Source organism: Salvia splendens, chromosome 11, assembly GCF_004379255.2.
Source record: "Salvia splendens isolate huo1 chromosome 11, SspV2, whole genome shotgun sequence".
Taxonomy (NCBI): Eukaryota; Viridiplantae; Streptophyta; class Magnoliopsida; order Lamiales; family Lamiaceae; genus Salvia; species Salvia splendens.
In genome coordinates, this window is record NC_056042.1 from 29,501,130 (window position 1) to 29,570,629 (window position 69,500).

The 69,500-nt window shown below is 37.0% G+C and overlaps 9 protein-coding genes across 13 annotated transcripts; 6 read left to right on the forward strand and 3 right to left on the reverse strand.

The window, feature by feature from the left end:
* Positions 1-3,414: 3,414 nt before the first annotated feature.
* Positions 3,415-9,961, forward strand: LOC121755299 (protein DA1-like). Of its 2 annotated transcripts, none has more exons than XM_042150609.1 (12): positions 3,415-3,782; positions 4,500-4,649; positions 5,272-5,356; positions 5,655-5,862; positions 6,368-6,488; positions 6,761-6,844; positions 7,770-7,889; positions 8,334-8,546; positions 8,642-8,704; positions 8,776-8,876; positions 8,968-9,026; positions 9,451-9,961. In XM_042150609.1, the coding sequence occupies exons 2-12, from the start codon at positions 4,539-4,541 to the stop codon at positions 9,747-9,749; spliced, it is 1,464 nt and encodes a 487-aa protein (XP_042006543.1). In that variant the 5' UTR covers positions 3,415-3,782; positions 4,500-4,538; the 3' UTR covers positions 9,750-9,961. The 2 variants fall into 2 exon arrangements, with proteins under 2 accessions (XP_042006543.1, XP_042006544.1); XM_042150610.1 differs by lacking the exon at positions 3,415-3,782 and adding an exon at positions 3,808-3,887.
* A 739-nt stretch (positions 9,962-10,700) lies between these two features.
* On the reverse strand, positions 10,701-11,652 carry LOC121755346 (probable calcium-binding protein CML41). Its single transcript, XM_042150667.1, has one exon. It carries the CDS (start codon positions 11,474-11,476, stop codon positions 10,937-10,939), a length of 540 nt encoding a protein of 179 aa, XP_042006601.1. The 5' UTR covers positions 11,477-11,652; the 3' UTR covers positions 10,701-10,936.
* A 1,186-nt stretch (positions 11,653-12,838) lies between these two features.
* Positions 12,839-15,403, forward strand: LOC121755324 (protein TIC 20-I, chloroplastic-like). The gene is made up of 3 exons (XM_042150639.1): positions 12,839-12,977; positions 13,165-13,344; positions 14,568-15,403. The coding sequence occupies exons 2-3, from the start codon at positions 13,188-13,190 to the stop codon at positions 15,203-15,205; spliced, it is 795 nt and encodes a 264-aa protein (XP_042006573.1). The 5' UTR covers positions 12,839-12,977; positions 13,165-13,187; the 3' UTR covers positions 15,206-15,403.
* Positions 15,404-20,226: 4,823 nt separating this feature from the next.
* On the forward strand, positions 20,227-22,601 carry LOC121755329 (E3 ubiquitin-protein ligase RNF185-like). 3 transcript variants are annotated; one of them, XM_042150649.1, is made up of 3 exons: positions 20,227-20,371; positions 20,676-21,395; positions 22,466-22,601. In XM_042150649.1, exon 2 carries the CDS (start codon positions 20,693-20,695, stop codon positions 21,392-21,394), a length of 702 nt encoding a protein of 233 aa, XP_042006583.1. In that variant the 5' UTR covers positions 20,227-20,371; positions 20,676-20,692; the 3' UTR covers position 21,395; positions 22,466-22,601. The 3 variants fall into 3 exon arrangements, with proteins under 3 accessions (XP_042006583.1, XP_042006582.1, XP_042006584.1); XM_042150648.1 differs by lacking the exon at positions 22,466-22,601 and having other exon boundaries at positions 20,676-21,757; XM_042150650.1 differs by lacking the exon at positions 22,466-22,601 and having other exon boundaries at positions 20,680-21,757.
* A 7-nt stretch (positions 22,602-22,608) lies between these two features.
* On the forward strand, positions 22,609-27,426 carry LOC121755293 (putative nitric oxide synthase). 2 transcript variants are annotated; one of them, XM_042150595.1, is made up of 13 exons: positions 22,609-23,048; positions 23,131-23,316; positions 23,412-23,498; positions 23,600-23,679; positions 24,030-24,111; positions 24,638-24,658; positions 24,768-24,813; positions 25,363-25,481; positions 25,967-26,080; positions 26,163-26,270; positions 26,356-26,445; positions 26,603-26,712; positions 26,818-27,426. In XM_042150595.1, exons 1-13 carry the CDS (start codon positions 22,623-22,625, stop codon positions 27,056-27,058), a joined length of 1,710 nt encoding a protein of 569 aa, XP_042006529.1. In that variant the 5' UTR covers positions 22,609-22,622; the 3' UTR covers positions 27,059-27,426. The 2 variants fall into 2 exon arrangements, with proteins under 2 accessions (XP_042006529.1, XP_042006530.1); XM_042150596.1 differs by lacking the exon at positions 26,818-27,426 and having other exon boundaries at positions 26,518-26,636.
* A 511-nt stretch (positions 27,427-27,937) lies between these two features.
* Positions 27,938-36,425, forward strand: LOC121755275 (structural maintenance of chromosomes protein 2-1-like). The gene is made up of 21 exons (XM_042150562.1): positions 27,938-28,392; positions 28,733-29,413; positions 29,535-29,678; positions 29,762-30,052; positions 30,136-30,321; positions 30,426-30,590; positions 30,668-30,727; positions 31,214-31,276; positions 31,587-31,678; positions 31,825-31,921; positions 32,786-32,902; positions 33,046-33,264; positions 33,795-33,935; positions 34,017-34,184; positions 34,260-34,444; positions 34,538-34,631; positions 34,701-34,789; positions 35,073-35,298; positions 35,548-35,622; positions 35,870-36,002; positions 36,246-36,425. Exons 1-20 carry the CDS (start codon positions 28,075-28,077, stop codon positions 35,987-35,989), a joined length of 3,531 nt encoding a protein of 1,176 aa, XP_042006496.1. The 5' UTR covers positions 27,938-28,074; the 3' UTR covers positions 35,990-36,002; positions 36,246-36,425.
* Positions 36,426-38,213: 1,788 nt separating this feature from the next.
* On the forward strand, positions 38,214-39,191 carry LOC121755328 (pathogenesis-related thaumatin-like protein 3.5). The gene is made up of 2 exons (XM_042150646.1): positions 38,214-38,361; positions 38,448-39,191. The coding sequence occupies exons 1-2, from the start codon at positions 38,319-38,321 to the stop codon at positions 39,137-39,139; spliced, it is 735 nt and encodes a 244-aa protein (XP_042006580.1). The 5' UTR covers positions 38,214-38,318; the 3' UTR covers positions 39,140-39,191.
* Positions 39,192-40,370: 1,179 nt separating this feature from the next.
* LOC121755279 (leishmanolysin-like peptidase) lies at positions 40,371-46,450 on the reverse strand. The gene is made up of 17 exons (XM_042150569.1): positions 45,944-46,450; positions 45,113-45,469; positions 44,891-45,031; positions 44,558-44,690; positions 44,337-44,450; positions 44,168-44,241; positions 44,011-44,085; positions 43,491-43,583; positions 43,300-43,360; positions 42,698-43,030; positions 42,475-42,601; positions 42,289-42,388; positions 41,895-41,964; positions 41,611-41,763; positions 41,441-41,536; positions 40,958-41,277; positions 40,371-40,879 (listed from the first exon to the last, which is right to left on the reverse strand). Exons 1-17 carry the CDS (start codon positions 46,031-46,033, stop codon positions 40,697-40,699), a joined length of 2,520 nt encoding a protein of 839 aa, XP_042006503.1. The 5' UTR covers positions 46,034-46,450; the 3' UTR covers positions 40,371-40,696.
* An 11,681-nt stretch (positions 46,451-58,131) lies between these two features.
* LOC121755335 lies at positions 58,132-61,030 on the reverse strand. The gene is made up of 6 exons (XM_042150655.1): positions 60,577-61,030; positions 59,612-59,738; positions 59,062-59,192; positions 58,886-58,945; positions 58,736-58,804; positions 58,132-58,651 (listed from the first exon to the last, which is right to left on the reverse strand). The coding sequence occupies exons 1-6, from the start codon at positions 60,787-60,789 to the stop codon at positions 58,580-58,582; spliced, it is 672 nt and encodes a 223-aa protein (XP_042006589.1). The 5' UTR covers positions 60,790-61,030; the 3' UTR covers positions 58,132-58,579.
* Positions 61,031-69,500: the final 8,470 nt, after the last annotated feature.

The following is a 69,500-nucleotide window of genomic DNA, read 5'->3' on the forward strand; positions in this document are numbered from 1 at the left end:
GCCAAATTTCGGCACTCCTCGGTATCGTGACCGTGGGTTTGATGGAAGGAGCAATATTGATCCTGAGGTCGCCGCGCGGCTGATTTCGTCATCCGCTTTGGTCTTTCGAACATATCGGAATGTAGTTCGAAAATTTCCGCTCTTGACTTGTTCAGCGGTACGAACTGAGCGGGCGGCTTCTCGGGATTGAGACGGGGTCCCAATCTGTCTTGCACCGGAGCCCTTTGAATTCTTTCAAATGGAGTCCGGCGAGGATGCCCCTGATCGCTATGATCGGGCTTCCTTCTGTCTCCTCGGGACGATGAGCTGTCTAACGACCGTTTGCGACGGTCTGCCTCATCGGCCCGGGAGTACTGGTCCACAATGTCCCACATTTCCTGAGCTGTCTGCGGACCGCACTCAACGAGCTTCCTGTAGAGAGCTCCGGGCAGGATTCCATTTTGGAATGCCGAGATGACAAGCAGATCGTTGAGATCGTCTACTTGCAGGCATTCCTTGTGGAATCTTGTCATAAAGTCGCTGATTCTTTCGTCGCGACCTTGACGAATGGAAAGCAGCTGAGCCGAAGTGATTCGGACTTCCGCTTTCTGAAAGAACCTCCTGTGGAAAGCATCCATTAGATCTCGGTAGGATCTAATGCTGCCTTGAGGAAGGCTGTCGAACCACCTTCTGGCGTTCCCGATGAGCAGCTCGGGGAACAGCTTGCACATGTGGACCTCGTTGAGACCCTGGTTCGCCATGTTATATTGATAGCGTCCCAAGAAATCATGAGGATCCACGAGTCCGTCATAGGTTATCGACGGAGTTCGGTAGTTCCGCGGCAAAGGAGTTCGGGTGATATCGTCCGAGAACGGAGTCTTTAATGCTCCGTACATGGCGAACCCGACATCTCTTCGGTACGGAGGAGATGGAGTTCTTCTGTGGTTCCGGTACCGAGGAGGAACAGGAACATGTCGGGGTTGAGGATTCTTTCTCCTGGAAGACACGTCACTACTGCGGTAGTGACTTTCATGCCTAGATGAGGAGGGAGAATCCGTCGTTGTCTTCTCCGGCTGTTGGCTCTTCTGCAGGAAGGTTAAGAACTCCTCCTGCTTCTCGGCCAAGAACAGCTTGACAGCTTCATTTAAATCGGGCTGCTGGGAAGACTCGGTGCGATGACTCCTGGAGTGGCTTGTTCCTCCTTCGTGAGAACCGGAGGTAGATGTCTCCCGAGGCCGTTTTTCAGACCTGCGAGCTGGACTAGCTTCCTCACGGTTATCACGAACGGTATTATGGGTGTTATGTGATCTGGTATGCATTTTTTTGGGGTGGAAAAAGGGTCAAAAATTCGCTTTATCACAAATTTGGTTCTCTGATTCCCACAGACGGCGCCAGTGATGAGTCTGCGAATTTTCGATGGTGATGAATGCTGGAAAAACGCAGATCACGACACAAAGAATTTACGTGGTTCGATTTACTGAAGTAAATCTACGTCCACGGGAAGAAAAGAGGGCAGAGTTGTATTGCTTGATCTGTTTTCTACAGCTTACAAATACAAACTTGCTATTTGATATTTTATCTCTAGAGAGCGAGAGAGAGAGTCCCCTTAATCTATCTGATCTAAGTTCTATTTATACATTGAACTAAGATCGTGGCTTGCATCACCACTAATGATGGTTGTGGATGTCGTGGAGGTCATGCGATCCTGCATGGGCCCACTATCCTGCATGAGTTAATGACTGCTTGACACCACTAAATAGATCGTGGGTGTAGTGGAGATCGTGGAGGTTCTGACATGAGTTGACTATCTCCCAGTTCGGTCAAATACTGAGACCGAACTGCTGAACTATTGCCGAGCAGCTTTTGCCGGTCTGAGAGTAGAGCTTGATTGGTCGGCTTTTACCGAGCTGTAGGCTGGGGCCGAACTCTTTGGTAATGCCGAACTGATTGGTTGGCTTTTACCGAGCTGTAGGCTGGGGCCGAACTCTTTGGTAATGCCGATCTGATACTCTTCCTTGGGCTTTGGGCTGATGGGCCGTCACTGCTGTTGGGCTTGTTTAGTCCGTACTCCATCAATCACCATGACAATTAAGTTCGTGCTATAGTTTAAGAAAAATCTTTGACACACCTATACTTAATACTCTTTCTATTCCTTTATCATTGTTTTTTTTATTATTTTATTTTAGTATGTCCATCAAAATATTGGGCATCCACTTTTTATGATGTACTATATACTTTTTCTTATTATATTGATTTATTTAAATTAAATATATCAGTCTAACTTTACAATCAAACACTACATTATCATCCGATCAATCCACAATTCGAGTAGGTAACTCAATGAACTTGTCAATAGATTGGACCTAGGTGCAACTATTAGGGATATTAGTGTAGCCCGCATCTCATGAGCTCACCCGAATAGGCCCACTATATTTACTGCACAATAAACCCGAAACCCCTTTATCCCGCACCCGATTAGTCCGTAACCCGATGGATTGAACCTAGATCATGTAACAATTATATACTGTTTTCGTCTTTTTGACACTTAATTCAGCACTTTATTGATAATTTATATAATACAAATAACATTAAAAAATAACCATCAATTAATAATAATAATAATAATATTCAAACTTACTATAATAAATATTAGTATAATTTTTGTAACTTGCTTTAAAATTTCTTGAAATACATGTATAATTTTTTCCATGTATAGATTTTGAGTTCAAGCACATATCTATAATAATATTATTATGATTAAATGTTTTACATTCTATAAATTTGATCAATTTTTGTTATTATGTATTTGATTGAATATACTACTAATTTTATCGAAAGTAGCCCAATTAGCTGGTTAGGCTAGCTCAAAATCTGATTTTTAGACTTTGGGTTGAATATTTACATCCCATTAAAAATTGCAATTCGATTAGCCTGCAACTAATTAATTAACCCACAATCTAAGTACAATTAGTCTGAAACCCGCTGGATTGGTCCATCGACCTCTTTAATTACACCTAAAATAAATATGGATAATATTTGAAGGGACGAAATTCCAAGGCTCAAAAAATAGACCCATATATAAAATTGATAACTTTTTATTTAAAATGATAGTACTCCATACTCGTGACAAATTGGCAATTAATTAGATCAAATCTTCAGCATTCAGCAAATTTGTTTCATATTTATGAAGGGTCATGTCATCAATGTATAATGAAGATTAAATTTGACGATAGATTTAATCATAATTTGAAGAATCAAATATAAAATTGCTATCTCACCAAGATTATGATAAATTAAACACATTTAGGATAAAAACTGAATCACCCTATTTATTACTCTGAACTTAATTTTTTTGGTGATCAATATGTAAAAGATACTCAATCTATTAATTAATAAAGATAATACTTTGTCATAGTTTGACTTTGAAATTTGCAGCCATATTCACACAGCGCAAACAAATTTTTGCCACGCGATTTGTTTGATTTTTTGATTGACCAACTATAAGAGGAAGACGAAGAGAAGAAACGGAACGCCTGGAGCATTCATTCACCTTATTATTGAGCTATTCTCTTTATTAATCATTAAGAGTATATATTTATTTTTATTTTTTTTGTCCCTGAGAACCTAAAGATTCTTGATTGATTTACATGTTGCAAAAAAAGTAATCTTTCTTCCGCAAAGATTCTTTGAGGACTAAATGCACCAAAAGGGCACGCTCAGATTTTTTAAGAGAATTTGTGATATTTGTGTGGAGTGCCTTGTGCATCAACCATTGCTGTGGACTTAATGGGGTCTATTTTCAGGTCAGCTACTAGTCAAATACTTTGATATTTGCCTTTTTTTTGTTGATGATCTGATCAAACGAATCCTCTGAAATCTCTTTCAATTTTTTATGTGTGGAAATTGAGGTGGATAGTCATGCAATCCGTGCCATTTGATTGTTGATGAAATTGGTGTTTAGTGAGTTATCATAATCATGTGTATTGGTTTGCAATTGGTGTCTGCATTTTGTCATTTAATGTTTCAAACTGTAATTCAATTTGAATTTGTTGAGTTATAGATTTTGCCTCTATTCTGGTTTGCCACGTTTTGTGTGATTCATTTTGGCTTAAATATCTAGCTGTTGCTCTATGGAATGTGTTGTGTATAATTTTTTTTGTATGTGTAAACTGTTTCTGGAATGGATTGAGAGATCTTTTTGGGTTTCATTATGTAAGCATTCATTGCTTTGGAAAATTTTCTTGTCAATTTCAGTTGATGTCATCTAATTTTGATTCCATAGAAATACATAATGTGGTGCACAACTCAAAATGGTTTTTAGTTTCTTGTTTATCCAGTTAAGGTATTTGCTTCACCCATGAACCGAGACTTCCGATTCTTATAGATAGATGAAAATGGGTAAAAATAGTTTCAGTCTCCAGCTTTGTGATAGGATATTAGACACGAAATCTGTGTGGTGTATATCTTTCTTCCTCTGTTTACTCAATCCTTCTGCTCCTTAACTAAATAGTGTGCCTCAGGTAGAGACTTCATTGGCTGTGCACTGATTAATTTATCTAATGGGCTGGCTTCGCAAAATCCTCAAGTGTTCGGACCATAAAGTTTTGGAAGGGCATTCTGATTGGAGATATGGAGCGGATACTGCAGAGACTCCTCAATCGGCTTCGTTGGTAAGCATTTGTTACTTACATTCTATTTTATTTTCTCTTTTTCCTCATAGGACTGTCTCATAGAATTAAATTACTCCAATCAATAAATGTTTGGAATGTTAGATCAAGTTCAACTGTTCAAGAATAAAGAAACAAGAGTGAGTAGAGATATTAAAATTGTGTCGCGGCAGTAATCAATCTGAACTAAATATGGGCACATTGGTTTTGCAAGAAACTCTATCAATATTTGCATGCTTTTTTTTTTCTATTTATCAATGTCAGATCCTTATCTCCTATTCTTATGAAACTGCCTGTTCTCGTATTGTAACCGGCCTCACTTCAACTGGTGGTGCCTTAATCACCCATAAACAAGGGCAGGAAAGAATGTGGGGTCGTAAACATAGTGACAATCTCCCAATGGATAGAACACCATTAAAGCTTTGCAACTAATATTCAGTCTCCTTCTCTTCAAGTCTAAGACTAGCTTTTCATACCTTAGATTCAGGTGATTTGAAATTTATGGTCTGCCAGATTAGATCAGCTCTTATTTAAGTCCAATTTTGATTGAACATAGATTGAGATGATAAAGTTCATTTTCTTAACTTCTTAGTTCTGTTTTCTCTGGCTGTATACATTGGTTCAGAATTCATGGAGAGAGACCGAAGATATAGACCATGCTGTTGCATTATCGCTTTCAGAAGATGACCTAAAAGGAAAATCTACAGCTGGTGAGATCAATGGCTATCTGTGTTCAGCTTTGTATGTAAATATAAATGAACATGGAAGTATGATTATATCTCAGGGAAATTGAAGGTTACGTGCTAGTTTTGTTCCCTTAGTACCTATCTTCCTTGAAGACTTTTCTACAATTTATCTATTATCATCCTCCTATGTAAGGTTTCAGTGGCAATCGATTGTATTGTAAAGGGACTTGCTTTGCTGGATCTAGCTTACGGTCTATTTTCATGTTTCCAGTAACAGTTTATTAATGCGTGCATAATTTTGGGTGTATCTGATGTGGTACAGAGAAGGAGCCACAACTGGATGACGGCGAACAATTGGCGAGGGCCCTTCAGGAGAGTTTGGTTATAGATTCTCAACCGGAGTCATGGAGTAGAAATGATACTGGAAATGGATATGGATATGGATATGGATATGGAACTGGAGTCGGATATGGATATGGAGACGATAACTTTTACCAACCTGTAACAATCCCCTATTTCACAAGCTTAAGGTACATGTGGAGTCTTGACATAATGTGACAATTATGATTATCAGATTTATATAAACACGTGAGAATTTAACTAAAACTTTCTTCTAGGAACTAGGAACCAATTTGGATCTTTATGTTAATATGCAGTTTCCAGAAACAAATGCATTATCATAATATGTTTGATTTGCTTTTAGCTCAAGGAGATTTCTTCGAGTGGAAAATTGCTTTTGAGCTTCTTGTTGTTTTCCAGTCTATGGTTTGTGGGTACTTTAAGACTAACATAAAATTGAAGGAAGCTGATATGCTTTCCCACTCAGAGAGAAAATTTGTCACTCAAGTGCCCCATAATTTCTAGACATCATCTTCTAAACATTCCTTTTACGTGTTAGCTTGGCTTCAAACTTTACCTGTACTTCCAATGTAATCATTAGATGCAGATTTTATGTGTATAGCACTGACTTCATTTTCATAGTTTTTTTTATCTAGCTTCTAATGTAGCCTTCCTATCTTGTCTTTTCTGTGATAGGATCTGTGCTGGCTGTAATATGGAGATTGGCCATGGAGGATATGTGAGTTGCAGGGATGCCCTATGGCACCCACAATGTTTTAGATGCCGTGTATGTAACCAACCGTTATCTGATTACGAGGTATAAAGATTATGATATGTCCATCTTATAAAAAGCTTCTTTTCATCTATTATCATTTGATAGAGAGCTTCATATCTGTAATAGGCTTACTAGTTATTATAAACTAAACATTCACATTCATGCATATTGGTCAATTTTGTAGAACTTGTTAATTTAGAGCAATCTTGATGATTGTATCATCAAAATATTGCATTTGCAATTGCGCCACATTTAATATGACCAGACTTTCACATGATGAATTCTATAATCCAGGTTCGTGTCTTTGTTGACAGTTTTTCGTGTCTGGTAGCTACCATTATCATAAAACTTGCTACAGGGAGTCACATCATCCAAAATGTGATGTCTGCAGACACTTCGTAAGTATCTCAATACACGCATTATCATATTCATTCGGTCTGAAAATGCTTGGGCAAAAGTTCTTTTCCTTACTACTTATCACACAATCTACATATGCTTTGATGACGTGTTTGGTGCTGCTAAACAAAGTTGCTTTCCAACGATCTTTGCAGTTTTCTTAGAAAGTGATAGGTGAGATGGTTGCAACTGTAGGAACGAGAAAGATGTCCGAATGCATAAATTATGGTTATACTGTCTTTGGTTTTTAAGTTGTAATTTTAGAATACCTTTTTGATGTCACCATTGAAACGATTTTCTAGCTTTTAAAATTATGAAGATATTATCCATCTTGATATTTTTTGATGGACGAGGATGTTCTTAACTGGCCAATGAAGATATGGTAAATATTACCGGCTGCCACAGAGTTCTCTAAGATGCTCTAATTCTATAGAATGTATTTAGGCATAAATAGAACATTCTAGGTGGGAAAGAAATTAAATTCACCTGAAAGATTGACAATTTTAATGCAGTCATGATCTCTAAGATCACAGTTTCTTTTTTTAGGCAGTACATCATAGAATTATTGGTGCTAGTGAGCAACTTGCTGGAATTAGGCTGGAATTAACGTCTGGTTAAGTTGTTTATATCTTCACGAAAAAAGGAGTGATAGAGCACTATTATGCGACAGGCAACATTTTGCACTTGGCTAGGTCGTAGATGATAGAGGTCAGCATGGTTCGGTTAACTATTCCTGATATTATAGATCCGTTTCCAGGCATATGAGAACAGATGGGACTGTGAGAGGGATTTTTGAACGGTTCTTTTTTATTCTGATTGTTTAAATATTCAATATAAGTTTAGAGTATTTAAAAAAAATCAAATTTGTAAGGTTATATGATTTCGTCATTTTTTTTACGATATCGTTAATCACTTTCATGTACACAGATTCCGACAAACGCAACTGGTCTTATTGAATATAAGGTGCATCCTTTCTGGTCCCAGAAGTACTGTCCTAGGCATGAGGACGATGGCACTCCTAGATGCTGTAGTTGTGAACGAAAGGAGGTAAGTCTTGGCACTAAGAAGGTCTTGTCCGATTATAAGCTTCTTAAAACAGCTAATGAGAAGATCCCTGCTCTGCTCCTCACCCCAACTTATTTTCGTAATATTAACAACAATCAATATACAAAAATTACCATACTGTGGTTTGTTATTTCTAACTTGTACCCTTTCAGTTTCATCTTTCTTAAATTTTTTTTCTCTCTAATGAAGATTTTATCTCGCTTAATTATCCAAATACTCTGACAACATATAATCTCTTATGACATTAGATTTTGTAAACTCTTGAAACATCTTATAGGCTGTTGGAGCTTATAAACTCTCTAAAATGAGCTTAGCTAAACACCCTCTAAATCTCTGTATACCAACCACTCGTTGTCACTATAAGATCTAATGTGATTCATTTAAACTTGTGGCTAATCATTACTTTGGATCTTTTGCTTGTTGCAGTCAGCGGAGGAAATATATGCTGCTCTTAACGACGGTCGAAAACTCTGCTTAGAGTGCCTGGACTCAGCAATTATGGACATTCGCCAATGCCAGCCCCTTTTTTACGATATACATGAGTTCTTCAAAGGATTAAAGATGAAATTGACGCAGAAAGTTCCCATTTACTTGGTTGAGAAGCAGGCACTGAATCAAGCCATGGGAGGAGAGCAGCATGTAAGATACTAAACATAATATATTCAGGGTCACCTACTCTCTGTTATAGGTTTCATCTACTAAGTTTATATGAATTTCCTGTCTTTTTTTTCCAGGGTCATTACCACATGCCTGAAACTCGGGGCGCTTGTGTCTCCAAGGAACCGACAATCCCCAGTGTAAGGGATTCTTTGGTCATTTTTCAGATTTTGCCTTTTCCCAGAACCCTTATTCCCCATTTGGATGATAGCGGCCAAGAATGAGAGCTGGAAATCGAGTCGTGGACATGATAACAGAGCCGCACAACCATTGTGAAGTGACAGCAATCCTCATTCTATATGGTCTTCCAAGGTACTTTTAACTTTTTTTTTTCCTATTAGGGACTGATCAGACGTTCCATTTAGGTTTCGATTTCATATTCCCAGATTCCTCATGCCTGCAGGTTGCTGACTGGGTTGATCTTGGCTCATGAGATGATGCATTTATGGTTGCGACTTAATGGTGCTCTCTCTCGCCAAACTTAATTCTTACAATCGCCATTTCATTTCACAATCCACAATATTTTTATCTACTATAACATTCTGCCATATAAAGTCTAACCTATGTGTGTCCAAATCCCGGTTTTGCATGCCACGAAAAGATTCAGCCTAACATTTAGCATTTTGATAATTTTTGTTTTCCCTTTGCTTTATTTAAATAGTAAATTGGTTCCGTGATCCAAACACTAGAGTAACTATTAGCCGAGATGAGTTTTTTTGTCACTTGTGAAAAACGAAGGCTTGCTTAGATTACTATTAGCAATGAATCACTGATGTTAACAAACAGTTGAAGTCTTCTCCCGGTGCTCTTTGCACAATGTGTGCCTCTTTGTCCATGTTGTTTCCTCGCTCGATCTTCTTGTGCTGATAATGGTAATCTTGTCCAGGTTTTCGAGGTGTGAGACAAGACGTGGAAGAGGGTATATGTCAGGTCATTGCGAGCATGTGGCTGGAGTCTCAGATCCTATCGATGTCTGATAACAACCATGGATCAACCTCACATTCCTCTGGATCAAAGACTTCTCGGTTCGACAAGAAGCTTAGCAAGTGCTTCAAATATCAGATCGAATCAGATCCTTCTGAGGTGTATGGAAATGGTTTTCGAGCCGGCCATCAAGCGGTCACCAAGTTTGGGCTGCAGCGTACTCTCGATTGCATTCGAAAGACTGGAAAATTTCCTCACTAAATAATGGATTTTATTATCATTTTTATGATTGATTTTATAAGATTTTAGCTTAGTTTTTTTGTTCATTTATTTGCACAGGAGTTTTTAGAATAGGTCTTGGTAATCATTCATGATCATTCTATTGTATAGTTTTTTTTGTATAGGTTTCATTTCACACGTACATGATTTATCACAGAAAATAATAAATTTTATTTCGGGATTTTAGAATTTTATGCTTTGTATGTCCATTAAATAAGTTGAAGATTCAATATATGCTAGTAAAATAAATTATTCACCATCATTTTTATGTGTAATTTTCTTGTCATTCAACTGAATAAAATCTGGATTTAAGTTTCAGGAGTTGGGCGCTTTCGAGCATTTAATATTTTTATGTTATTTTTAACGTTCAATAATGTTCCTTCCGGCTTCGGTCCATAAAAAAAATTCTCACTCTTTTTTAATTCCGTCCGTCCAACTAATTTAGTCTCATATTAGAAATTGAAAGATACTCCAGATTTCTTATTCATCTTTTATCTTTCTATCTCGTATTTTATCTACATTTTATCAGTCTTTCTCTCACTTTATTTATTTCTTCAGAATATTTTATCAATTTTGTGTTAAAACTCATGCTATGACAACAACACGAATTTTAAAGCAAAATTGGTATTAGTCCAAGAGAATAAAATAATGTGGATAAGAGAAAAAATGGATTAAGTATGAAAGAATATAAAATTAGAGTAACTTTACCTTTTCATGAGTAATATGAGATTATTTTTGTGAATGAGCAAAAATAGAAATACGAGACTATTTTTTGGGACAAGGAAGTGAGAAAGAGAGAGCGAATTCGTATAAAAATTATACTGTTACTCCAAAATTTTGAAATGTGGATCGCGATTCAAAAATTATTTTATATATGTACGGCGGCTAAGAAATTGTGATGCGAAACGAGATACGATTATGTACTCACAATAATTATAAGTTGATCCACACGTGTTTCACATCAAGAAAAAACACTCGACGTCCTCTGTTTCATAGCGTAATACGTATTAGATTTTTAATCATGACGTAGATCGATACACTAATTAGACCACTATCCTTTCTAATTTCTATCGTGACATAAATCAAATCAGTTTGAATGGTCGATATCTTTTCATATATTCAAAAAGCTTTCTCCGATTTCAAATCGAAGCAATTGGTTGTCCAACCGATCAATAACTCATCATCTTAGAAAATTCCTCGAAATCAAGCACACCATTGCCATCAAGATCATACACTCCAATCATGGCCTTGCATTCCCCAACCGATTTCACATCTCCGAGGCGACGGAGCACCTGCCTCAGCCCCTCCGCCGTGATGCAACCGCAGCCCTTCTCCTCCTCGTAAACCTCGAAAGCCCGCCGGAGAACGTCCGCGCCGTCCTCGCCCTCCCGCAGCTCCACCACCCTCACGAATTCCTCAAACTGCAGCACCAACGAACCCCGATCACCGCCTCCCGAGAACTCTCCGATGATCCTCTCCGCCTCCTCGCGCGACACCGAGTCGCCGATGCCGGCGAAGTAGGCCGTCAGCTCGGCCGCCGAGATGGCTCCGTCGTTGTCGGCGTCTAAGAATCGGAAAACCTGCCGGAACTCTTCTGCTTTGGTGGTCGGCGGCGGCGGCGGAGGGGTGGCGGCAGTGTTTGGCTTGGTGCGGAGGCGGAGCTTGAAAACTCGGCTGCGGAATGGCTTGGTGATGGTTGCAATTGCCATTGATCAATATTTTGAGATATGAATTGAATTAATTTAATTAATTAAAACTTAGAATGTTTGTGACAAAACTATAGGGTTTTTATAGATTATTTGAATGAGATGGAATGGCCAAATTTTCACAAGAAATTGCATGGTGGTTTCCTATGTACATTGAAGAAGGCTTGGATTAACATTTAACTATTCTACTTATATAAATATTGAAGTATTATGTCCATCTCACAAACAAGTACTAGTACTATATATAGGAATAAATGAGCCACATTTGATTTTCCTTAAAAATTAATGGCAAAACTAACTTACTTCAGATTTTATCTTTATCATTATTCAATGAAATCTTGTAATCCACAATGCATGTTCTTTTCTATTGAATAATGTGGATAAAGTACAATAGTGTGAATAAAAAGAACAAATTGTAGAAATTATGATATATTGGGAGTGGTCAAAAAGGTTTTCTATTTTATTTGAAATTATGAAATGTCTTACACCAAATCAAAAGTGTCTGGCCTTTTTACCTACAAGGAATCATTTTATGTCAAGGAAATATACTGGAAATTTTGTAGGAATATCCAGTGGGCCCTATTGAGAAATTTCTTGGAAACTTCTAATTAACCAGATTTGATAGTAGAGTAAATTAGTCATGTGAGTTTACGATGAAATTAAGTAAAGAAAATGAGGAAAATAGACATAATTAGAGAGAAGAATGTATGATAGAACTTAGAAGCCAACTATATACCTACATTAGGCATTATATAAATTATAATAAACCCTTTCTTTCCAGAAAAAAAATATAAAAAATATAAAAAAACAAATCGTTCTGATTAGGTCATTAGGTAAAGAATAGATGTGGTTCATCTGGCATAGCTGAGCAACTCTCGTCACCCATACACTAATTAGGTTGGAATTTAGGCCAAACCTTCCCGGGAAACTTTTTTTTCTTTTTCGGTTCCATCAATGTTAGCATATTTTTTTTCACATTCAGCTTTGAAAAATTATACTAATAAATAGTTAAAATAGAGAAAGAGTGAAGTAAAAAGAAAATAACGTAAAGAAAATATTTTACTATATTATTCTCTCTTACTTTATTTTCATTTTGTTTTATGTATCAACGCTAATGAAACAAAGGAGTACAACATTTATATTGGAAGTAAGTACTGTATGCATATACTCATACTTTACGTTTTCAATTGAAATTTTATCGTCACAGAAACAATTTATTAGCTCATGATAAAATTTAAAAATCACATACAAAATCAAATCGGGTGTATATGTAGTAGTAGTATTTAAAATGAATGAGGGAAAGTGAGAGTAATTAAGTATTAAATGTTTTAATATTACGTAATAAAAATACTTACGTTAAATTGTGATTACGTAGTTTGGATTTATCCTACGCCAATACGCAAAGGAAATTGAAATTCTTAAATAAGAATATAGCTAAATTAGAATCCCTTATCACTTCAATCCGCCGCCACCATCGTCGCCGCCTTCTTCTCACCTTGAAAAGGTTGTAATTTCCTTCTAATTGTGATTTTTATTATCTCATCCACTATTTATTTTACCTTTTTCGTTTTATCCGGTTTGATTTTTCCGAAATTCAGCTTCTGATATTTGAGTTATGTTTGTGAAGACATGATACACACAAATGTGATATGCACATCATTGTATGATTTAACTGTTATCTGTTCAATTAGGGTGGATGTTTTGAAGCTGGAATATGAGTCTCAGTGGGAGTTGTCTGGTTTCCAGTCTACTCCCTTACAACAGAGATCTATGCCATTTCAGAACATGCAATTCGAGAATTTCACACAGAAACATTGTGTCTTTCAATTGTAGAAGCTCCAGGGGACCTCTTCCAGAAATTAAATCTTTAGGTATGTTCAATTTGAATAAATTGAGTTATCACCCTAGTGTTTTTGAAGATTGCATAGTATTTTATTTTTAATATGGTTCGTTACTATGCTGTCACTCTGTTTAAGATGCTTCACATTTTACCTTATCAATGTATAGCTGATACTTCTCTTTTTGCATGTGTAAACAGAAAGGGGGTGTTTACTTTTATAGATAACACAAGGCAATCCATTGTTTACTTAGATGGATTAAAACTATTCCTATAATTTTGAGCTAATCTGCTTGCTTTATATCCTCTTGAAATGGGGAGGATTGAAGAAATCCTTGTAAGGATAAACATACTCAATTATGTATTACAATAATCTTGAATAGTAAACCTCCCCATTGCAACAAAATTCTGCAATGGTAGCATAAACTTGACGTGTCATGTGGTTGGGAAAATGCGAGTTTCTCATGTTGGCAACTTAAAACTGTACTCTCACTAACTTAATGCATCAACAAGTTACTGTTGACCTATCTTCTGGAAGTTTTCTATTCTTTTGTCAACGTGTCGTGTTTTTGAATAGTGTATTGTGGTATAGTAGTATAAGAATTTGGCTGCGAATGGTTGATTGGCTGCCACCATGATTGTTATCTGTTAGGAACTTGGAAATTAACTGTGTGGGTGTCATCTGATGCTAATACTTTATTTTTGAGTGGCACTATGGTAGTGTAAGTACAGAATGTAAAGGCACTTCCTTACTACATTATGATTGAATTTATTAGTGTTGCTGCTATCATATGATTTTGTGTCTGAGATCTTTTAATACTATACTACAATGGTAGCGGGATGGCAATATAGCGACATGTGGAAACTCTAATATTGTTATCAGTTAGAATATACCTGTCCAGGTGCTATCTGATTCACATATATATCTACTGCCTACAAAGCTTATTGGGTTAGAACAAGTAGTTGCAATTAATCTTGTTTTCTGATTTAATATGCATATGTACATTCAGTGTTGATATTGTTTATTTGTTTTAATTATCTAATGTATCTGGAAAGTACTTTGCATGTTGGACTATTGTAATTGCTTAGCATGTTGATCAATGTCTTGTGGAAATTCTAGCTCTCTTAGTCCTCCAATTTGTGTTTCTAGAAAAACTGGTTAGGGAGACTTCAAAATGGTAAGTAAAGTGTGTCGGTCATCTTAAGGTGAGTGCCTTTGTTTTCTTTGTGAAATTAATTTCTATAGTATCTTGGCAGGCGTCCAGCACTTGCATCTTTCTGCTACATCATCAACACTCTTACATGGAGAAAAAGGGTGTTTGTTTCGTACCATTCCTAGTTTTCCTAAGAGGCATCGGCAATCGTTGGCTCCAAAAGCATCCAAAGATGTACCTTCCAGTTACCGATATCCTGCTATGACAGAGAAGCCGAAATGGTGGTGGAGAACTTTGGCCTGCCTCCCTTATCTGATGCCCCTTCACGAGACATGGATGTATGCTGAAACAGCGTATCATTTACATCCTTTCCTAGAGGACTTTGAGTTTCTGACATATCCTTTCTTGGGAGCATTAGGGAGATTACCGAGTTGGTTTCTGATGGCGTACTTCTTTGTTGCTTACCTTGGAGTAGTGAGACGAAAGGAGTGGCCCCATTTCTTTAGATTCCATGTGGTTATGGGCATGTTGCTGGAGATTGCCTTGCAGGTCATTGGAACTGTCAGTCGATGGATGCCGCTTGCTGTCTACTGGGGCAAAGTTGGAATGCATTTCTGGACTGCTATGGCATTTGCGTATTTGTTCACAGTGTTGGAGTGCATAAGGTGTGCCCTTGCTGGGATGTACTCCGACGTTCCATTCGTGTGTGATGCTGCTTACATTCAGATTCCTTACGACTAATGACAGTATGTTACTTAACGTTTCATATCATCATTATAAAATAAGATCAGATACTAGAATGAGACCGGATTTGTAATTTTCTGTGTTTACTTTGTTGTGCTACTTCTGTTTTAAAATTTTGTACTATATGCAGACAGAATTTAGCCTATGCGGATTCCTAATTATAAATATAGGAGTATGTCAAAATTTCTAGATTCAGAATTTGTGTTTACAATTTCAGATTTGTCTTGTCTTTTCTTGTCCTACCATTCTTGGTTTGTCACTTTATTAGAAGGAATTCAACATGGTGAAGTAGTCGATTGAAGTGAAAGCGTTGTACATATAGATGCAATGACGGGAGGGAAGAAGATCGTTGTACATATAGATGCAATGACGGGAGGGAAGAAGATCGACATTGTGAGTGTCTGAGATCATAGAGTTGGGAAGGAGTGGAAGATGAGATAGTTCTGTTTGTGAGGTATAGAGCTCTGTGTGAAGTTGATACGAGCATATCTTCAATAATATCTCCATATTTTTATTAATTAGTTAGTTATTGATTTACCATATCTTTTCATATTTATTAGGAGCCGGAATCTTGTTAAGGGAACTTATCACTTAACAGAAGTGCTGTGGATCTGTAAGCTAGTTTGAGATTTGATATGTTTTTTTATACATTTAGCTTTTGGATGATGTTTCCATTCGGGCGGAATTTGTTTTCAGATGGTGGTTTAATTCGTTCTCCTGTTCTGGATCAACAAATGTTTAGATTTAAATTAAGTTTTTTGGCAATTCTACTGGCATTTAGTTTGGTATAAAAATAACTACATAACTACAATTTTGATAAAACATTCTCATTAAGTATGCCTCAAGTTACTGAGTCGAACCCATAACTACAATTTTGATAAAACATTCTCATTAATTAAGAATAAATTGAATTGTATAGTTGGTTAACATTGAAAATAATAACTCTGTACCATGCATCCCATTTACATGTGGTTAATGTTTCAACTTTGTTTGTTTTTCATAACCAATTTATAAACTACATGACGTACGGTATCTATTTGAGTTTTAATAGGATCGGGAGATTTGCGCTACGGATCCCATTGAACATTCTCTTGACTTTAGTTATACATATTCAGTTATCATATACAGCAATTAAAAAATGTGCATATTTTTTTTATTTTGAGAAATGAGATTAGTTTCAATTCTATCATTATTTCAATATTCAATATACACCATCATACTATTCTTTTATAGATGAAAAAAAATGTTTCTTTACGTATACAAGGACACTTAATACGTACGTATACGATAATAGTACTTGTGTAATGATACTTTTGTGGTACATATTAATGCCTCTTTTTGTCTATGTGCATACATGATAATATTATCTGAGTTAACTTATTTCAAGATGAAAAATGCAACTCGGACTCGGCGTAGAGTATAAACACAACATTTCATATGTTGAGCAACAAATTGAGATGGAAAAGAATTGCAAAATCAACAATCCTCAAACATCACATTCAACCTTTGCAACCTCACCCCCACACTCCCTTTGAATTCTCGTTCATTCACATAAATCACTGGCACCGTCATCGCCCTCATATCCAGGGGCGGAGCCACGATTGGGCAGGGGGCCCTTGGGCCCCTCAGCCATTTGAATAATACATGTATATAATATATGTATGCAATGTCTATTTAACATATTACGTTCTAGTGTAGTTCGTTAGGGTGCCGCGGAGCCGCCCTTTTATTTGATGGATGCTGGATTCGAATATCCCTTGCAGCATTTTACTTTTTAGTGAACTGTTCCTCTTCTTTGGATTCATATTTTATTAGAATTTGTGTTGATTTTCTCATATTCACTTATATTTACTGGATTTTTTTCCATTGAAATTTTTTATTGATTTTTTTAACTAGTAATTTTGTATAAATCATTTTTAAATTGCATCATAAAAATAATTTTTATAATTTAAGAATAGATAATAATTATTTGATTCTATAAATATTTTAAAATACTATTATATGTTATGAATAATATTAATTTTAATGTGATGCCATTTATATAAAAAAATTCTGAAATACTAGAAAAAATAGCTTTGTTCTAATAAATCGTGCTACGCTCTAAAAAATCTGTTTACTAATTATTTTTTTCATCATCCATTTCTCACATGTGGTTTTTTATATTGTTGCGTCCGAGCCGTTTCCGTGTTGTTAGCAATTGAACACAATCAACAAATTTAATGGTAATTTGGGCCCCCACCGTAAAATTTCTGGCTCTGCCACTGCTCATACCTACAACATATACAATACTTATTTAGTACGAGTGTCCACAATAGAGCTGGCGCGGCGCAGCCGCATCGGCTATTGCGGGACAGGGGACCGCCGTGGCGGTGGGGAGGAAGCTGGGTGTGCGGCGTGGACGGGGTGGAGGGAGCTGACAAAGCGGCGCTGGCGAGATTTTTTTTTCCTTAATTTTTTCTATAAATTTGGTTTTATTTTTTTAATAAATAAATGATGTTTTTTTTCCTAATGGTTTTCGTCCGATAATTTTTATTATGGTCCAATTAAAATACACCAACAATTGATAAAATAATGAGATTTGTGGTTGTGGCGTGACTGTTATTGGGATGGACAACTTTTTGTGACTGTTGACAATTTTTTTTAGCTATGACATGATTGTTCTGCCTTATTGTGAACATTTTAACTCAACCATTGATCATCACCACTTGTTAAATGTAACTGGATTTTTATTAATTGATGAGTAAAACATTATCCCTTCCATCTAAGACTCTTATTTTGCTATTTTCGTTCGTTCTATAATAAAAGTCTTATTTAACTTTATAGATACTTAGTAAATAAATCCCGTATTCTACTATTTTATCTATTCACATTCTATTTTAAAATTAATATATAAAAATAATATTCATATTTCACTAACTTGGCAAATATCATTGTTTTTTCTTAAAACTTATTCCAAAACCAAATATGAATCGGAGGGATGGAGTTAGGTGTGCACACGGTTCCAAAACCACCGGTTCCGGTTCGGAACCGACGGTTCACGGTTCAAAAAAATGTTGAACCTGAACCGCCCGCCAAGGGTTTAGGCGGTTCCAGTTCCAACGACGGTTCAAAATCGCCGGTTCGGCGGTTCACTTTAAATTTTTATTTTTATTTGTTGGCTTTTGAATTCTATGGAATCATTATTGATTTTCTCATTTATAGAGACATCCTTGAATGTTTTATGTTTCACTTTCAATGTGGGACAACATATATTGAAGTATTTCCTTTTATAACTACATGTTTAGATCATTCATTCATCTTTTTCCAATGTGGGATACAAAACTTTCTTTTGTCTTCTACTTTTCTTCTTTTTTTTTGTATAAAATATATAAACAAAATTATTATTTGAATATATTCTTGATAGATAAAAATAAACAATTATTGAGAAATATGATTTGTATATAAAAAAATATTTATTTGCATAATAGTTATCGTTAGGTTTATACAATTTGTATAATAATTATTCTTTTAATGTGTATAATAGTATTTATTAGTTAACGTATACATAAATTTATAAACATAAGAAAATCGATAATGATAAATAACTAATGAATAATAGTTCATGCAATAATATTTGTTGTTAAATTATAATAATAGAAGATAGAGTACTAATATAGACAAAGAATGATGGGAGATCTATCATATAGTTATAAATAATGACTTTTATCCCACATTGAAAGAAAGAGTAGCACATCCAATAATGTGTAACTATAAAAGAGAATAATCAAATACCCTCTTTTCCAATTTAAATGCTCAAGTCAAACATTAAGTATTGATATTTTAAAAATCAAAAGGTTTAACTTTAAGTATGAGCACTTGATTTTTTTTTTGTCTTTTTAGCCTTTATTATGTATAAAATGTGCTTAAATAAAATTCAAACAATGAGGTGAAAATTACAATTTTATTGATAATAAATTTGAACAAGACTAAAAGTTATAGCTTATAACGATTACAATTTACTTATAAAAATTAATAAACAATACTTTAAGTTAGACCTTTTGATTTTTAAAATGCCCAATACTTAAAGTTGGATTTGACGCTTTAATTTGGAAGATAGTGTATTGGATTATTCTCTTTTATAGTTACATATTCTTGGATGTGTTACTATTTCTTTCAATGTGAGATAAAAGTCATTATTTATAACTATATGATAGATCTCCCATCATTCTTTGTCTATATTAGTACTCTATCTTCTATTATTATAATTTAACAATAAATATTATTACATTAACTATTATTCATTAGTTCTTTATCATTATCGATTTGCTTATGTTTAAATTTATATATATGTTAACTAATATACACATTAAAAGAATAATTATAATACAAATTGTATAAATCTAACGATAACTATTATACAAATAATTATTTTTCTATATACAAATCATATTTCTCAATAATTGTTTATTTTTATCAAGAATATATTCAAATAATAATTTTGTTTATATATATTATAAAAAAAATGAAGAAAAGTAGAAGACAAAAGAAAGTTTTGCATCCCATATTGGAAAAAGATGAATGAATGCTCTAAACATGTAGTTATAAAAGAAAATATTTCAACATATTTTGTCTCACATCTAAAGTGAAACATAAAACATTCAAGGATGTCTCTATAAAAGAGAAATAACCAAGAAAGACTTCATAGAATTCACAAGCCAATCAAATATATATGGGCTATTATGAATTTCTCGTATTCATTTATTTGTAAAAATTGTTTTTTAATATAAAAACAAATTTTTATATATTTTTTTAAATTTTAATTGAACCACCGGTTTAACCGTTGAACCGGCGGTTCAGGTTTCACATTTCATTGAATCTGAACCAGCCCGCATGAACCGCCGAACTGTCTGCCGATTCCGGTTTATGAACCGGTGATTCCGAACCGCCGGTTAACCGCCGGTCCGGTTCGGTGTGTGCATGCGTAGACGGAGTACCTAAGCACAAATCAAAACTCCAACTCAAAGAGTCAATTCCGCGGCTCCATCCAATAGGATCTCGCCACTTGGTTCCTGCAGTTTCACCAATACTCCGTTTTCCCCCAAAACAAGATTTTCGATTCTATTCGGACATCTTCTATTGAATCCGTCGGCGTGGCCGCGTGGGACTCTCTCCTCCTCGATTAAGGTTTCTATCTCTCTCTCTCCCTCTCTCTGATTTGCTTGTGCTTGATCTGCAAAGTTTTACCATTACAAATTTCATCCATATTGGGGGTTTTAGATTTCAAGGCCCAGTAATCGTGTAAAATTATTGAAACTTAGATCACGAATCTGTGAAATCTGGATTACAATTTGCGCTTTGGTATGTTTTAGCTTTGATTTGTTCACTGAATTTACCTTTTTTATCTTCTCTATTCATCCATGGGATTTAGTATATGTAATTTTCAATCTATGTGATTGTGGGGTTATAATTATATGTTGGCAATTTCAAGGCAGTTTGGGTCAAAAAATGGAGGGTGGGTTTGGGGAATCGATGAATAGGCAACCCCCAAGCCCTTCGTTTGCAAGCAGTAGCAATAACAACACTGATGCTGGAGATTTTGAGTGTAATATTTGCTTTGATTTGGCTCAAGACCCTATAGTTACTCTTTGTGGTCATCTCTTCTGCTGGCCTTGCCTCTACAAATGGATTCACATCCACTCGCATTCGCACGAGTGCCCTGTTTGTAAGGCTCTCATTGAAGAGGAGAAGCTGGTTCCTCTATACGGCCGTGGAAAGAATTCTACCGACCCTCGCTCTAAGTCAATTCCCGGAATGGAGATTCCACATCGCCCCACTGGTCAAAGGCCCGAAACAGCTCCTCCACCTCATCCAAATGCTTTTGCACACCAAGGGTATGGATTCATGGGCGGCTTTGGCCCCTTTGGTGGCTTTGCGCCTGTGAGTGCTAGGTTTGGAGGCTTCACATTATCTGCAGCACTTGGAGGACTATTGCCGTCAATCTTTAACATTCAAGTTAATGGATTCCCAAATCCCAACATGTATGGAGCAGGCCATGGCTTCCCATACGGGTACCCTAATACGTTCCATGGCGCACATGCTCAGGGATTCCCTCATCATCAAAACCAGGAAGAGCAAGTGGATTCCAACTTGAAGCTCCTATTTATGGTGGTCGGATTCTGTGTGCTTCTAAGTGTAATTTGGAGTTGAGGTAAATCATCAGTTGGTGCTTGAATATTGACTAATATCGCTTCGTTCTTGTATATATGTTAGTCTATATCTTCACTTCTTTTCTGCGAGGCAAATTTAGTTCTTATAACACCCTAAGTGTTATGAATAATTACTAGTTGTTTAGTAAGTTTGTTTAAATGTACTGCCATTTAGTGATGAGGTGAAGCACCATAGGAGAGTTACAGGTTTGAGGCTTCTTTAGTTAGCTTAGCAGTTTGACGTCGTGTCACGATAGGGCATTGCTGTTGTTGATAGGTTCTCCAATTTCACTTCTGTTGCATTTGAGATCAGTCAACATTTGTATAACTGTATTGCTCAATAAGTCAGTATTCTTAATCACAACAATCTGTACTCAATTCATAGATTTTTTTATGGGTTGCCCCTGTGATACAAAGTTACATGTTTCACCACTGGGACTCTTTTAATTCCTAGATTTTGTTGAAACAACGGACTCTTTTTTTAATTTAACTTGCTCACAAATTGATGTTAACTCTTTGATGTGGTGGGAAAGTACAAATCAAAGGAAACAATCCTTATTCTGGAGATCATGTTTGATGTACTAACTGGAAAACAATTCTGATTCTAGCCATTTAAACAGCATACGTAGTTTGTATTTCTGCAAAACAATTTTATTTTATTAAAATAAGTGCATCATGAAACAGCCTGCCCAAATGCCAAATTAATCTCTTCATGTATCTCTCTAATCCTATGATCACAACCTCTCTTAACTGAGCAGCTGCTGCCAACAAGCCTAAATTGTGTGCTTCTTTCCAATCATTTCAGACACTCGTCCACATATCGTCACGTCATGTCATGGCTTTCCCTATCGGCCGTATAGCAGTTGTCTTGCTGTCGTCATCTTCGAAAATTTTATCTTTTGATTAGTTTTGCTGGTTCTTTTCATTTGTTTGCGTTGAAATTAAAGATGGCTCATACGTTTTACTTTTAATCGTATTTTCATAAACTGTCAATGGTATCTTCGATTTAGTAATTGCAATGTGGTTTCCAATTATATTTTTAAGAAATTGTTGTAAATCATTTATGTTACAGGATATAAATTGAATAATCAAATTAGACAACTTCGTTCAATAAAAGAAGGCTTGTACAACGTTTCTTCAAAAGCGTGATGGCATTTCAGCAACTCTCAATATATCGAGTCGCCTATCGTCTTTAATGCATTTCACTACTCTTATCACACCAGACATCAATGGCGTTGGCCACAAAACCCCTTTTCTCTCTATCTTCCCTCTCCTCATTCTATACTCCCTATCCCATCCAAAACCGTAACTCATTCCTCCTTCCCAAATTTCACTCCCGCGCACTACCTCCTCCAATCATTTGCATATCTACCCAAACCGACGTCGCCGATTACCTGCTTTCACCGCCCGAACTCGACGGCTCCGGAGCCGCCGCCCCAACCAGAGGCGACCTCTTCCTCCAAACACACCAATCTTCAGCCGCTTCCTCCGCTGTTCTCGCTGAAATTAAGAAGAAGAGGAAGGAGAAGAAGAATTTAGATAAGGCAGCGAAATTACCTTCCTCCAGTGGCCCTAGCTGTTATGGCTGCGGCGCACCTCTGCAGAAATCGGAACCCGATGCTCCGGGTTACATCGAGCCTGAGACGTATAATTTGGTGAGTTATATCGTTATGGGAAAATCCTGGCCTGAATTTATGGTTTGATTGAGCATGTGCGTGTTATATTGTGCGTTTACAGAAAAAGAAACATAGGCAGCTGCGAACAGTGATATGCGGGAGGTGCCGGCTTTTGTCGCACGGGCATATGATCACCGCAGTTGGCGGCAATGGAGGGTATCCCGGTGGGAAACAGTTTGTCACCGCGGAGGAGCTTCGGGAGAAGCTGTCGCATCTGCGACACGAGAAAACGCTCATTGTGAAATTGGTAATTATTTTGTATTTGTGGTGCCTTTTATTGATTGAGGTTGTGTGTTTCTATTGATCTATCCAATTGGGGAATTTGCGAGTAATTGTACGTAGGTTGATATAGTGGACTTCAACGGCAGCTTCTTGGCTCGTGTGCGTGATCACGTTGGTGCGAATCCTATAATACTTGTCGTGACAAAGGTAGCTTCTGTAGCTAGTTTTTGCTTCCTTGAGTGTGTTTGTATTGCACTGTTTTGAATGTTTTAAGAGTAGTTATGAGCTTTTGTCCTTGATGGTTTTAGGTTGATCTTCTTCCAAAGGGAACTGATTTGAATTGTGTTGGTGATTGGGTTGTGGAGGCAACAATGAAGAAGAAATTAAAGTAAGTTGTAGTATTACATTAGCTAGATTGTTATTAAAGATAAACGAGCTATGGTTTGCCATTTTGCTTATTTTCCTTTCTGCAGTGACACCTTATGCTTCTCCTTTGATCTATTTTAACTGGAAAATATTGTGATGGCCATTAACAGGGGCTTTGTAAATGATGTTGATAAGCCTGAATGAGCTGCTTCTCTTGGGCACATCCTGATTTATAAATTTGATTTAGGGGCTATGTTTAATTTATTCCGGAGGAGTAATTATTTTTTAATGCCCAACATGTCATGATTCCTTTCCTGCAGTTTCCTCATAGATCGGCTGCTAATCTTTATGAATAAAAATGCTATCCTGCAGCGTACTGAGTGTACACTTGACAAGTTCAAAGTCATTGGTGGGCGTTGCTGGAGTGATCTCAGAAATTCAGAAAGAGAAGAAGGTCAGTGGCCAACCAAGGCTTCCGTCATTAATATTTTTGTTTTACTTGATTGGCTGCCCTGAAAATCATGCTTTGAAATGCTTAGATTACATAGAACCAATTAACTAGCATGCATTTTTGTTAAGCCTTTGCATGTTATGAAAAGAACGCCCAATTTCCATCTGATAAATGTTAATCTGGATTTGAACAGTTACACTGTTTTTTAATTATTTCTATAAATATTTGAACTGCTCTCAATAAGATCTCATACATCATCAACATGGGTATATCGGTTGGATGAATATGTTGAGCATATCCCCTATAAATATTATATCGAAGAATGCATGTGCATTTGTAGGCATAATTCTTCCAGTTGGGATTGACCAGTCACTTTAATGTGCTTTTAGGATAAGGTAAACCCACCTTGCATTTCGTGAACTGATTAGTTCATAGATGTATGTCTCCTTTTGAATAATCATTTAGAATCTTGTACACCTTAATGCTTCTAAATACGATAAACACTTTGACACAAAATTTATCATTGCAGGGAAGGGATGTCTACATATTGGTAAGTCTATTCAGTTGTCCAGGTTAAGTGCAGCATGTATCCCTTATGTTCATTTTCTGCTCAGAGATCCACGTGAATCTGCTTATGTAATACTTCATTGATCTAACAGGGTTCAGCTAATGTTGGAAAGTCGGCTTTCATTAATGCATTATTAAGTAAGCTTATGTTGTTTTGATCTCCTTACATATTCTTTTATTACAGAATTCATGTATGGGTCCTGAGAACCTTTGATTATGCAGTTGTGCATGCTTTGTTTCATTATTGAGCTTGTTCAGTCTCTCCTCTGATTGATATGTTTACTAAACTTTGCACAAAAATATATTGTCCCAGAAGATCAATCATACCTTCAGTCTCATTGCAAAAACATTATCATTAGGCGGGTATATTTTCAATGTTAACGAACCTCAACTTTTCTTGGTTAGTCTTAGTGATGCAGTTTCACCTTGCGTGTGGCTAAATTCATCAGCGTTTTTCCTTTCCCTACATCCTTCAGTATTTCAAAATTGTTTAGTTGTGTAGAGAAAATAGAAGAATGCTTAGACACATCCTTTCATTCTGGGTTGCCATGCAAGTTGTTAACTAATTCTCACTTTCTCAGTCTTTCCTCTTTCACATCATTTTTTTTGACCCTTTATAGAAATTATGTTTAGATACCCTCTCTTTGTCATTATAATATTATTAATTTGGAGTTTCTCGTGTCATAGAACTGTTATCATATAATGATCCAGTAGCTGCTTCTGCGAGAAGATATAAACCAGTTCAATCTGCTGTTCCTGGAACTACTTTGGGTCCAATCCGAATTGAAGCCTTCCTAAATGGAGGGGTAAGTACTATCCAACCTAAGTCTCCATATGGGCATTTTCTATATCCTTGTATCAAAACAAAATCAAGAGAATTAAGAAAGTATTATCATACACTAAAAATTCCAAATGAATTGGGTGCACCAGCTTTAACAGTTTGTTATGATAATGATTAATGACTATGGCAGATAATTAGTGCGTCCCAAGTTACTCACAATCATATCAATCAAGCCAATTTTCTTCCAGACCTCACACAACCTTTGTCTTTATCAGTATAATTGAATCCCCATGCTTTGATCGCTAGTAGACTTCCTCAATTCTTATAGTCATTTTGTTTTTGAACGTTATTCACATTATATAAAATGTGGTGCCTATCTTACAGCAGAATTTCGAGAACATGAAATAGGGTTTTTAAAAATAAATAAATAATGGTAGCTACTCTAAAAATCAGTAGTGGTGATGTTGCATCACTGTTTTACTATCTAAGTGCTGCCCCTTTTTGCTGTAGAACTTATATGATACACCTGGGGTTCATCTTCACCATAGGCTAGCTGCTGTGATTCATTCGGAGGATCTTCCTGTTCTTGCACCCCAAAGTCGACTCCGGGGTCAAACGTTTCCCGTATGTTTCTTTCTCAATCTTGTTGACTAGACTACTACTTCTGTTGAACTTACTTCCCCCCTTTGCTTGTGGTGTAAAACAGAACAATTCTCTGATGTTAGATGGCCCGTTAATGGAGCAAATCAGATCACGTGGATTGGTTGGCTTCTCAATCTTTTGGGGAGGTCTTGTCCGAATTGACATCATTAAGGTGTTTGAGCATTTAACTCATTCTTATGCAAGTAAGATCATTTCCTAAATGTGTATCTTTTTTTTACTGACTATTACTATGGCAGGCCCTCCCAGAAACCCTTTTGACGTTTTATGGACCTAAGGCGCTTCAACTTCATGTTGTACCTACTGAAAAAGCTGATGAATTTTACCAGGTCAGATTGCAATAACAATGCATAAGATCACCTTCCCCCTTTTCTTCATTCTATTGAAATTCTATGTCACAGGCATTGATGTGCATCTCGATCTCTACTTCATTCAGTAGTGATTAGCTTCAGTGGAGGTATAGTAAACCTTGTGTATGAATTGCAGAAAAAAGTTGGGGTCCTCTTGACTCCTCCAACTGTAAAACAGAAGGCAGACAGCTGGATGGGTCTTGAAGTGAAACGTGAGTTGAAGTTAAAATACCATGACGCCGAGAGGTAGGCGAATCCTGCTAAAGCCAAAGATTACCCTTCTTGATATAACACCTTATTCCTAAGTTTCTTTGTGATTGCTGACATTTTCTTCTCTGTTGCCCTTCCTAGGCCTGCCTGTGATGTAGCTATATCGGGGCTTGGGTGGATAACTGTAGAACCATTTGGCCCATCACCTGTGTCAGATGGAGGCGAAACTGGTGGTGAGATAGTGTTAGCAGTCCATGTTGCTAAGCCCGTGGAAGTTTTTGTGCGGCCTCCTTTACCAGTTGGTGCCGCTGGAGGGAAATGGTACGAGTATAGGGAATTGACGGAATTGGAACAGGAAGTAAGACCAAAATGGTACTTCTGAATCGCTGAAAATTGCATACAAGGTGTCAACTCTACGTATCAAGGCCTCACTTGATTGACAAGATTGGAAGAGGCTTTGGAAACGATACATTTGAGGTGCTCGATGAGTGCAGAGGAAGGAAGGAAGAAAGTGCATATCTGCAGATTTCTGGCAAAGCCTCTGTCTTTCATTTGCTGGGCCTGTAGGCCTGTAAATTCGTTTGAATTGTCAATAGAAAAGGCCTAGTGTAAAATTTGTCACATCTAAGGATATTTTTGTCTCTTTACTTAATCACAGGTAGTATTTCCTAAATGTTTTTATTTGTGATAAGTGGTCACTTTGAATCGTATACATTACAACTTATAAACAATCTATTAAAAATTCGTATATTTCTAGATGTAGTTTTATAGTTTTACTCATGACTGCATGGTCATCTTTTTCAATAGAATGACACATCCTAATAAAGCCAAGAAGAAATAAGCGTTGTATCTATATTAATGGGAGATATTAATGGGAGGTAGAGCTTTTTCAAAAAAAAGGGAATGTGACATTTTTTATAGAACAAATTAAAAAGGAAAGTGTGACATCTATTATGGAAGGGCGGAGGGAGTTACTATTAACCATCAACAAACTACATAAGGAAGCAAATTTCGTGTATGCACTCGTTTACGAGCATTGAGATTTTAGAGACCAATATAATATATACTAGAATTCAATATATTTTGGGAGTGAGTATTTTATTTGCAACATCATTCGTTAAATTGGGGACCCATTTATCTATAGGCCCAACCTAGAAGCAAAAGCCCATTAAGGAGCGGCTTTTACAAGGAGCTATTTTGCATGAAACATTTCCCGCCTCGCGGTAAACGATTTAAATTTATGTTCCCCAACACTCCCCATTTTCGGATTTCAAATTTTGAGAAGAAATCTAAAACTAAAACCCCTTAGCTCGTTTCTTCTTCTACTACTCCGAATTCCCCTAGTCTTCAGAAAATAATCTCAATTTCAATCCGTAATTCCTGCAACTCAGACAGAAAATGCACATTAAGGAAATCTGTCTTGAGGGTTTTAAATCCTACGCAACGAGAACCGTGGTTCCGGGCTTCGACCCGTATTTCAACGCTATAACAGGCCTCAACGGATCCGGCAAATCGAACATCCTCGATTCAATATGCTTTGTGCTGGGTATCACCAATTTGCAACAGGTTAGGGCTTCTAATTTGCAGGAGCTGGTGTACAAGCAGGGCCAAGCTGGAATCACCAAGGCCACTGTATCGATTGTTTTTGACAACTCTGACCATAGGCGAAGTCCTCTTGGATACGAAGATTCTCCCGAAATTACTGTAACTCGTCAGGTATATTCGGGAAATGTGTTGAATCAGGAGTTCTAGCGTTTTGATTGTAATTGCGCTTGCCTTTTGTTTCTCTAGAGTTGTCTGTGCTCTTGAGAAACAGAACGGTTGACATCAATGATGTGAATTTTGTTTTCTTTGCAATTTTGTGAATTTATACAGATAGTTACCAGTTAAACTAGCACTGTTTAGTAGTAGTTATAAATTTTGAAGCTAGCAAGCCGGGGTTCTATTTAATTTATTTTGTTGACTTGTTAAAATTGGTTATGATTTGTTTATATTATTATGACTTTATATGGCTCCGGATATTCAATTAAAGAAAGCCTGTCAATGCATAATGCAGATTGTTGTTGGTGGAAGGAACAAGTACTTGATCAATGGGCATCTGGCTCAGCCTAGTCGAGTTCAGAATCTTTTCCACTCAGTTCAGCTGAATGTAAATAATCCACACTTTCTTATAATGCAAGGCCGTATTACTAAAGTCTTGAATATGAAACCTCCTGAAACATTGTCAATGCTCGAAGAAGCTGCTGGGACCAGAATGTATGAAACAAAGAAAGAGGCTGCCCTTAAAACACTTGAGAAAAAGCAGAGCAAGGTTGATGAGATAGACAAGCTTTTGGACCATGAAATACTCCCAGCTCTGCAGAAGTTGAGAAAAGAGAGGATGCAGTACATGCAATGGGCCAATGGAAATGCTGAGTTGGATAGACTTAAGAGATATTGTATTGCTTATGAATACGTTCAAGCGGAAAAAGATAGGGATAACACTTTTCAAGGCGTTCAAGCCATAAGAAATAAGATGCTGGAGATTGATTCAACTGTTGGAAAAATGCACGAGGAAACACAGGAAATGGAGATGCAGATAACAAAGCTGAGTTCTGAAAAAGAAGCGAGCATGGGCGGGGAGCTGAAGTTATTGTCAGAAAAAGTTGATGTACTTTCAAGTGATCTGGTGAAAGAAACTTCGGCATTCCAAAGCCAAGAAGACAATCTTAATACTGAGAAAGATAACGTAGCCAAGGTGCGAGGCATTAGTTAGTATCTAATTTCTCTTGACGGGCTCATAAAGTCTATTGATCTTTTTCTTTCTACTTTATATAGTTTGTATCTCATTTGCACCTTATTTCTTCTACCATACACAGATCGAGAGGAACCTTCAAGAATCAAAACTAGCAGCTGAAGAGAAGGCTACTGCAATTAAAACTGCTGAAGATGGAGCTGCTGATCTTAGAAAAAGTTTTCAGGAGCTTTCAAAGAGTTTGGATGAGCATCAGAAAGAATTCCAAGTAAACTATTGAATCTTTTCTAGATTATTATCTAATCTATGCCATTACATTGATCTCATATTTATGCTCTTGTATTGCTGCAGGGTGTGATGGCAGGTAAGAGTAATGGAAATGATGAGAAGTGCCTTGAAGACCAACTGGTAGATGCCAAGAGAGCTGTAGGACAGTCAGAGACAGAACTGAAGCAGCTGCAAAATCAGATAAACCATGTTGAGAAAGAGCTGAAGGAGAAAAAAACTCAGTTGGCATCGACATCTGCAAAAGCTGCTGCTATAAACAATGAGCTAAATGCCAAGAGAAAAGAAGTCGGAATAGTTGAAAAGGAACTGGAATCTCTTTCCTATGATGAGACCCTTATGGAGTCACTCCAAAAGGTACTTTAACTGAATAGCATCACACAGTTATTTGATGCAAGGTATATGCATCTTTGTCTCATTTAGTTGCTGAATGCTCTTAGGATCGCATGCTTGAGTCAGAGACGGTACAGAAACTTGAAAGGAAAGCACGCGAGGTTTCTTCAAGATTAGGTAGAGTCGAATTCAATTATCGCGACCCGGAAAAGAATTTTGATAAGTCAAAGGTGAAAGGTGTGGTCGCCAAACTAATTAAAGTAAAGGATAGCTCTGCAGTGGTTGCCTTAGAGGTTTGTTATTGGATTTTTGACATGTGGCAGTTCAAATTGTCTTATTTTAAATGTTATTTTCTGATGTGATCTCAAGACTCTTAGTTGATTTGTTAAATGTTCAGGTGGCTGCTGGTGGCAAGTTGTTTAATGTTGTTGTAGACACAGAGAATACTGGAAAACAACTTCTTCAAAAGGGTGGTCTACAAAGGAGAATCACAATTATTCCTTTAAACAAGATCCAAACCCACCCTGTCTCAAAGAGAATCCAAGATGCTGCTGTTAAATTGGTAAGCCTGCAAACTGACTCTCTTATATATATCTATCAGTCGTTACGTCAACAAGCATGTAATTTTCAATTTTGCAGGTTGGCGAAGGCAATGCTGCAGTGGCACTTTCTTTGGTTGGATATGACCAAGAGCTTCAAGTAAGCTTCTAGACAGCAAATTTGATTTTTATTTTTTGATTTAAGCTGTTGGGTTATCTTCGTATGCCAACTTAGGTATTTATTCTTGCTACTTGCTAGCATACTATTAAGAATATATTATCGGCTCTTTTGTTCCCTACGATTGCCAGAAATTTGGGGCTCTGTATTCCTATCTCTGCAAACATTAGAGAGAAAATACACTCTCATTCGATGAAAATCTGCATTAAATATTATGAGTGTGTTTGACTAAGTGTATTAGAATAATATAATGTATTTTTAGAAATATAAGATGCTAGATTTTATTTTTAAAATTCAAGATTTAGTGTTTGGATGATTTAGCCTGTAAGATGTTAGTAATGGTAAAACTGTAATTTCTGTTACTAAAAAGCAAGGAGTTTTCTGAAATAAGGTAGGTTTTTCCTTTTAAAATGTGGAGTAGCAATATTTACGAGCTATACCCTTCTGAGACATATCTATGCCATGCAGAGTGCCATGGAATATGTGTTTGGATCAACATTTGTTTGCAAAACAATTGATGCTGCAAGAGAGGTATGTTTATTAGTTATGATGTTTGTAGCTTCTTTCTTTGGTTAGACATCTCCACTGTATCTTGCATGATGTAACATCTTTCAGATTGTTGGAAATGTCAAATTACTTTATAAAGATTAATTTAATTTGTAATCAAATTATTTTGCTGTCATGTGATGAGGTAATGAGATGAAATAGGAACACCAAATTATTTTGCTGTCATGTAATTTGTAATCAAATTATTTGGTGTGGCAATGCCACACCAAATGTGTCTGCTTTTCTCCACTTTCCTTTGATATTCTCATCCGTCATCTAATTGCTTGATTTATAGGTAGCCTTCACCAGAGAAATAGGAACACCAAGTGTTACACTGGAAGGCGATATTTTCCAACCAAGTGGACTTTTGACTGGTGGTAGTCGCAAGTAAGTGATTATACTACTTATGGAGTTGAAAACTCTAAAGACTAATCCATTCATGATACAATTAAGTTTCTTTTTATGGTTGTATTTTTCATATATTCTACCATCAGAGTAACGTAAATATATTGTCAAACTCATCATAATTCCAGAGGTGGAGGTGATCTGTTGAGACAGCTTCATGATTTGGCAGAAGTTGAATTGGAACTCTCTAATCATCAGAAGAGATTATCAGAAATTGAAGCCAAGGTATTTTGAACCTTCATCTCCTTATTAACTTGAAATTCTAGAGCTCCTATGTGTCTGTTCAATAGATGTGGTGCAAATGTGATATCAATCTCAATTAGAATGAGTTTCTCTTAATAAACATAAAAAGATAGTTAAAACTCGTAAATAAGAAAACCACCTTGAGGTTTAACTGAACTGCCGCGAAAGCCAATGCCTTTCTAAACCTCACATACTCACACTTTATGTTTGCCATTCATCAACCTAATCGAAATTACTGATATCATCAGAACAATTTAATGTGAAAACCAAATGTTCTTTGCATCATTGTTCCAAAATGAGCTGGGACAAATATACCCAGGTATAGTTGAAATAGTGTCATTTTTTTGCCGTAATTTACTGTATTTTATTTAAAAAATCACTTATTTTCTTAGCCCTTTTACCACAATATACTCATTTTATTCAACAAAACATCCTTTAATATTAATTTTTTTTAGTGATTAAGGATTTTTATTTTCTCTAATACAATGTTTGCCCAAATTTTATTTCCCTCAGTTTTAAAAAGCTGATTTATTTATGTTGTGGTTACCAAGTAAAATTTGAGTCATTATACTTTCTCAAACAACCTCTTTTGAGGAGTAATCAGTAATCATTCTATTAAATTTCTGAATTTTATAGTTGATGAAGCAAAGACTTGGAGAATCACATAATATCTACTCTTTGGATCCTACAGTCCTCTATTAGTAACTTCTTTGTGTCAAATCCAGTCGAAGGGGTGGGATGGAAATCCTGCAAGTCTGACCTTCGAAAATAATCTGTTATTATGAAAATATGTACATTGATTAGCTATATTTTTGTATAAATCTAATATGTATGTATCGGCATCAGATCAATGCGCTTCTTCCCCTTCAAAGAGTGTTTCAAAACCTTAACAAAAATTTGGTACTCCAGACGCATGAGCTCAGACTCTTAGAGGACAGGGCTAAACAAACTGAGCACCATCAGGTTGGCCTTTAATCTTTACCATGTATTTACAGCAGAACAACGGGATTCTTCTTGTTTTTTCCATTCCATATTTTCATGTCTGATCCCTACATGCTACATTATTATCATCCATAACATTTCATGAACCCTGTCTTGTAATATAGCTCAGCGAGTGGGTACAGAGTACTGAGGAGAAACTAGCCGAATCAAAATCAGCAATTATGGACAAGAAAGTTCTGTATGATGAATGTGTGACCAGAGTGTCATCCCTTCAGAAGTCAATCCATGACCACACTGGAAATAGGGAGAGTAGGCTTAAGGAGTTAGAGAAAAAGATCAAGGCTATTAAAACCCAGATGCAGGCAGCTTCAGAGAATCTCAGGGTATGTTCACCTCATAACTTGCATGAAAGCTACCATTCTGCTTGAGATACTCTGTAGTTTGTATAATGAAACCCATGTATTGCATTACAAATCCTCAAAAATATAGGAAATAATTTTGTCCTTGAAGTTTATTAGCTTGACAGGCCTTGGATGTCAATCTAATTCTGGCAGTATGATTAATCTCTTATGTTCTACCAAAGTACCTATCACAAAATTCTTGTAGTTTAGTAACACAATTAAATGCAATACACATTGAGCCTTCAATCCCCCCCCCCCCACTTTTTGGTATGTTTATCCTTATTCTGTAGTCAACTATATGAGTTTGTTGCACAATCATGGTAGATATCACTGTTATATGTAATACTACTATTTCCCTTTGCTCATTTATGCCCCATAAACTCTTTTTGATTGTTTCTGGCTATTTATTTGACCTGATGCTTTGAATATTCTCGAGTATTTATCACACCTTAATTCTGTTTTCAGTCAACTAAATTACATCCTGATCCTTATTTCATTGTTGAAACCACTAGCAACACGAGACTGAAATTGAGCGTCTTGTAATGGAAATGGAAGCAAATAAAAAAGAATGCTTATCATTGGAGAGCCAGTTAGAAGCTTTGAATAAGCACATTGTGGATCTTACTTCCGAACTGGATTCTCAGAGAACCAAGGTATATACTAAATCAGACATCAAGTGTTCTAGAAAAGTGCTTTTCCTAGAAGGAAATATAAGCGGTATTCTGTATTTTCAGGTTTCTTCTATTAAGAAGTCTCGTGATGAAGTCCAAGCTGAGCACAAGCTTGCCAGCAGGAAGATCAAGGAGTGTGATTCACAAATAAGTGGTATTGTCAAGAAGCAGCAGGATATCCAGCAAAAGATTAGTGAGGCCAATCTAGAGAGGAAAAGAATGGAAAATGAGGTAATTCATATACTATTTTGGTAATTGGAACAGCTTCTCAAGACAAGCTATCCTCAGTTTTCTTTCTGGCTGTAGGTCAAGCGCATGGAAATGGATCAGAAAGATTGTGCATTGAAGGTTGATAAAATGATTGAAAAGCATGCATGGATTGCATCTGAGAAGCAACTTTTTGGACGAGATGGATCAGATTACGATTTTGAGTCCCGTGATCCCCTTAAGGCTAGGGAAGACTTTGAGAAACTGCAAGCTGAGCAATCTGGGTGAGAATGGAGCAAGATATTTGATAAACATGCTGTTCAAGTGGAAGAAGAAATACTCTTAACAGTTTCCATATCTTCATTTTCTACTTGCAGTCTAGAGAAGAGGGTGAATAAGAAGGTCATGTCCATGTTCGAAAAAGCTGAAGATGAGTACAATGATTTGATATCTAAAAAGAACATAATCGAGGTCAGCACTGTGAAATGTAAAGATTTACGCCCTTGCCCTGCCTTTATTTATGCCAAATTTTTTACGTAGAATGACAAGTCAAAAATCAAAATGGTTATTGAAGAGCTTGATGAGAAGAAGAAGGAGACACTCAAAGTTACATGGAATAAAGTTAACAAGTAAGTTCCCCTTTATATAATTTACATTATCCGTAAGTTCTTGAAAGAAGAAATATAATTTCTTCAAGACGACAAAGTGCCACTTTGTTGACAAGACACTTCTCCTCAATGCAGTTGGTCAAGGATTCGAGTCACTTAGTGTGCTTTAGTGTGAGTGTGAGTGAGTTGTAACTCAAATAATATACTGGAGTATAATACTTCTAACCGGCACTTTAATTTTCTCTCATATTAACTAAACTATAACCATACTAGCTTAGTGTATAACTTGGTGCTTTTCTTCCAGAGATTTTGGTTCAATATTTTCCACTCTCTTGCCCGGCACAATGGCCAAACTGGAACCTCCTGAAGGAGGCAGTTTCCTTGATGGCTTGGAAGTTCGAGTTGCTTTTGGGAGTGTCTGGAAACAGTCCTTGTCTGAGCTCAGTGGGGGGCAACGATCTCTACTTGCACTTTCTTTAATCTTAGCTCTGCTTCTTTTTAAACCAGCTCCATTATATATACTGGATGAGGTATGCATAACTAGTATCTTCAACCAGAATTATCTCAATCAATTTGATTTTCTTTCTCTAATTACTATTCGTTCTCCCTATCTACTATTGGGGCATTGTTTAAGACTGTCCTAAACCTCTTGATTCTACATGTGTCAACCCATTCCCAGCATGATGATTCTTGAAATTTTAAGAAGTCGCGGAAGATTTTTAAACAGGTGTAAAAAGATAGAGCTCGTGATCCAACCTATCATTTCTGAAATGTTTCAGGTTGATGCAGCTCTTGATTTAAGTCACACACAGAACATTGGAAGAATGATCAAATCTCACTTTCCACACTCTCAAGTTAGAATTCCTGCTTCTATTGCGTATTTCATTTCTCCTTTTGCTTCATTCCAGCCAGAAACAGATTTAACCATCTCTGATAGTGTTTAAGGATGTTTATTCTTCATTGAATACTGTTGATCAACCTATCATTATGTTATATTCAAATCATGGCTCTTTTGATTTTTACCTTTATATTTTTAATCATGTTTTCTTCACACTTGGATCTGATGCCTTCTTTTTTTTCTTTTTGTTTCCGGTTGTGCAGTTTATTGTAGTCTCCTTGAAAGAAGGCATGTTTAACAATGCCAACGTTCTTTTCCGGACCAAATTTGTGGATGGTGTCTCTACAGTTCAGAGAACTGTGACAAAACAGCAAAACAAGTAACTGTGATTATCTGGTGAGCATTGTTATACCAGCACATGTGATTTCCCAAAGTGAATGTGCATCATCTCTTCCATCATGTTCATTATAATGTACTCAAGTTTGGTTGGATCATGACTACTGGCTGACAAAGTTGAGCCAGGTTCAACTTCTCTACATTTATAACTCAAGAACGCCGCATGCTACACATAATTATTCGTTAACGGTTTATCCCAAAGCTGCGTATCAAATGTGATATAATCTATCTTATTTCTTGCAGCTTGATAATCTATGGTTTTGTATGCGGGCAGACAAGCTGCTGGATACTGGAGGTTTTTGGGATCGTATTAGTATTTTGTGTTACCAGAATGTAACACTATACCTAATTAGAAGTCACTAATATAGGCCCTTGTAATTAAGCTGCTTCTTCTCATCTTTATATATATTGTTGTTGGGTATATTTGTGATTATTCTAGTAATTTGAACTCATCCCTTCCATCCACTTTCATTTATATTTCTGAATATTTGTGTAAAACTCAACCTGGACTTCTAATTGCAGACGAATAGAATACTCTTTATCAATGTCTACACTAAGTATTGTGATGAGAATATGATTGTTACAATGCCAACATGCTATGGAATTATTTGTTGTACTATCAAATAAAAAAATCATGGATACATAAAAAAGTCTCATATAATTAATCATAAGTATGTTGGATTATAAAAATTCTAAATTAAACATATAAAACCAAATTCTCGTGTAGACATATGAAAATGATTTTAAATCTCGAAAGTTATTCTTCTTGCATATAGTGATATAGATCCATATTTCATAAAGGTAAAAACAAAAGCTGTCACATGAAATAGTTTAACTTATGGTAGTAGTACTAGTACTTTTTAAATACCAAAGTAGTTATTCCTCTCTGTATTTGAAGTAATTACTCCATTTAACTTCTATTTTTTTACTTGGATTATTCAATTTTTTTTATCTCACGCATTATGGTCCGTGGGTTGATTTCATAGACTCATTAATATTTGGGCATATTTAATACTGTACGACTTTATATTGATTGCACTAATAAAAGGTGTTACATTTCAACCCATAAGTTAAAGTCCGTACTTTAAATCAAGCAAACGAGTAATGGAAGTATAATGTAATTAGTAATTACATGGGTAGTCTTAATCTAACTTATAATATGTGATATTTCACAATTTAAGTTGTAAGTTTAGGTTTGTGATTGGATCTGCGGCATCTTCACTGCCAAACACAAACAAACAATAAATTACACATATATACACATTTTTTTATTATTTTTTTATCCATATTTTATGCTCTGTTAAAAAAAGGTAAAGTCTTATTCTATTGACTGAACGTGTTTGGTAAACCTTTTTTTTCTTGTAAACATTTTCTTATTAACTTACCTAACTACCTCAAACTAATTACTCCTACTATTCCGGTAAAACTTTATCTTTTTCATGAAGTTCTATAGTTTCTCGAAAGGGACATGGTAAAGGCTGTTTCAAAATGTTGATTGGATCCTACTAATTATTGCAATCGGATCTTAATATCACACACTTCTTAAAATTCCGACATCTAATTATAAGAGCTACATATCCTATAAAATTCAAACGGCACTAAATATCTCTACACTATAATTTGTAATGATTGTATTATGTCCCAACTAACATGCAATATATTATCGTGGATAAAATAATTTCACACGAAAACTTACTCTTTCACGAATATAGAAATAGACACGTAATTACTTGCACTGAAAATACTACTTAGAATGCAAAAAAAAAATCTCTAAATTGAGGATAAATTATCTTAATCTTTTTTAAGGACACTTTCATTTGCATTTCCTAATTTTAGTCATGACACCATTGATAAGACAAATTAATTTTTTTAATTGCATTAAAAACACCTTTAGCAATATTTTTGGTAGTGTTTAGTTAAATATCAATTAATATAGTAGTAGCATATAAATGTTCGTTGAGCTCGATTAAGTTCGAAGTCTTTGATAAATAAAGCTCGAATTTTAATTTAATTTTCGACTCAATTGGGTTCATTTACACCAATGTAGTCTGAATGAACTCTAAAAATTTATATTACAAGCAAGATTTTGCCTCTTAACTGCCTCTCTTTCACCATGAATTCTTGATGAATACTCAAAGCAAATCTAATATTCTCACACCTGAAACTGACATCTGATCACGTACAATAGTTGTTGCTCATCTTTCAATTTTTAAAATGCTTCAAAATATTTAAATTAGCAAAATTCAAGAAAACATGAAAGAACCATATTTCCCATGTCTATAAATTGACACCATTAACTTGAAAACTTAGACAAAAATGGTGTGCATATCCCAACTTCTTCTGCAGCTCTTCTCCATAGGTGATCATATTCCATAAATTCAATATCTAAAGAGATGTTGCAATTTCAATTGTTTTAATTTAATTTCGTTATTGATTGATGATCAGGTCTGTTGAGAATGGCCTCGGCGACGATCTTTACTCTCCAAAACAGCTGCAGTTATACAATCTGGCCCGGCACACTTTCCGGCAACGGCGCCGCCGTCCTCGGCGGCGGCGGCTTGGCACTTGCCCCCGGCGACACCGTCCAGCTCCCGGCTCCGGAGGGCTGGTCAGGCCGCTTCTGGGCCCGGACCGGCTGCGACTTTGACGACGCCGGAAAAGGGCCGTGCGCCACCGGCGACTGCGGCGGCGCGATCCAGTGCTCCGGCGGAGGCGTGCCGCCGGTGTCCCTGGCGGAGTTCACGATCGGCAGCGGCGCGGCGGGGAAGGACTTCTACGACGTGAGCCTGGTGGACGGGTACAATGTGGGGATATCGGTGCAGGCCTCCGGCGGCTCCGGCGACTGCCAGTCGGCCGGGTGCGTGTCGGACTTGAACGCAAACTGCCCGAGGGAGCTGCAGGTGGTGGATGGGGGCGGCTCGGTGGTGGCCTGCCGGAGCGCGTGCGCGGCGTTCGAGACGCCCGAGTTCTGCTGCACGGGCGCCCACGCGACGTCGGCCACGTGCGGGCCGACGTCGTACTCGGACATGTTCAAGAGCGCGTGCCCGACCGCGTATAGCTACGCGTACGATGATTTGTCGAGCACGTGCACTTGCACCGCCTCTGATTATTTGATCGTGTTTTGTCCTTCAACCTGAATTTTATTTGTATTGTTAATGAATTTTTATTTTTACAATGCTACTTCTAACATGTCTACTTTATGCATTGGATTAACATAATAAAAGAAAATGGATTAATTAATAATAGTTGAACTATGAATTTTTTAATCTATACTATTATATAAACCAAATTTTTGACCCAAGATCTATATGACAATTACTCTATATATTGTAGAGAATATATAAAGATAGAAATCTCTAGTTCTCTTATAAAGAAGATCAAAAAAGATAATATTCATGTTCTAAAAAAAATTAGTTTTTCTATTGAACGATTGTAGCGAGAAATTATTCTTGCATTGGATTGGAAATGCACGTGCATACCGCTAACAGTGGATTCACTTGTTGGATTCAATCAATCGTGGAAAACAAACTGCATAACAAGTAAGTTCTCTAATTGTTGTGTTATATGCTTAATATATAATTATGTTATGAATCTAGGTCTATTTGCTATCAGTAATTTCCGCTGCATATCATTAGATGATGACATGAATTCCTAATACAAGCACGATGGTAGTCATCTGTAGTAAGTATTAATTGTTTCAACTTTTCATTGGTAGTCGGTATATGTCGGATTTGGTGAAGTGGGGTTGTTTATACTTTATACTTTCATAACTTATAATCTTACGATGCCATATAAGCTTAACTAAACACTCTAAATTTGATGGTAAGGGTAAGCCAAACAAGTAGGTTGGCTGTTATTATGTTACATTCTTTATATCTATGGTCGCTTTGTAATTACATATGTTTGGAGTCTTTTGACAGCTTCTTTTTCCAACCCCTTTTGCATGTGTATATGATCGGTTTCAGCATTTTTTAAAATAGACTAGTTAAAGAAATCTACTAAGAATCGTGCATCTCAAATATTTTAATGAGAATGCAATCATATTGCCAATGTAGTAGAAGATCTTAGGTTATATACTAAGTAATTTTCTAATTTCATGGGAAAAAAGTAGTATTTGGTTGCAATATTTTGTTCTTTATGGAGTATTAAGTTGATTTTATTAGCATATTTGTTAATGAATAAAAGAGACATGTTTTATGTATTATAGGATAAATGGCTATCACGTCATCACTAAAGATTCTTATGTGCTATACTTTACAAAAAAAAACATATTACAACCTAGAATCTAGGAAATGCACTGCCTATTTATTTTACAAAAAATAAATATTCTTGTTCACTGATTGGCATTAATTTGAGTAAAGGAAAAAAGACCAAGAATTGAAACTTACATTTAACAAAAGCCTTCAGCCAAGCAACATTTGGTCTCTCTTCTTCTCCAATTTTCTACTCAATTTTTACATCTGGACTTCCTTCTTCGAAAGCCAAAACCTAATATCAATCCCTCCCAATCTTGGATGGGAAAAGGAAAAATGAAACTCTAAACTAAAGCACCTCAATACGTGCCTGCTCTTTTTTTCTTCCTACACAGCCTATCCATATATGGCGATATTGTAGAAAAAAAATGGATAGCTCTAAAGCTTCCTACAATTTACATACTCCCTTACGGGAAGTCCTACCTCGCGGAGTTAATATAATCATAACCACGAACTCAGTTCACCCCACCCCGTGCACAAACCTTCCCCCTCTTCTTCGTTGCTAAATAGTGTCTGGTCCGAGCAATCCAGTGAGGCCCCACACGCTAAGTTGTACGATTGGCATGCAGAGTGGCATACTCGTAGCCGGTTGTCCTCATTCTGTTCGCACTTTTGAATTGATATCTAGTTCAACCAATCAAACGAATAATGAGTTTTTTTCATTTTAGGAACACATATTAAGAGGATTGTGAAGAAACTCACCCAGCAAGCTAATCGTTTGGCAGCTCCATCGCAGTCTCTGCCTCTGATATAATTTAAAAACTTACGTGGGCCACCGGGGAAAAGACGATGGTAGTTGGGCATCACGACAACTTCTTCTAGCTGTTGTAGGATGCTTAGCTCACTAGGTGCACAATGTTGCCCCGGCAAATCGTTCTCAAGGACAGATTTGCACACTGAAAGACTTGGGAGAAGCGTGGAACTGTTCTGGCATGTGTAGCCAGCATAGTCGGAGCAACGAAACTCACAGACACCGTTGTCACAGACCCCACCATGAAGACTGCATTGTTCGTCACAAGTGGCTGCAGATGGCAAACCAAATGTAGAATGAATCTTTACTCATGTAATTCAAACCATAGAACACTTTAATGAGCATACAAAGGCACCACAGTCGAGATTCTATCGCACAATTGATGAAAAAAACAAGCCGGCCTAATTGGAAAGACATCGATTTGATTGCAGTACCTGTAGAGCAGTCAATTCCAGTGTACCCGGGTTGACAATTGCAAACACCTTCCCTAAGGCAAGTGCCTCGACCCCCACAATTGTTAGGGCAAGATCCTACAAACGGACAAGGAGATGAGTAGGGAAACAGATGGGGATTGCGGTGCGAAATAAAAGTTTTGACCACTTACGCTGGCTACAATCATGACCCTCAAACCCCAAAAAGCACTGACATCTTCCGTCAATGCAATCGCCATTAAAATGACAGGAATTAGGGCATTGACCAGATACAGAGGCAGGATTTACATTGCAGAGTTCATGATATGCAGGGCAGATCAGCTCACCTAGAGCATGCACGTGAAAAAATCGATAAGTAAACATGCATCATGATGCAGCTTATAAATGAAACGAACGCATTAATTTGTGAGTGCCTGTGTGCACAGGACAGGTAACCTAGAGAAAACAATGATGTTACCATTAAAGCCAGAAAATTTAATGGGTCCACCAGCTTGAGGACATACTTTCCAAAGTCCATCCACCGCAACCTAACAAGACAGCAAAAGTGTACTCTAAGACTCAGAGTTGAAAACACACATGTATATCTGAAGTCTGAAGTTTAACAGAAGATTAAACCGAAAGATATCACAGCCTGCTGTTTTGCTCGTTTGTCGTGCCTAAATTTTAAAACCTTTTAAACAATTCAAAAGTTTTAAGCTTTTCAAATATTTAACAAATCACTAAGTCCCGAATTATGGAAAAGGGTGATTATGATCTCCATTTTCAGCTAACAAGCACTAGCTACAAAACTACACACACATATATATACTACATACATACATGTATAAGTATATTTATAGAGCAAACTGTACCTCCAATGAGTTGTTTAAACATCTGTGCTGATAACAACCATTTCCCTGGCTAGTAGACGCTCTAACGAACCCAGTACGTACTAAATTTGAGGCCATGCATCTGTTATCGAGGATATGAGAATTGTAATTATCTGACATTTATGGATTTCATAATAGACCACAAATAGTAGAATAGAAAAAACTCACCTTGAATTACTTCCCCGCACTTCACCCAACATACTGTCAGGTGCCCTAGCACTGTTAATATCCGTACATGAACCGTCAGAATATGCTACAAAATACGTGCAATAATCAGCCAATGATGATTGACCGCCTGCGAAAAATAGAAAGCACAATAAGGTCACCAAGCCAGCTAAAATGAGAAATTATGAAAAATGTTCAATTCAATGGAGGCAACAGCAGACCGCACCTTTATTAGCTTGTGAAAAGTAGCGAGCCCACTGCGGAAGATCACGGCTGTAGCTTACAATAGGACAATAGCCTTCTGCCTCCCTATTGTATGTACATCCAGAAAACTGTGTCGAGTTGCAGAGATATGCACCCTTCCAACGATTGCAGGGCAAAGTAACAAACTCAGTTCCCTGGTTGTGGCCCCAGTCAAGATGTTCTTCCATGCTGTAATTAGCCTGGTACCATCCACTGTCCTCAAGTAAAGCGAGTGTCATCTTAGAAACAACCGATCTTGTATCAACTGAGCCCGTCATAATCTCATTCATTAGAAGTCTTTTCTCCCAATGAGATCCTGTGTTTAAAATATTAATTATATACTATAAGCATCAGCCACGCTCTACCTTACATAAATGTGTGCAATCTAGGGTGAAGACTCAACACAAGCATTTGGATTTAAATTTTAGACATTACCATTCCACTGACCAAATATTTTAGGAATGGTCATACCAAATCCTAGAATGTCTGAATTATTATGTAAAATAAAATAAAAACAATTCGATGATGATATGAAAAAAAAACACATCCTGTCAGGTGTTACTGCACAATAAAATTACGACCGACCTGATGTACCGCGCCCACCACCGTCTTCAAGCTCCAATCCAGTAAAATTCTCAGAGAATGCCTGCCACCAGAATTTTTTTAAAGCTTACAAACTACACACGGAAATAAAATCAAAATAGTTCTTCTCGACATTTTCCAGCACAAGAACCATTTACAATAGAAATTTGATAAAATGGGACTGATATCTCTACCCCGTAGTGATAGCGAGAGTGCATTATAACTCGAGGAAGCACCACTCTTGTTACCATTCTTCCTAGTTTTTCATCCATGACTTGTTCTGTTACCTGCAAAGAGATTTTACATGAAATAATCATAAGGATACATCTTACAGCCATGATAGTTGTGTGAAAAAACTCCACTCGGCGGAAGTGGGGGTCAAGCAGCTGTATTTCCCCTGATAACTCAAAGAAGGGCCCCATGTTGGGAACTGCTCCATTATAAGTAGAGGGAAGCCCAAAGAACGATTGGGAAAAAACTCTAGTTTAAATAAATTAATAGTCCATCACTGAGGTCCTAAATACCAAGATCCAATTAATATTATGAAAGACTCTTAAACAAGATAAGATTCCTGAACCATCACATTCAATATGGAAAAGTGGCATTTCAATTTTACAATGTCAGACTAACAATCTCATGTACGTAAATTCATAGTGGTGGTCCAATGATAAAGTTCCTGATAACTACTACGTTGAAAATTAATTTTAGATTTACCTGGATACGCCTTCTTTTCCTCTCATCTCGAAAGTGAGCAAAGGCATGGGGATCGAATCCAAGAACATGCATAACCTACAAAAAGCGAAACATGATCAGTATATATCCAATCAAATAAGCAACCTGACTTTCTAAGTGTTTGCTTGAGTTGAGTTACCTCATGGATTAGTGTAGCTGAAAGTAATGACTCCGCTTCAGCAGTCAAGTGCCGAGGTGCAACATTCACATGCCCTACTTGCCGAAAAACAATATCAGTCACTAAACTTCCACTTTCAATGCTAGCTATATATTACAAGAATTAGCTACTTCAAATGAAACAACCATACCAGCGATAGCACGACCCCATTGATCTCGTTCACATGCAACAGCCCAAGCAAGTGTGTTTCCAGTTGTTGGTCTTGTAGTAACCAAGAGAACTAAATCTGCATTAGCTACACCTTCTGAAAAGATGGAAATTATGCATTTAATAATGCCAGAATTTTGAGTAAACCAACAGATGGAAACATTTAATAAACTGAAGTGTTATAGACTTTTGCAAGAGATAAACCTTCGACATATTCTCTAGGAAGTTGCACACCTCCGTCTTGACCGCAAGCAGAGTATCCACTCAACCGCAAATTCCCGCTCACAGGCTCAACAGAGAGCGCTCTTTTAAACCAATCTGCTGTTTGCCCAAGAGCCTGTAGAAGAATGAGGATATTATAACATGATCATATGGAATAATTAAAGGATTAAAGGATTGCAATAATCTATGTATCATGCAGCAACTCCTGAAAGGATTAGACAAGAAATTTCTTAAACAAACTCTACTTTTGCATTCTACAAACTCCATCAAGGTTACAGTTAACACCATATAGCAACAAAAGAAATAAAACAAAACCTTGCGAAGACGAAGTTTCTTGTCCTCCTCAGCTATGTCATCTAGTGTACAATTATACCAACAGTCCCCATAAATAGGAGGATCCGCTTGAGGGTTACAAGATGGTGCACCGGAGTAAGAGGCTCCAGCTGGTTCCCCCAACTGGAAAAGGAAACACAGGCGCATCATCAATACCAAATCAAAAGCGCAAACATAATTTTTCATGTTTCTGAGAATACTTGCCTTTACAATGTCCCCCACATTCCGGCAGTCTCTATCTGAAGAATGTCCAACAGCATCATAATTTAAGTAAATTCTAATGGGTTGCTTAGCTTCGGTATGCCACACTGGCAATTCAGAAACACCAAGCAGTCCACGTCCCTTTCTCTTTAGGGACTTGGAAATATCAGGCTCAACATAGACCTGAGCAGACACGGAATAAACCTTGCGTCCAGGTCTCTTCCTTTGCTCGATAATTTGATCGTGAATGCACGAATGTGATAGTATGTTATCTTTGTCTTTATCAAGTACTCTCCTTTGAGATTGGAATCCTTCGGTTGTTACAAAAGCAGCTTCCAACAGAAGCAACACCAATAATATCTGAGATCGATAGAGATAACTTAGAAGATATAAACTAATTGTGTAAAAGAACTGCTAATTCATTTAGAGAAATACAAACTCCATAAGCTTAGCAGACCTGAAGAAACAGCCCCTCAAGTAAACCCAACCAAGCCGAATCCCCCCAGCAATGTAGCATACATAAATATAAATTTTAGTAAAAAATAGGCCACTCCGAGGAATGAAAAGACAGTCACAAAAATTAGTCAATTAAGCAAACACTGAATCCTAATCACAAAAGAAAATGTCAAAGAACCCAGAAAAGGAATTTTTCCAGAAGATAAGAAATAATTAAAAAAAAAGTATATATACACCCTCCTTCCATGAACAATCATCCCTAGTTTAAAGCATAATGTTCGTCAAAGAGTAAATAACTTAAAAATTTGTGGAACCAAAAATCATCCCTTTTTTCTAGTGTCCAACATTAACTCAACAAAAATGAATTCCCATCTTTACCTTGAGGCAAATGCCAGCAAGATTCAGTTCAAATCTCGGGAGTGAAGAAACCTCTCCAGCGCATCGGTTACATCGAACCCTCAACTCCATTAAACGACGAATTCTAACATGAACAACCTCAATTGAATCAATTCTCCGCCGCTCTCCTGATCGGCTCCAACCCCTGCAAAAGCCTCGAAACCCGCCGCATTATAGGCGGTGCACAAAACCCAGAAGCTGAAAACCCTGAAACCCAGAAAATAAGGCAAACGGGGCTCAGCTTCGGAAGAACTCGGCCGAAAAAAACGATCTTTTTCTCTCTTTTGCTATGCGTGAGCTCTGTGCACTAATTTGTCCAATTCCCAGTAGCAAAATCTCGCAAATTCTTCAGTTTAGGGGAGAGAAAGGAGATAAGAGTACACTGCGCGTTCACAGTAGAGAGGAAGATATACTGAATTACTGATACGGAGATGAAGGAATTTGGCTCTGTTTTGAATGGGTAAAGTAAGACTTGGTGATGGTGGTGTGTGAATTGAATTCATGTTCACGCGCATACATATACTGTTATTAAATAAATTTGATTAGTATTATCTGTTACCATAATGGGTTAAACAAGAATCCAATTATGTTACTTTCCTTGGATTGAATTTTTTAGTGGTTGGTTGCCCTATTCTTCATCCTTCGTTTCTTTTGAGAAATTGAGAATCATAAAATTGACTTGGTATAATTCTTTTTTTTTTGATTGATTATTTCATAAATTGAAACTAAGGTATAATTTCGGAAGTAATTTGGTGTCTTATTTTCAAATTTGCACTATATTTTTTATCCGATTTTGATGCATTATACAGAAAGTAAAAAAGAATCATTAAGATATGTGGAAAGGCAACGTATGCTTTCCTATGGTCTAAAGCAACTATTCTTAATATGGAATTTATGATTTCGATATTAGTTTATAAATACAAAACTTTTATTACTCGCTTGCTCGCATGTCATTTTTTACTTGTGCAATGCCCTCATGTTGTTGGAAATATCTTTTAGTCCAAATAAATTCTACCGCAACATGATTCATCAGTTGATTGTCGAAGTTTCTACTACTAAATGTGTATAGTCAGCCAACGTTGAACTTCATAAAATTTGATTGATAGTATTATTTTTTAATCCTAAAATGGTAGATATTTTTTTAAGTTTAAACAATGTGATATACCATGTTGGTTGATGAGATTATGTACAAGGGTGGAATGGAAGGTACAGTATAAGCTAAAATCATATGCTTCGAGTCAATCATTGATGCACACCAATACTTCTGCTATTTTGGACTCAAACTAGTACCTACTATCATTTGCAATGAGTGAAATGATTGGATAGCTAGTTCCATTTCTTGATTCACACGTGTCATCCTTACGCATGGACCATGCTAATCTCCTTTTCATGACATGACTCCGAAATTTATTATCACCCAATTTATAGACTTTCAATTTCTTGACACTGACTTGTAGCATTTTAAACTTGTTCTTGGATCCAGGGCATTGATAATAAAAACCATTATCCCAACCATTCAATTTATCAAATTTTACCTTAATTCTTTTTGCAATCTCTGAAAGAGTAGTATCTGAATCATCATTACACTTTTTTCTCAATTTTAATTAGTAGAGCTAACATAAAATGTAAAAATCAATTTAGAAGATTTTGATCCACCAACTCTAAAATAACATCATAAAAATTGGTTGTCCAATCTTTTCTTCACCCTTTGCATTATCCTAATCCTCTGCAATTCGCATATTAAATCTGTAGATGTTCTATATTACTAACTGAAGTCACATTTATATTAATAAATGTATTTAACTAAGATTTAATGTTTAATTAAATAGACAATTTAATAACTGATATTTGATGCTTAGTAAATATTAATGAACTGTGACTATTTTGATTCCAGCGTTCAATACAAATAAATTAAGCTAATATTATCATAATCATTTTGCTTTCAAAGTTCATTAAGTAAATTAAATCATCATCATACGAATTCAACAATGCAATTATTTAGTAACTCATGTATTAAAATATAATGTAAGGATTTAAAAATGAATTAGGATGAGGCCTTTTTTTAGAATTCAAGTTTCATTTAGAAATATATCTAGGTTAAGATAATATATATATATATATATATATATATATATATATATATATAATCAATGTCGAACCAATTTTAAAGACCGAACTAGAGACCAAATCTGGGCCATTAGATCTAGTTTTTTGATGAGATGTGTTGTGTGTAAATTTTTCGGTCTTCATTACAAGCCCATTTTACTTCATTGTATAGGTTTATTACTTCATTCCGTACGTAATACCTTGAAACTACAACATGTTTTTACTTTCTTCCAGTAGGTTTTGAAATGATTCAACATATGTTTCATTTGAATTCATTGACCTGAGTTTTTACTTTATTTACATTAAAAAATGCAATTTATTTAAGTGCGCTTATTACTTCATTCAGAAACGTTATTACTTCTTTGGATAAGCTTTTTACTTCATTCCAGTAGGACTTCAAATGCTTCTACACATATTTCATTCCAATAATTTATTACATCATTCCATGTATTTATTAAACCATATCAGCGTTGTGGCGGTGGTGATAGATATTGTAGAGAGAAAGAACGGCACGCGACGGCGACACTGCATTTACGTACTAGAATGAATTAATAATCCTACTGGAATGAAGTAAAAACCTACTGGAATGAAGTTAAATCTTCGTAACATGTTAGTATGACTTATTTACCTTCGGATGAATTGAAATAGGCTCGTGATGAAGGCGAAAATAATTGATAAATTTGTGCCTCTCATCCATAAAAAACTAGATCTAAAAACCCTAATTTGGTATGGTTCGGTGGTTCGGTCTTTAAGAGTTGATTTGTGTATATATATTTGATATATACCATTATCCTAATTTTTTTGGTATGTGTTGGTTTTCGGTAGTACCGTGGGACTAAATTCATACAATACCGTACCGAAAATATTTAATACTCGGTTCCTTAAAGAGTCGATAAATTTTATTGGTAAATAAATAGTAGTTTTTGTGAAATTATATTTGTAAATTCGATGTATGAGTCAATTTATTCGAACCAATCCCTCATTGGTTGGTTTGTGTAGTTTTTTTTCACTTTTATAACGACATCAACTTTTTGACAATTCAATAATATTACCATCCAAAACTAATTTATGTAGGGATTTTGTAACTTTACTCAATTTGAGTAGTACCTCTAATAGCATTTCCCTTTTTTTTGAGATATTTTCTGGTAATCTAACCGGACCCACTTGCTTCTATGACAACTAGACATTGAATTTGTTAAATGTATAAAGTTTCTGGTTTGGATAAAGCTTGATCTAGCTATTATTAAGTACTCTAATTTAGTTTTATATTATTGATGGTTGAAAAGGGGTGCACGCAATTATGCAAGAATAAGAATGATTATTGACATAGCATGTTGTTATTGTAAATACACTACTACTAAATATGGCGTGAGATATTGCGAGTGATGTAAAAATTATTTAGAGATCAATGGTAATTATGTTAGAATATTCGTATGAATCATTCTTACAATATGCAAGTAATATAACGGGCTTTTAAAAAAAATTTGCTTAGCTTCTACTGTATTGAGTTTTGTTAACGTTTTTAAGAACATCTTCAACCATACTTCAAAAATGAGTTTTGGGGTAAAAATCTTCTCCAACCATACATCAAACTCAAACTCATTTTTAATGTTTTTTGTGAAACAATACCAAATATGGTGTTACTACAAAAATTTTGTGAGACAAAACCTCAAAAATAGTGTAAATTTTGAATTTAGTGTAAATAATTGGAGATGATATAAGTAGGCTGTCATGTTCTTAGCAATTTTTCAAACAAATTAGTTTAGGTATGTCAAATCAATTTTGATGTTTTTTTATCGACCCAACTGAAATTACCTTCTTAAATTCAATTATATAAAGACAAACTAATTTTATAGTAAAACCTAAGCAAACATCATTGACTGCAATTCTACGGAATCCAATCTGAGCTATCAAATAATTAATTCGAGGCATAGATTTGGACTTTGGAAGCTAGTTAGAGCAAGTAAGTAATTATTGAAGAAGAAAATTTTGAATGAAATTAAAATAATTGTTTAGGTAAGGGCAGTTGGGTTTGGTGTTTTGCTGAAGTCCAACTAGCTATATGCATATTTTTTCAAAGGGATGAGTCCAATTAATTGTTTAATTAAATAATTGCCGTTGCGAATTTTACCTAATCACGCTTTTTTAGACGCTCTTTCCCACCAACTTGGCAACTTATAATTATATTATTATATTATCAACGTTTAAAAATGTGCTAGTTTAACGACTTTGCTAAGGATACAACTCACCAATCTATTGGTATTTGTGTATTCAATGCAATTATCTATAAGACTAATAATTACCCCAGTAAAATATAATCAATGGATAGACGAATCATACGTTCACTAATTTAGATTATGCATGTGCACGTGGAAAGTAGAAACATTTCAATTATAAAAATCATATATAAGTGAGATTGCTTACTAAAAATATACTCCTACTTCTTTAATGTTGTGATAATTTAGGCCCATAAGTTTGGTCCAAAATCCACCCGAGCCCAATCCCTTTAAAAAGAGAAGTCTTTATGGGTGAAATTGAGTTTTGATTTTATCATTTAGTATTTTTTTTGTGTGTTGTTTTGATTTGATGTGATAGATTAAGTGTTGGCTTTGATTTGTCATGCAGGTAAGATTTTAGTCATGAATGAACAAACACAAAAAAGAGGACATTTTGGTAAATATACTTGAAAAAAGTAGTAGTCCTCCTCCAAGTTTGGTAGGGATGATGCCAACAGTTGGGCCTTTGCAAAGGGAAAAAAGGCCACTGGTTGGTTTGACACTTTAACAAGCTTCTTTCATTGTTTCTTCATAATTTTATGAAGAAAAAATATCTATGTTAAAGTGCTAACTATAGCCTCTCCATCCATTAATTAAGTCGTTAATTAAGAGAAAAAAACTACTATTAATTCACATCATACGACTAAGTAGTGTTTACTTAGAAATACAGTTCAAAAATTAATTCACAAAATGAATTGCCAATTAGAAATATTGGGGTAAAATAGTTGGTGGTTGATGATGCAACTGTCACCATCATACGACTAAGTAGTTGCTGAATTAGAATCACTTGTCCCCAAAAAGCCTATTCTAAAATTTTATTTTTTTGTCAACTGTGACAAAGACCAACCACAAAATTACTAACTAACTATACTAGTGTGAGAGGATCACTTAATCTAATTAGATACTGCATCAATAGTGCAGTGACAAAATTCTATTTTGGGCGACATATGGAAATTAGCTTCTCAAATTAGCAAGTTTTTTTTTAAAAGAATTTTGGATTTGTGAGAGATGCATGCGTCTCATTAATTGGAGACGTATAAGGGTTACTTGTCTTATAGGTGGATTAGCATGCAAATTGTTTTCTCTTTTTATAGCAAAGATCGATTTGCAGGCAAATTGTTCTCCCTTTTACTGTTGAAGATAAGCTTTGAACTAGCTAACAAGAATCAAGTCGTGTGTGGAGAGTTTTTTAGGAGAAAGATTATCACTCTTGTTTACCGAAAGTAAAAGAAGAATCTTATTGAAGATGATCGAGAGCTACGACTAACTCGCATACAAAGTAAAGAACTATACTACACCATTTATACTCATCAAATGCTAAGTGAATGAGTAGTTCACACTAGCTGTAACCGTTTCAAGAACTCAGCCTCTAACGGCTAGTTCCTAACTAACTTTCACTACTTGATCTTCTTGATCTTGATCCGCTGCAGCTGCTACATTCCATTGTTCCCTGCACTCTCGGTTGTTTTGTTAATCCACAAAGTCTACAAACTCCACCTTGGATGAATCATCAAACAAACTTAGAAATCCACCGGGCACAAATTCACCAAACTGCAATAATACTCAAACTTCTCTTTACTCAGGGGTTTTGTTAACATGTCTGCGGGGTTATGAGCTGTATCAATCTTCTCTACTGGGACCCTGCCACTTTCAACTTCATCTCTTATGAAATGCAGCCTAACATCTATATGTTTACTGCGTTCATGAAACATCTAATGTCTTGCTAGGTAGATTGCTCCATTGTTATCACAATGGACTGTAACTCCACCTTGTTCAATGCCAAACTCAGAGATCAGCCCCATCAACCATTTGCTCTCCTTTACTGCTGAAGTGAGGGCAATATACTCTGCCTCTGTATTTGATAAGGCCACCACGTTTTGCAAACTTGACTTCCAACACATTGCAGAGCCAAACAAAGTAAAAATATAGCCAGTTTGAGACCTCCTTGTGTCTAGGTTGGCTGCATAGTCAGAGTCACAAAAACCAACCACAGGCTCCTCCTCTGATCCTCCTGTATCTGAGAATAGAATAGCTACTTTGTCAGCTCCTCTCAGATATCTCAAAGTCCACTTCAAAGCATTCCAATGCTGCCTTCCAAACCCAGACATGTATCTGCTCGTATTACTTATAGCATGTGCTATGTCTGGCCTTATACAAATCATTAGATACATCATGCTGCCAACTAAACTGGAATAAGGAATCAGCTCCATTTCCCTCCTTTCATCCTCACTGCTAGCCTTTTGGCTTTTTGACAGCTTAAATTGTACTGTCAGTGGAGTTGTTGTGTTCCTCATATTCTCAATTTTGAATTTCTTCAAGGTTTTCTGAATGTAGTCAGTTTGAAACAACCACAGCTTCCTTTTGCTTCTATCTCTGACTATATCCATACCAAGAATTCTTCTTGCAACCCTCATATCCTTCATTTCAAAATCTGCTTTCAGCTGTGTTCTCACTCTTCTAATTTCCTCAACATCTGGCCCCGATATCAACATATCATCTACATAGAGCAATAGATATACTGGAGCCTTGTTTTTCACCTTCTTGATGAACACACAACTGTCATACTGTGATCTACAGAAACCCAATTTAGCCAAGCTTTCACCAAACTTCAAGTACCACTGCCTGCTACCTTGCTTCAGGCCATAAAGTGATTTCTTAAGCATGCACACTTTCTACTCAGAACCAAGTACTTCGAAGCCTTGAGGTTCAGACATATAGATTGTTTCCTCTAAGTCTTCATTCAAAAAGGCAGACTTTACATCCAACTGCTCTAATTCCCAATCCCTTTTTGCTGCTACAGCCAACAACACTCTAATAGAATTATGCTTTACCACAGGAGAAAACATTTCATTGAATTCAATTCCCTCTTCTTGGTTGAAACCTTTTGCAACAAGCCTGGCCTTAAATCTCACATTCTGACACTGAGCTGATTCAATCTTCTTTTTGAACACCCATTTACAGCCAATGAGCTTCCTGAACTCAACTCTATCAACCAGGATCCAGGTCTTGTTGTTGATGAGAGACTGGATTTCTTCTTTCATTGCAAGAATCCATTGCTCTCTTTCTAGACCTCGCACAGCTTCTTCATAGGTTTTGTGCTCTGCAAGCTCAATCTGCTCAGCAATATGTAGAACATAAAAGAGCATCTCACAATCTTGAAAACTGGCTGGAGGCTTGACATTTACTCTTCTAGCTCTATCTCTAGCTAGCTGATAATTCTGGAGTGATGGCTGATCTTGATGAATCTCAGCTCCACCCTGTTGTTCTTCTGACAACTCATTGGGATCATCACTCTCAAACCGATTACTTCCAACAGAACCATCAACCTCCACCTCAAAATGAGTACCTTTAGAATTTCCAGCAGAACTGTGTTCTGGTCCATATTCCTTCTCCAGAAATGGCATGTTATCTTCTAAAAAAACCACATCTCTACTCACAATTATCTTATTGTTGCCAGGCTCAATGCACCACAGCCTATAGCCCTTAACACCTCTGGGATAGCCAAGCATTACACACTGTAGTGCCCTTGCATTCAACTTTCCCTATTTGAGATGTGCAAATGTCTTGCACCCAAAAAGCCTCAAATTTGAGTAGTCTGATCTCCCACCATACCATCTCTCATCAGGAGTATCTCCACCAATCCCAGAAGCTGGGCATTTGTTGATCAGGTAAGCAGCAGTGCACACTACTTCAGCCCAGAATTGCTTCCCAAACCCCAGATGAAGAAAACATGCATCTAACTCTTTCCCCAAGAGTCCTATTCATTCTTTCCGCAGCCCCATTTTGCTGTGGGTTGGCTAGGACTGTCTTGTGTCTCTTAATATCATTCTCTTGACAGAAAACATCAAATTCTTTAGACAAATACTCAAGGCCATTGTCAGTTCTCAAGATCTTAGGAAGAGACTTCTTCTCATTTTTCTACTTCCTCGCACCAGATTTTGAAAGCACTAAAGGCATCTGACTTCTCCTTCAAAATATACACCCACACCTTCCTAGAAAAATCATCTATAATTGACATGTAATACTTCCCCCCCCCCTCCTGGGCTTTTCACTGGTGCTGGCCCCCATAGATCTGAGTGTATGTAATCAAGAGGTGAGGATGAAGAATGCTTACCTGCTTGAAAGCTAAGCTTCTTGGCCTTTCCCAGCAAGCAATCTTCACAAGATCCAAGCCTTTCTGGTGAATCTCCATCTATAATTTCTTTCGGCATCAGAGATTTCAGAGTCCCAGGTGGCCCAATCTGAGATGCCACATTCTGAAATAAGTCTTTATAACAACATGAAACTCTCCTGTAACCACAGTAGCCTGGAGATAATAGAGACTACCCATTCTTTTTGCAGTCATTTTCACCTCTGCTCCTCTGCACAACCTCATTACTCCATTTTCTTAAGCAAAATGATACCCCTTTCTTTTCAAGAGAAATGAGATTTCTTTTCACCTTTGGAATAAGCCTCACTTCTGATAAAATCTTCACTGAGCCATCATATATTCTCAGCTTAACATCTCCAATACCTCAGATGCCGCAAGAACAGTTGTTGCCTAGCAGTATTGTGCCTTCACATTCCCTCAAGTTCTGGAACCACTCAACATAAGGGCACATGTGAAAAGAGCAACCTAAGTCCATGATCCAAAAAACCCCTTCCCTTTTGTCCATGACATTCATTACTTCAGAAGGTTCATCTCCTTCACTGCTGATCACATTGGTGTGAGGCTGACTTTCAAAGGCTTGCCTCTTCTTCTATGCAAAACAATCCCTCTTCAAATGCTCAGGTTTCTTGCACCAATGGCAAGAACGGGTCTCTTTAGCCCCAGATGTATCAGCCTTAGACTCATCGGCTTTCTTCTTGAACTTCTTTTTGTTGAAATTCTTAATGTTGAATGATTCTGGCTGCGAATCTTGCCTTCTCACCACTTCTTTCTGCAACTCCTTGGCCATGAGCGCAGCATGAACCTCAGCAAAAGAGACCGGTTTGTCACGTCCATAGAGAATTGCATCTCTCATCTGATCATATGGGAGCCAGGTAGAGCATTGAGGACCAAGATCGTCTTGTCCTCATCACTGATCTTGACGTCAACAGCTTCAAGATTATTAATGGATTTGCTAAAATCCTCCAGCTGCTCGATGATGGATTTATCCTCTACAAAACTGTAAGAATATAGCCTCTTTTTCATGTAGAGGCGGTTGGCCAAGGACTTTTCCAAATAGACATCATCGAGCTTCTTCAAGATTGCAACGGCTGTTGTTTCTGCCTGAACTTCACGCAACACCTTATCACCAAGGCATAAGATCACGGCACTATGAGCCTTCAACTGCATCTTCTCGAGCTTCGCTTGAGCCTTCTCATCAAGTGCAGTCGCCTTCCCTTTTGCATCAGCATCAGCCGGGGCAAGCACCGCAGCAAGGCCTTGCTACACGAGAACAACTCTCATTTTCATTTTCTAGAGACCATAGTCATTCTTTCCCGTAAACTTTTCTGCCTCAAGACGTGCCGCCATTGCCACAAGTTCGACCGATCACAATCCCATCGGACGGCGCAAATTGTTGAAGATAACCTTTGAACTAGCTAACAAGAATCAAGTTGTGTGTGGAGAGTTTTTTGAGGAGAAAGATTGTCACTCTTGTTTGCCGAAAGTAAAAGAAAAATCTTATTGAAGATGATCGAAAGCTACAACTAACTCGCATACAAAGCAAAGAACTATACTACACCATTTATACTCATCAAATGCTAAGTGAATGAGTAGTTCACACTAGTTGTAACCGTTTCAAGAACTCAGCCTCTAACGACTAGTTCCTAACTAACTTTCACTACTTGATCTTGATCCGCTGCAGCTGCTACATGCCATTGTTCCCATGCACTCTCGGTTGTTTTGTTCATCCACAAAGTCTACATTTACAACAAAGATTGATTTGAAGGAGAATTGCTTCATCTTAGTGATGGATTTGCAGGTGTATTTTGACGGCCAAAATAGCTGTGAAATGACGGAGGGAGCGACGTTCTCAAGATTCTGGTCAAAGATAATGTTGAGTACAAACCCATCTCATATCGGGAGTCTGAGGGAAATTGGAAGGTGTATATAATTCCTGCCCAACCCCTATTAGTTTGAGGCCTTTTGGGAGTGACCCAAAAACAAATCCGCGCGGGCTTGACCCAAAGCGGACAATATCAAACGTCTGTTACAGTCGACAATCCGTACAAAGAAACGCTGTCCAATCCCACATCGGGAGTCGTTGTGTTGCCTATCTACCTCTCGTAGGTAATGCATAATTCTTATCCTTCTCCAATTAATGAGACACATGAGGGTCATGCGTCTCTCATTTTTTCAGAATTTAAAAAATGTACTTCCTAATTTGGGATCCTTATTTCCAAAAGAAGAATTTTGCGCCTAGTACTCTAATAGTACCATAAGTCTTATTAATCAAATAGAAGAATAAAATATGTATTCAAACAAACTTGATAATCACAATCCCAACAATACAGTAAAAGCGGCCATTTAAGCAATTAATATATTCAGTTGGAACACTACATCGAAGCAGCGTATCTAAAATCTACTACTGCTTAATGCAGTTTGGGCATTGGAAATTTGGCATTTCTCTTGTGTAGTATGAGATTTAATATTTGTATTTGTGTTCAATTGAATTGACAAGATGTTGTAAGGGATTATGGGATGAGAAAACATCAACTCAAACTCATTTAGGATTTAGTTAATGGGAGAGTTGTAGATCAAATTTGTGGGCTTGGGTTGCTAATGGGCCGAAACAAGCAATTGGAGTTTTGTTTTGGATGCATTTTATCTTACGTATAATTAGTTAGATAATAGATTCAATTAATCTCTCTCCCTACTGAGGATTATAGTATATTCTAAGTCTAATCGTATTCATTTTTATCATATATAGTGATTTTGATTATTTTCTTTTTATTAAAGATGATCAACTGTTGTTCCCCTTCTACCTCGTGATGACTTGAACCCCAATCTATAGATTAGAGGTGAAGTATCTTACCAATTGAGCTGCACTTCGTTGTCGTACCAATGGTTTTAATTTATTTCATCACAAGTCACATATCCTATCCAACACTGATTTATAGTCAAAATTTAGGCTAAAGTATTGATGTTAAGATCATGCAAAATTAAATAAGTTGAATAATATAGTATCACATAATTATTGCTATTAATTATGGATTTCATCCATGAAGAACAAGAAGTTCTCGATTGTAGTAGTTTCCCAAATAAGGCAAATGAAACTTTTATTTCACATCATTTATCCAAATAGTTTTTTAATCATATAAAAGCATCTCTAAGAAAAAAGGCATATGAAAAAGTAAAAATCAATAACTTTATATTTACCTTTATTTTATAAAACTCTTCCAATAAAAAGAGTACTGTTTTAGAAAGTATTATTCATTCTTTAATTTAAAAAGATATACGAAGTATTTATCTCTTCTCTACACAAAAAGTATTTTTATATACTCTTTTCAATTTACGTTCTTTCTTGGAATGCATTACTATTAAAAATATATATTTACTTAAATTAAATAAATAAAATTATACCTGATCAATTTCCCTCTTAGCCTTTTTGAGATGTTCTTATTAAAAAAGTAAAAATAGAATTACTTTTACATTTTTGGAAAATAAAAAAGTTAAAAAAGCACGCAAAATGAGAATAGAATGTGACATTATCCCATATTAATATTTGAGCTAATCACCCCATGGATTTTGATTTTTGAGCCTTGTGTAACTTAGGATTCCAGAAGATATTAATTAATGAGTGTAACGCTCCAGTCTCCACATACAGACAATACTATAATTAATATTTTGAATTTTGTGATATGCTTTCATACAACCAAAAGTAAGAGCCTAATGAAGACCATCTGGTAAAGTGACATGTGGATTACAAACACACCACTGCCAAGAAAATTCCCCTGAATCTCTCTCTCTCTCACACTGTAATAAGCTTTGACAGAATATACACACACTAGAGAGATAACAATAGGTCCATTCAAAGGGTTAAGGTGTTATCTGTGGGTGGGGGCCTATACAGGCTCGACAAAAAGTCCCCACTTTTGGTTTGGGATATGGCCTCTTTCTTAGGACTCTGAGTCAAGTCAGTTCCGACGCATATATCTACACAGATCTTTATCTACACACCATTACTAAACATATACATTCCATTCCCACAAGTTTTTTTAAGGTATTGCCACTTTGTTAGGGTCAGCCCGCATCCAATCCGAACCATCATCATTTGCACACTGTCTTCAGTCTCTTTGCTGCCTTCACGAACCCTGCAATCACTTGAAGCTCGTCCAGTTGCTGCACCCAACATAAAGATTCAATCAGCAATCGCAATGTATGTGCAGAAGACCTTGTGCATACATACACCAAGTATCGACGAACCTGTGAAACAAAATGCCTCTCGACAACGTCGATCAGTTGCTCCTTAGAAGGGTTAGGATTTGTATCCACCTAAAGTCGAACCAATTAGATTAATGAACTAACTGTGCCAAAAATTAAACTGTAATCAAGAAGTAGTATAAAGCAACTTACAAGGTTAAAATGCAATGCATATCTCCATAGCGCAGCCATCTCGAGTTTGCTGAGATCAACCTGAGGTATTTAGATATGGTTGATTGTGAATGAGATAAAAAGCAAACAGCAAAGCTGATTCAGCTTTATATTATTATCAAGAGAAAGATGAATGAAAAAGGGAAAGGTTTTCTCACCGCGGACACTTTTGCTGTAGAAACAGAATCCTTCAGCTGAGAGTCGGAGGAGAGAGACCGGCGGAGAGTCCTGTTAGACGAACGGTGCATACGATGCCTCGACCTATGGGACTTATGAGCATCGTCGAACGCTAAAAAAATTGCAATACAACATACAATCAGATCACATTAATGGATAAATACAAGGTCTTACAGAAATGGAGGGAAAGTACTATAAGAAAAGTGATAAAGAAATGTAAAGAATCCAATGTAACTTTCACAAGAAAAATAAAAGCTATTTAATCATCAGGCAGCAGGCGTGACATTCACAATACTTTTTCCTTATCTTCAAACATAAAGCATTATTACTGCTTCTATTTTGTAGCATCTCCAACACAAACAATCAATTTGGACATATAAAACAAGAATAGGAATCATTTGCATTTTAGGACAAGATAAGCTCTTATCTGATTTAGCAAGCTCTTATCTGATTTAGCAGAAAGAGGACCTCATATAGTCAGTGTCACATGCAAAATTAACTAAAACAGATAAAACTATTAACAAGCCTTACCAATATCCGAGCCATTCCACTGCTCGTGTTCGATTTCAAGGTAGTCATCTTCCTCGTTCCCCGTAGGAGGTTCAAGAACACTTAGAGCATTCCTTTGCAGCTTCACCTCAATACCATTAGTGAGGACCTGCACATCCATCATCAAGCAACCCATCAAAAAACTAATCATTCAATCCCATAGCTATCCTTTTCAAGCATCTTCAATCTCTTCTTTAGAAGATTATGAATTTCTAAAATATTAAGTTCCTCACAAGGGATAATTCCTAATACAGAGGCCAACTATTTCCTCCAAGAATATCTAAAAAGATGAGATAGAATCTGTTGAATTGCGAACTATCAAAATTCTACAGTTGTGATACAGAAATATTCATAAATAAATGCAAAACTAACAATGCAGTGTTCTAATCAGTCACGGGAAGCATCCAGTTAAATCACAATATTCGCTAAATTCATAAGACAATCAAACGAAAAGGACATCCATATGTGATAAAGTTGATTTGCAAAAACAAAAACTTATAGAAAGTGATCTTATACACTGACAAAGAATCAAAAGGGGAAACCGAAGCAAAAAAATTTACTACTCAATGGGTAAAATTAAAGTGAAATAGCAATCACATTATGAAAACAAGAGTAATCAAATCAGATCTACTACAAGAATCCCTCATGCAAAAAAAGGGATCCACTATCACCATTTCTCAAACAACACTGAGATAATAAATTTCAAAGTCAATTCAGCATTTTAGGAATATTAATTACTCAAGTAAGCTTCAAAAAGAGCATTAAAAATTGCCAAATTTTCAACTTTTCGAGTCCCATAATCAACGCAGAGCCATTCCACCTCAAACAAGTAAGACCCAAAACACATTGCTCCACTAAGCAACCGAAGAATTCCAAAATTGACTGACAAAAAAGCGAAAAAAAAATTTAATTTTAGATTTAATTCTAGTATTGGTGCTGAACTTTACCAGCCAATGCCATCCACCGAGGCCAACAGCTTTCTTGACGACGCCCTGAAGCCCCACCAGCACCGACTTTGTGCGATTGTTGCCTGTGACAACAACCTTGGTGTGGCGCGGCAAAACAGAAAGCTCCTCCTCTGAGCTTTCTCCGCAGCTGTGCAGATGCGATGAGTGAGGAGAGAATCCGCCATTGCTCACCACTGCAGCAGCTTCCAGCATTTTACAACTTCTCCTGCGAATTTACAAGCAAAATGAACTCAATTCCTGAGCCTTAAGTGTTGAAATGAGGCTCTGTGGGAGGGCAATTCATTGGATGGTGAAGCCTCTTTGGGCTTCTGGATGAATGGCGCTGGCAATTCAGGAAGAATTTGGGTTTTTTTAGGAGAGAGAAAACACAGCGTGACTGGAGATGAGAGAAGATGAGAGAGAGAGAGAGAGTGTACGTTTGTGTTTTCTTGCTGCGCTTTTGTTTAACTTTAATTATTATGTGTGAGAGCTGTGAATCCCGATGGACTGGAATGGACGAATGAGAGATCGGCACGTAGTAATAATGGCTCACCAATCATGCAGATGACTTACTACCTTAGTCCCCAATTAATTGTCACTCTTTGACCGGGCACAAGTTTTAAGAAACGTAAATAAAAGTTGGTTAAAAAAGCTAGTGGAATGTGAGACCCACTTTTATATATTGATTTTATAATAAAATGTGAGTGAAGTGAGTTAATGGAATATGTGACATACTTAATATTTTATGATAAAAATGAAGTGGGACAATTATTGAATTATAGATCGAATGGGAAAAAGTGATAATTAATGGGGGATGGAGGAAGTATTTCTTAGTTGGGTATTGGGTTGACTCTTTGACTTGGTGGAGTTACTAGTTTACTATATTGTCCTTCGCTTGATAGATTACTTAGTTAGGGCATTCACATTGGGGCATCCCTTCGCTTAATAGATTACTTACTTAGGGCATCCATAGTGGGGCGCCCTAAGGGGCGCCCTAAAGCCTGCCCTATGCACCGCCACGTCAGCATTTTATCCTCTCGCCCTTCCACCTGCAGTGGGACGCCCCTTAGGGCGCTCCTATAGGTTTTACTATTGTTTTGTTAATTAATTTAAATATTTTCAAATATATAAATGCAAACTAATTAAAAACACAACGATTAAATAGAAACGGCAAATAAGACATTGATTAAAAAAAAGTTACAATGGTTATAAATAATAAAAAATTGACTATTCTACAAAAGCCCTAACTTCCGGTGCAACTCATTGATCAACCCCTGGAGGTATTCGGCTCTGGTCGGATTCGTACACTTCATAAGGGCGTTGTGTGTATCAAACAATGTCCGCGCCATCGAGGCCTTTGCCAAATTCGAGTAGGCAATTGTCGTCGGGGTCGGGATCGGCGATGGGGGGCAGCGGCCGAGGAGGATTTCGCCTTCCCCTTGTTTTTCCCAGCCTTGACGCCTATGGGACGCCGCCGGGATGATAGCGGTGTCCCGGAACTCTCTTCCTTCGTGCAAGTCCGGTTGAGGTCCACCGGACGAGTTCCACTTTCGCTGGTCGTGTAACCACCAGTGTCGGTGGTCTTCGTCCTCTTTGTAGCACCGGTGTGCAGAATCTCGCCTTGGAACTTCTGCTTGTCCCTCAAGAGCGCCCAGATGCTGAAATGCTTGAAGTCGTCCTACATGGACTGGTACGACAACAACGCTCTATTGCGCACGTCACTCAAGCTCTCGCCGCTTCCCTGATCCCTCGAGCACTGCTCGTACTCCGCCGCGAACAGGTTGACTTGTTTCTTCACCTGATCCCAGTGCTTGCGGAGCTGCTTCCTTTGGCGCTTGTACGCGCGGCTTCCCCTCATTGTAGCGCTCGGCGATGCGCTCCCAGTACGCGAGCTGCTTTTGGTTGTTCGCGAATATTGGGTCTTCCGATATATCCACCCAACACCTCACCAAGACGAGGGTTTCATCCGGCTGGTAGTTCATACGGCCGGGGGCGTACTCTTCATTCGTTGCCGGAGGTGGCAACTTGTACGCGCGGTGCTTGGTCCGCTTCTTTCTGGCGGGGACGGCAACGACGGCCGAGGCGGTGGCGGCGGCGGGAAGGGGCGGCAGGGCGAGTTGAAGACGGCTCCATGTCAGAGAGACCGTACGAATCCGTACTGAAGTCGGGGTCGTACTGCGTGTTGTCGTCGAACGACCGATATTCGCCAGGTTGTGTACCCGGCCACCGTGCGCCATCTCCAAATATCGGGCTACCAGGACTTGAGTATCCATCGGAATCCATTTTATAGCGTAATTTGAGAGTTGAAAAATGAATCGAAAAGTTACAAATGAAATCTGAGGATGGGGTATTTATATAAACAAAATTTTCGAATTAAAAAAAAAAACTAAAATGCGTTGCATCGTCCGCGCCATCATCCGCGTCGTTCACAGTGGGCGGACAATGGCGCGGACGATGCCCTATCGTCCGCGCTTCGTCCGCGGACTAAGCTTAGGGCGTGGACGACGCATCGTCAGTCGTCAGCGCATCGGACGCGCTATCGTCCGCCCCATTGTGGATGCTCTTGGGCATCATCCGCGCTTCGTCTGCGGACTAAGCTTAGGGCTCGGACGACGCATCGTCAGTCGTCCGCACATCGGATGCGCTATCATCCGCCCCATTGTGGATGCTCTTATGTTTTTGTGAAATTAATCTTTTTTCATATAGTATTGCATGATAGTAATCGAATTTGTATGTTCATACTCTCTTTAAAATTAAATATTTTTACTGTTAGGAATATGAAATACTAATTGAATTGTTAGTTGACTTTACTGTACGGAAATAATAGTTTAGAGCCGTTAAGCATTGTCCTATTATTCCATTTTATTTAATATCGCATTGATCAGATTATATCAGGTAGATAAATGTTTTTTAATTTGCCCGTGGTTCAGATGTTGGAATATAATTATCTTAAGTAACAGGTTCTAATAAATTATTATTTTTATCAGTTTGGTTAAATATTTAATTATCATCTAATCGACTGTAATACAAAATTCCAAATATATAGTCACAAAACTCATCAGCGACTTTATTTGTCCTCGTTTTCATGTATTTTTGCATGATTATAAATGCAATATCAATTTTTCACATATTAGAGCATCCGTAATAGCAGATTTCCCGGCAGACGTCCGCTATTGCAGCTTTTGGGTCGGACACGGACGTTAGTGGCGGACGAGAGGTCGTCCGCGGGTGAGCGCGGACGTCTGCTATTGTGGTGACACGATGGACGTCCCGACGGACGTCCCAATTTCCAATTTTTTTTATTGTTCTTGTCCGCCGGGATGTCCGCTATTGTGCAGTGGGATGTCCTTATGACGTGACAGTGCTGTAGGATGTCCTTATGACATGTCAGGAGATGTTTTTGGGATATCCGCCGGGACATCCGTCCCTATTGCGGATGCTCTTAGAGCATAAATTTTAATGTATCCTATACTAAAAATCAATCAATGTAAACACAAAACTAAATAATTCAAATAATTGGATCATATTTGTCCAAATTAAATAAGTCTTTAATAAATGTAAAAAAAATGATGATTAGTTGCATATAATTGGATCATATTATTATGTAGAGTTTTTGAAGCGATCCCTTGATTAATTTTGAGCTACCACATTGAAGACTATTTAAATACACCTTCAAATTTCTGCATACGAAATAGAAACGTCAAATAAATAACAAAATAGATAATGCATATAAGTACTTTATTATACCTCATTGAAGATTGAGTCAATTTGTAGTAAGGTTCAATATATATTTGAATTTATATTTCAATTATCTTGTATACTTTGCATGATATTTATATTATAAAAGTTGTATTATTACTATTATTAGTACTACTCTCTCCGTCCCACAATAGGAGTCACTCTTGTTATGAGCACGAGTTTTAAGAAACGTAAAGAATAATGAGTTGAAAAAGTTAGTTGAATATGGAGCCTACTTTTTTATATTGAGTTTATCATAAAATGTGATTGGAGTGAATTAGTGTAATGTGTGACTCACTTACTATTTATGATAAAAAGTGAAATGTAACTCTTATTATAGGACGGACCAAAATGAAAAAATATGAGTCTTATTTGTGAGACGGAGAGAATATTAGAGTGTCCACTATAGGGGGCGGACAGCCCCCTCCCACCGCCGCCCCCCGAATCGAACCGCCGCGCCGCCCCGTCAGCCGCGGCTATAGCCCCACTCATTCTCTCTCCAGCCACCCTCAGCCGCGTCCTCGCCCCGCTCGCGGCGATTCCGCGTCCGCCGTGAAAGGATATGGGCTAGATTAGATTAATATGGATTAAATAATTATAGTTGGGCTACAATTATAATAGTCCATAAGCCCAACAATCATGGAACCCTAGTGACTCACCATCTATATAATGGTTATTTATTCTCCATTGTGGGAGAAGTGAAAATAGCGTAACATTAGAAAGAAAATACGTAAAGCTCTGTAGAGAGAATTCCTAGCTTTCTTCTACGGAGCAATTGTACCGGGATAGTTCCTGCATCGGATTGGATTGCACGTGGACCTCGATAGTAGTGGATTCAACCTGCAGGATTCAATCGAAGAAGAACAACACAACAAGTAAGATTTAGTTTCGTTGTGTGTTACGTGCTCAACTTACAATGTAATTATGAATCTAGATCTGTTATTCTTGTCTGCAATTTCCGCTGCGCTCATTAGATGAATACAAGAATTCCTAACAGTGGTATCAGAGCCCGAGGCTTGATTCATAGTTATTTTGTAATTTAATTATACGTGGATTGATTTTCGAAATCAGAATTTTGAAATTGGATTTTCAAAAGAAATTAGGTTGAAAATTGTTTTCATCCACTATGCTTAAAATATTGGTTTTGGAATCCAATCTTAGCCACCGACGAGAAATTGGAATTAAAATTTCAATCACTTTTCAAAGAATGATTTTGGAAACTAATAACTGACCATCAGCGTGAAATCGGAAATTCAATTTTGATTCAATTGAAGTTCAATCCAAGCATGTTTCGAACATGTTTTGATATTTTGAATAATCACGCATAAATCTTGTTCGGCATCCGACGTCTTGGAGACATCGACGTGGTACGATTTCGGCGGTCAGAGGTGTGAGTGGTGGCGACGAGAGGGGAAAGAAGGGTGGAAGGCGGCGGCGGAGGAGCTGCCCTCGTCGGACAGCAGCTGCACAGCCACTGGACAGCAGCGGCGATCAGCTCCAGATCTTGGCAGCTGCGACGTCGTCTTCAATCTGCACCACGTCTGACAGCCGTGCTTACCGCCGGCTTGTGGACAGCGGCAGCCCTGACTTCGGTTGGGGCAGTAGCCAAGGCGTGAAGGCAACCCATGGAGGGGGCGACTGTTCTTTTCGCAGAACCCTAGCGGGTTTTGAAGATTCGGGTCGGATCCGAATCGTGGTTTTGGTCACTGTAAATCACATTGTTAATTTAGAATTAATAATATTAATCAAGCCAATAAATTATTTACTATCATTATTTTGAATAATAATAGTAAATGTGTTTCTAATATTGTTTTATAATTAATAATAAATATCTATTTATATTAGTTTGGAATTGATATAGATTAGATGATAAATTTATTAATTGGATTAATGAGCAAGAATCTGTTAATATTATTATTTTGGAATAATAAATAATATATGTGCTTGATGATGATTTGGAGTTATTACTTGATTTACAAATTTATTAATTTAGAATTAATATAGATTGGATTAATTTCGTTAATTAGATTAACAAATTGGGACATAGTTATCATCTGGAAATGATAATATATACTCCACAAAATAATATTAATTTGGAATTAATATTAAATATGTGTAATTATATTAATTTAGAATTAATATAATTAAATCCACATTTAATTAGAGAATAAAATTTGATTTTATTTGTTGAGCATTATTTGAAATCCTATGTGATAAGCATGCTATTTGATTTATGCTTATTTATTTAACTATAGTAGTTAGAGACCGTTTTATTGTCTGGGTAGGCGGCGCCCAATATTTGTAGTCCGTGTTATACTATGTCTGGGTAGGCGGCGCCCAGTATTTGTAGTCCGTGTTATACTATGTCTGGGTAGGCGGCGCCCAGTAATTGTTTGAAATTTAATATTGGATATTATATTCACAAAACTAGTATCACACTTTTCCCCACAAAATATAAGTCTTGTTTTGAAACAAACGCATCGTCCATCATAATTGTTTGATGTTCCTAGCCTTTTCGACCACGAGTTTTACGCCAAAGTGTTTACTCTAAATCTACAAGGCCTAGGCTCATTCATAGATGCATGGTTGGCATCGTGTGATGGGGTTGACTTGCTTAAATTGTTTAGTGACGCCAAAGCGACCTAAATAGTTTATGGATGCATATTAATTGGATTAATAAACCAAGAATTGCAAAATAGTTGTTGCAATTGGCTTGGAGGCCCACCTTGTGATATTATTGTAGTGATCAGCCAAAGCAGGGGCTGCAATAATATAGACTTGGATCTTGGACCACTAAAATTTATATTTGATATAAATTCGTATTTTATGTTTGGGGGACATAATATATGTTAAAATTAGTGGGAGCTAATCAATACAATAAACTCTTGTTTGATTAGTGATGCGAATGTTATCTTTGTATGCTTTTCTAATTTGCTTTTCGTTTTATTTTCTGTTCAGATAATATGTCAAACTTATCTTATGAGTGTATGATGGAAACAAACAAATTGACTAGGTCAAATTTCACGGAGTGGCAGAGAGACTGCCCAAAACTCAAGGCACAAGGTGCAATGAGTGGGAGTTCAGCTATGTTTGTCATTGAGATAAATATGTCTATGAATAACTCACAATCCTGGGTATTGGATACCGCTTGTGGTTCACACATTTGTAATAATGTGCAAGGTTTAATTGACAGCAGGAAAGTGAGACCTGGGGAAGTAGACCTACGTGTTGGAAATGGAGCAAGGGTTGCTGCCGAACGCGTAGGAACTTATAGATTAGATCTTCCCTCAGGACATAGACTAGATTTACATAATTGTTATTTTGTTCCAGTTATTTCAAAGAATATTATTTCCATTCCGATGTTGGACATCGAAGGTTTTTCCTTCCATTTTGCAAACAGCAGATGCTCGTTTTCTAATAATGGATTATTTTATGGAAATGCTTCTTTAGAGAATGGATTGTATATGATTGAATGCAAACGGGACATTCTCAATGTGCAAAATAAAAGACTTAAACTAAGTAATACGAATAATGCAACTTATCTTTGGCATTGCAGACTTGGTCATATTAATGAGAAAATAATAGCAAGATTGAGAAAGTTAGACTATCTCACTTCATTTGATTTTGAATCATATGGTGCTTGTGAATTCTGTCTCAAAGGAAAGATGACTAATAAACCACTTTCTGGGAAAGGGGTGCGTGCTAATGATGTGCTAGAGTTGATCCACACAGATGTGTGCGGACCGTTTCTAACTCAAGCAAGAGGTGGTTATTCGTACTTCATTACTTTTACTGATGATTTGACAAGGTATGGATATGTGTATCTTATGAAACACAAATCCGAGGCCTTTGAGAAATTTAAAGAGTTTAAGTGTGAAGTTGAGAAACAACTTGGGAAAAGTATCAACACTCTTCGATCAGATCGAGGAGGGGAATACTTGAGCCGAGAATTTCTTGATTACTTAAAATCGCATGGAATTCAGTCAGACTGGACACCTCCTGGTACACCACAAATGAATGGAGTATCTGAAAGGAGAAATCGAACATTATTAGATATGGTTCGATCCATGATGAGTTTAGCTAGTCTTCCTTTATTTCTCTGGGGTCATGCTTTATTGACTGCTATTTACATTCTGAATAGAGTTCCATCTAAATCAGTTGAGAAAACACCATATGAGTTATGGTATGGCAAAAGCCTTGTCTTAACTATATGCGGACCTGGGGTTGTCCAGCCTTTGTTAAGAAAATGATGACTGATAAGTTGGAATCTAAAAGTGAGAAGTGTTGCTTTGTGGGATATCCTAAACAAACTAGAGGATATGAATTCTACTGCCCCGGAGATCACAAGGTGATAATCTCTAGGAATGTGAAGTTTCTTGAAGACACTTATGTCTTAAAGGAACAAAGTCACAACATGGTAGATCTTGAAGAAATTCAAGAACCACAAGATAACATTGAGAATGAGGTATTATCAAATGGTTTGAACAATAACTCAGTGGGAGTATTTGATGATCTATTGGGAGGGGAAATTACTATTAGAGGAGACCTTAGAGGGACTCTCGAAGAACCTCCTCAAGACAATGAGATACATCAAAGACAAGATGATACAATAGTTGCATCACCTCTACTTCAAGAAGATCATAGTGATATACCTGAACCTACTCACATTCAGAATGAACAGCCCGAGCCAGAAGAAAACCAACTCAATAGGCTTAGAAGGATTCGTCGTGCACCTGAGAGACTGAATCTAATGGTTGAGAACCAAGATGATGAAGCTGATTTAGATGACGATGAGCCTAAGACCTATACCGAGGCGGTGTCAGACACCGATCGGGAGAAGTGGCTTGAAGCCTTGATATCTGAAATGGACTCGATGTACTTCAACTTAGTCTGGGACCTAGTTGACTTGCCAGATGGGGTTTACCCCATAGGTTGCTAATGGATCTTCAAAAAAGAAGAGAGATGCAGATGGCAAAGTACAAACTTACAAGGCTAGGTTAGTGGCAAAGGGTTATAGTCAGCGCGAAGGCATTGACTATGATGAAACCTTTTCGCCAGTTGCTAAGATCAAGTCCATTAGGATATTACTTGCAATTGCTGCATACTACAATTTTGACATTTGGCAAATAGATGTCAAAACCGCATTTCTCAATGGAGAATTAGAAGGTGATGTCTATATGACGCAG

Bases quoted from the DNA above. Each gene is read 5' to 3' on its own strand.
- LOC121755299 (XM_042150609.1), top strand. From the start codon at position 4,539: ATGGGCTGGCTTCGCAAAATCCTCAAGTGTTCGGACCATAAAGTTTTG. The intron at 8,705-8,775 runs GTAAGGGATTCT...TTTGGATGATAG, and splicing joins AGGAACCGACAATCCCCAGT to CGGCCAAGAATGAGAGCTGG. The intron at 8,877-8,967 runs GTACTTTTAACT...TCATGCCTGCAG, and splicing joins ATTCTATATGGTCTTCCAAG to GTTGCTGACTGGGTTGATCT.
- LOC121755346 (XM_042150667.1), bottom strand. From the start codon at position 11,476: ATGGCAATTGCAACCATCACCAAGCCATTCCGCAGCCGAGTTTTCAAG.
- LOC121755324 (XM_042150639.1), top strand. From the start codon at position 13,188: ATGAGTCTCAGTGGGAGTTGTCTGGTTTCCAGTCTACTCCCTTACAAC. The intron at 13,345-14,567 runs GTATGTTCAATT...GTATCTTGGCAG, and splicing joins TCCAGAAATTAAATCTTTAG to GCGTCCAGCACTTGCATCTT.
- LOC121755329 (XM_042150649.1), top strand. From the start codon at position 20,693: ATGGAGGGTGGGTTTGGGGAATCGATGAATAGGCAACCCCCAAGCCCT.
- LOC121755293 (XM_042150595.1), top strand. From the start codon at position 22,623: ATGGCGTTGGCCACAAAACCCCTTTTCTCTCTATCTTCCCTCTCCTCA. The intron at 23,049-23,130 runs GTGAGTTATATC...GTGCGTTTACAG, and splicing joins AGCCTGAGACGTATAATTTG to AAAAAGAAACATAGGCAGCT. The intron at 24,814-25,362 runs GTAAGCTTATGT...CTCGTGTCATAG, and splicing joins TTTCATTAATGCATTATTAA to AACTGTTATCATATAATGAT.
- LOC121755275 (XM_042150562.1), top strand. From the start codon at position 28,075: ATGCACATTAAGGAAATCTGTCTTGAGGGTTTTAAATCCTACGCAACG. The intron at 32,903-33,045 runs GTTGGCCTTTAA...CTTGTAATATAG, and splicing joins AACAAACTGAGCACCATCAG to CTCAGCGAGTGGGTACAGAG. The intron at 35,623-35,869 runs GTTAGAATTCCT...CCGGTTGTGCAG, and splicing joins CTCACTTTCCACACTCTCAA to TTTATTGTAGTCTCCTTGAA.
- LOC121755328 (XM_042150646.1), top strand. From the start codon at position 38,319: ATGGTGTGCATATCCCAACTTCTTCTGCAGCTCTTCTCCATAG. The intron at 38,362-38,447 runs GTGATCATATTC...ATTGATGATCAG, and splicing joins TCTGCAGCTCTTCTCCATAG to GTCTGTTGAGAATGGCCTCG.
- LOC121755279 (XM_042150569.1), bottom strand. From the start codon at position 46,033: ATGGAGTTGAGGGTTCGATGTAACCGATGCGCTGGAGAGGTTTCTTCA. The intron at 45,470-45,943 runs GTAAAGATGGGA...TATCGATCTCAG, and splicing joins TTGCTGGCATTTGCCTCAAG to ATATTATTGGTGTTGCTTCT. The intron at 41,278-41,440 runs GTACTGCAATCA...TGCCATCTGCAG, and splicing joins TGGAATTGACTGCTCTACAG to CCACTTGTGACGAACAATGC.
- LOC121755335 (XM_042150655.1), bottom strand. From the start codon at position 60,789: ATGCTGGAAGCTGCTGCAGTGGTGAGCAATGGCGGATTCTCTCCTCAC. The intron at 59,193-59,611 runs GTAAGGCTTGTT...CAATTTTTTTAG, and splicing joins GTGGAATGGCTCGGATATTG to CGTTCGACGATGCTCATAAG. The intron at 58,946-59,061 runs GTGAGAAAACCT...TAAATACCTCAG, and splicing joins CTACAGCAAAAGTGTCCGCG to GTTGATCTCAGCAAACTCGA.